Below are 68,415 nucleotides of genomic sequence, written 5' to 3'. Positions count from 1 at the left end.
ATATATATATATATATATATATATATATATATATATTCTCAGATCATATGTTTATATATATATATATATATATATATATATATATATATATATATATATATATATATATATATATATATATATATATATATATATAGCGGTTTCCAATAGGCGGCACCCAACGGATTTCCAACAGCAGTAATCAGACGCAGACACCAATTAAGTGCAAGCTTTCGGGTACTTTATTCCCCTTCGTCAGGCGGCATACAAAAGATACATATAAAATACAATCACAAAGTGCTCACCTTTTATACCGTACATGTGTAAGTATCGTGCGGCTCGGGGCAGGCATGACTTCCGGCAGCTGTAACACAGAGCACTTCCGGGTAATCCCCGTCAGTTGCTTCCGGGCAGCGGCACGGCTTCTCGTTGCCATAACAACCCGGCCACATATACTTGCTGTAGTATATGTGGCCGGGTTGTTATGGCAACGAGAAGCCGTGCCGCTGCCCGGAAGCAACTGACGGGGATTACCCGGAAGTGCTCTGTGTTACAGCTGCCGGAAGTCATGCCTGCCCCGAGCCGCACGCTACTTACACATGTACGGTATAAAAGGTGAGCACTTTGTGATTGTATTTTATATGTATCTTTTGTATGCCGCCTGACGAAGGGGAATAAAGTACCCGAAAGCTTGCACTTAATTGGTGTCTGCGTCTGATTACTGCTGTTGGAAATCCGTTGGGTGCCGCCTATTGGAAACTGCTCTATATCTACTTTCTGGCTTGGCACCACGGTAGCTGTTTGGCCCATCAGGGATCAGGAGGGTGCTGGCTTACTCGTGACTATATATATATATATATATATATATATATATATATATATATATATATATATATATATATATATATATATATATATATATATATATATATATATATATATATATATATATATATATATATATATATTCTCAGATCATATGTTTATATATGGAGAAGGGAACTCCATACCAAGAGCTCGGCCCACATGGCAATTCCGTGCGATTTTATATGGATAGACTAATATGAATATATATATTTTTATTATATAGTCTATCGCCTGAAGAAGGGAAATACATCTCGAAAGCTCACACCAAGTGATTTATAAGTGTTGTGATTATTTAAATCTGTCCAGTGCCACTATCTAGCCTCTGGATAGATCATTTTATTTAGTTGTGCTGCAAAGCAGACTCTACATGAACTGAAAAGATCTATATTCACTAGCAGGAACAGTATATCTTTCTAGTGTGTGAACGTCTATAGAATTAAAGGCATTGGGAAAGGATATATTGAGGGTTATTTTCCCTCATTTATATATAAAATCTGTATTCTGCTTTTTTGCTACAGTTCCTGGTGGTGGCTTCCAGTGTGTTTCCTGTCTTGTGTACAGGTTCCTGATTGGTTGCAGAGCATTAATGATTAGGCCAAATACTGACTACAGTCTGCATGTTTTAGCATTCTCCTGTTCACTGACCTTTAATTGAACCTGATGTCTTCGGCTGTGGTTGACCCAATTCAACGTTTGATAAGCTGTGTTCTCAGATGTTTTGCAAGGCACAGTTATAATGTATAACTATTTAAGATCCTGTCTCTGTGAAGCCTGCCTATTTTCTTCTGACCTCCCATTAAGTTAACAGAAAAAAAACACTTCATCGCACAAGTCATTGTTAAGGAATTATGTATGTAGGATCTCCTACTGCTAGTTTCTTCAGATTCAATTACATTGCCTGGCATTAACCCTTTGAGTGCCAACATCTGAGATGCACAAAATATGAGTGTCAACATCTGCGAGCGATTGTGCAAAATATCAGTTTAAAAATGCCAGCATGTCTCACATTTATCTTTTTACACAACATTTTATTAAAATGTATATTTCTTCTACGATTCCCATGGCAGCCTAACTTTGGGCTTTTCCTCCCTTTTCCTCTTTAGTTTAGACAGGATGTTTTTTTCTACGGACCGCCCACCTGGTGGTATATAACCTCACTCCTACCCTTCCTCCTTGTCTGTCTTCCAGTCTCCTAACTAGTTTGGATAGGAAGGGAGTGCTATTTTTCTTTCCTGAGAGGGCTTACCTCTATCTCAGCATGGAGCTGAAAGGGGGGTGGGGGGGGGGGTGACGGTAATAAGAGTATCCGGGAGTGTGGCTCGTATAGATTCCTGCTCGTATATACTAGGACTTGGCAACTTTTATGGTATGTGGCCTTTTCAGGCACCTGCTTATTTGGCTGTAGCTGGCATATATTGCAACCCCTCCTCCGATTCTTCCCATTCTGTCCTTCCTAAATAAAGTATGTCCTGGTATAGCTATGTCCCAGTCATGATTTTCATATGGTCCAAGCCCATTCCAATTTTAGTGTTTGGTCTGAACATTCTGACTATGCTTTCATTATATTGGCATAAGATTGGTGATGAAATTTGCAGTAATGTGTCACTAATAAACTGTATCAAACTCCTGTCCACACCTGAATATTGATGGCCACACAATTTAGCAGCTGAAGATAACGAATACCACTTTCACACTGGCCACCCGGCGATTACCTGGCGTTTTTGAGTGCCGGGTCATTTTGCCAGGCTGGGCCCTGTGCGGCTCCAGGGGGTCCTGGGTCTCCTCTGGCTGCGGGTCTCCCACACAGCAGCACCATCGCCTCTTCTGTGGGCTGGATCTCCTGGACGTTGGCGAGATCCTGTGCGATGGGTCTCCTGTGTGGAGGTGCGGATCCTGTGCACCGTGTCTTCTCTGCAGCAGTGCGCCACACAAGCTGCAGCGCTGGGTCTCTTGCGGCCAGCACCACTGAAGGGACAGCGGAGCAAAGGAGTTAGCTGCACCCCCTTGAGGGCGGCCCTGTTACCAGGTGCAGCCTGACCCCAATTCACACCACCCACAAATTACTGGGTTAAAGCTTTTTAAACCAGGAATTTGCTGAAAAACCTGTTTTTTCTCCTTCATACTTCATGGCAGCCATTACATTGGGTTTATCCCCCTCTCTCTCCCAATTAGACAGGTAGTTTTCTTTTACGATCCCCATGGCAGCCATAACACTGGGATATCCTCCCTTCTCCTAGTTCAGACAGAATGTTTTTCAGGGACCGCCTACCTTGGGTATAATAGCCTCCTCCTCCCTCTCCTCTGTGTCTTTTCTTTCTGTCTCCGTTAGTTAGACAGTACAGGGTATTTTATTTGTTTGAGCGGGTGCCTCAGAATCAGCCTCAGCTGATGGGTAGCTGCCCGGGAAGAAGAGGAGCTGAAGGAGTGTGGACTGGGTCCTGCCGTACAGCTAAGTATACCTGCCTAGAAAACAACTGCCAGCATAACAGCGCCGTTTGGTACCTGTAGTGCGCCGGCGCGCGCGCAGGGAGGAAGACGGAGGGGTCTCTTGCTGGGTTCAGGCAGGAGCTGTGGCAGAGGCGCAGCAGCGTCTGGAGGTGGCTGGCTTACAGCAGTCATAGCGGCAGTAGGACTTGTAGCAAACGCCGCAGGCAGAAGGGGCGGAAACACGCTGATGCCGCACTTCCGCCCAGCGTGCTCACAGGTGCACGGGCTAAAACATCCCCCGGGTACTCGGCTGGATGTGTTGGTTCCACATGGCTATGCTTTGAGCGGCCAGAGAGGAGAGCGCAGGGTTAAAGCGCGCTATTTAAACCTGTATTGCCAGCAGACTGTCACTCGTGTCAGGAGTCTGCTAGGCTGGTCAGAGATGGATCTACCTTCTTCCCCTAAGCCTGCTGATGCCCAATTGAGGTAACCCTGGTTTTTATGGGCATTAGGTTGTTTATTTAAGCTTAGATAGTAAGCAATGTAATTGAATCTGGTTATTTACTTATGCTAGATGAATTAGTTAGTCTATCTTTCTTTTTGTTTTAGTGTGTCTGTAGTTACCAAAAAGAAGACAGCTAAAAAGAAATTGGATAAGATTTGCCCGGAGTGTGACAAGTCATTTACTGGAGAGGATGTATTGTGTAAAAGTTGTCTTCAAAAGAAAGAAGCTTCTTCAGTGTCTAATCAGATCTCGGAGCTTAGAGAATGGATGGAGAAGAATTTTGTTTCTAAGAAAGAATACGTTAGCAATAAGAGGTCTAGGTCTCAGACCAGTTTGGATTTAGACGATGACTGTGGGTCAGTAGTGGCCGGGTCTGATGACGGCACAGGTGGCTCCACGGCCGAGTCGGGAGAAGTGGTTGAAGACGAGCGTCTGTTTGATTTAGGTCTGGTGGAAGTGGTGCTAAAAAACCTGTATAAGACCTTGAATTATAAGGAGCCAGTTAAAACGGAATTGGATACATTATTCGAGGACAGATCAAGGAAAGGCAGATGCTTTCCGGTCCTTAAAGTTGTCAAAGATATATTGATAAAGGAGTGGAATAATGTGGACAAACGAGTCGGGTCCTTTAAGAGGGTTGATAAAATGTTTCCTATAGAAGATGAGGACTTTTTGAAATGGAGCGGTGTGCCCAAAATAGATGCATCCGTTTCTGAGGTTACTACCCGCACGACTATTCCGTTAGAAGACGGTGCATCTTTGAAGGACCCTATGGAAAAGAGGATGGAGAGTGCTCTGAAACGGTTGCACATATCTACCTCTGTGTCTATGAAGTCGGGCGTAGCCATAGCTTCTCTGTCTCGAGTATTACATATATGGTGTGCGGCATTACAAGATGATATGCAAGACAGAACCTCCCGAGATCATATGAGCAAAAGCTTGGCTCAGATACAAATGGCTGTAGACTATGTCTGTGAAGCTTCTTTAGACATGTTGGATTTCTCAGCCAAATCCCTGACTTCAGGGGTAGTGGCCATAAGGGCGCTCTGGCTGAAGTCATGGTCGGCGGATTCGCACTCTAAAAATAAGCTTGCTACGCTTCCATATGAGGGTGCTTTTTTTTTGGGAGTAAGCTTGACCAAATGATTCAGAGGATGTCGGGGGGTAAATCTGTTAGGTTACCCCAGGATAGGAGGGGTAGATTTAATTCCTACTCTAGCAGGCAGTCATTTAGACAGGCCAGATCATACAGGCCAGGTAGGCCTTTTCGTGACAAATACGCATCAGGTACGTCACAGGCATTTTTTCGCCAATACATTAAAAAGAGAGGCGAAAGCTCTGGTACAACTCAAAAGCAGTGACGCCAGAGGTTCCATAGGGCAAATCCCAGTAGCAGGAAGACTGTTGGAATTTGCTCACGTCTGGGAACAGAACGTCTCGGACAAATGGGTCTTAGAGATAGTATCTCAAGGTTACCAGTTAGAATTTCTGTCAAGGCCAAGGTTGGCAAAATTTTTAAGTTCCAAACTTCCTCTATCAGAAACAGAAAAGGAAGTGTTGAAGTCGAGTGTGCAGGATCTAGTCGACACAAAAGCAGTCGAAGAAGTTCCGTTAAAAGAAAGAGGGCTGGGATATTACTCCCGGTTGTTTGTCATAAGCAAAGTCTCAGGCGGGTTCAGAACTATCCTCGACTTGAGGAGTCTGAATGATCACCTAAGAAAAAGAAATTTCACATGGAAACAACCAAGTCTATCTTGATGGGGATCAGAAAGGGCGATTATCTAGTAGCTATCGACCTAAAAGATGCGTACTTTCACATTCCCATCTTTCCGAGCGACAGAAAATATCTCAGGTTTGCCATAAAAGAAAGACATTTCCAGTTTACATGTCTGCCATTTAGTCTAACTTCATCCCCTCTGGTCTTCACAAAAGTCCTGGTGGTGTTAATAGAAAGCTTAAGAAGACAAAAAGTTATGGTATGGGCATACCTAGACGACATCCTGATAGCAGCACAGTCCGAAGAAGAAAGTGTGATAGCAAGAGACTACACCATCGGTTTTCTTCAAAAACACGGCTGGATGATCAACTGGGAAAAAAGTCGTCTCATCCCTTTAAGAAACATCCAGTTCTTAGGCATACTAGTAGACACCATCTCTTTTCAGATAGCTCTCTCAGAAAGAAGATGCGAGAAAATCCAACAACTAGTTTCTCTCATTCACAGCGATTCCCGCGTGCCCTTAAGAACGGCAATGAGTTTGCTGGGGATGATGGCCTCAGCAGTGGAGGTCACGCCATGGGCAAGATGGAGGATGAGGCCATTGCAATGGTTTCTTCTAAGGTTTTCAAGGGATCATACGTCGCTAGATCAAATAATAAAGATTCCAAACACAGTAAAAGGAGTCTCTAAATTGGTGGAGCTACGATCTGTTAAGAGGAAGAAGGTGGTCGCTACAAAGTCCATCATTTGTAGTGATAACTACAGATGCCAGCGCCTCCGGCTGGGGGGCGCATGGGATGGGAAGATCGTGCCAAGGGAGGTGGTCAATGCAAGAAAAGAATTGGTCATCAAACCACAGAGAGCTGAGAGCGGTGTGGCAGGCGGTAAAGTTCTTCGCAGAAGAAATAAAGGGGTCGCATGTTCGGGTGTTCTCAGACAATGTCACGACAGTCTCTTACATCAACCGTCAAGGAGGCACAAGAAGTCGGGTGTTGTTGGAAGAAGTAGAGAGCATAATGTCTTGGGCCGAAGTAAATCTCCTGTCTATTATGGCCTTGCACATTCCAGGAGAAGAAAATCAAGTTGCAGACTTCTTGAGTCGCAATACATTAATTCCAGGCGAATGGGGGAGCTAAAACAGTCAGTTTTTCAACTTATAGTAGAACACTTCGGCATGCCAGAGATCGACCTAATGGCGACATCTGTCAACAAAAAGGTTCCCCGGTTTTTCTCCAGGTACCCAGCACACAGGTCGTACCGAGTCGATGCCCTGTCACAAGAGTGGAGCTATACCCTAGCCTACGTGTTACCGCCGTTCTCCCTCATTCACAGGGTGCTGTGGAAGATCAGGTCAGAAAAGTGCCATGTGTTGATAGTTCTACCGTTTTGGGCCAGAAGGGCTTGGTTTCCGATGCTGGAGAGCATGGCGGTAGCAGGGCCTCTGTTTCTGCCGGTATCATCGGATCTCCTGTCCCAAGGACCAATCAGATGCCAAGATCCTCAGAACTTATCATTGACGGCGTGGAAATTGAGAGGCAACAATTGAGAAAGAAACATCTACCTCCAGAAGTGATAGAAATACTTCTTCAGGCTAGGAAGAAGGTTTCATCTGCCATCTATTACAGAGTCTGGAGAATATTTGCTAAGTGGTCTAAAGACAGATTTCAGTTTCCTAATGCGACCATATCTCATGTTTTACAATTTCTGTGTGACGGTTTCAACAAGGGCATAGCAGTGGCTACACTGAAGGTGCACATTTCAGCATTAAGTGTATTGTTAGACCGAAGACTGGCGGATCATAACTTAGTAAGAAGATTCTGTCAGGCCATCAAAAGAATCCGGCCAAGGATTCGTTCTACGGTTCCTCAATGGGATCTTAATTTGGTGCTGAACGGGCTCATGGAAGCGCCATTTGAACCATTGGATAGAGCAAACCTTAAGTTTATGACATGGAAAGTGGCCTTCCTGGTAGCGATCACTTCGGCCAGAAGGGTTAGTGAACTCCAGGCTCTATGCATACATGTATACATATTGTATACATCAATATCTTAAAATCTTTCCAGACAAAGTGGTCTTGAAGACTAAAAATTCTTTTTTGCCAAAAGGGGTATCCTTTTTTCATTTAAATCAAGAAATTATATTACCTTGTTTTTTTCCAAATCCTTCAAATAAAAAGGAAGAGAATTTGCACTCATTAGATGTGGTCAGAGCCATCAAAATTTATTTGGACAGGTCTGCAACCTTCAGACAAACAGAAAATTTGTTTGTGATTCCGCAAGGTGCGAAGAAAGGATTCGTTCCAGCGAAACAAACAATTTCAAGATGGCTTAAAGAGGTTATTTCCTTTACCTACAAGAAAGTAGGACGTCCAGTCCCTGAGGGTATTAAGGCACACTCAACACGGGCAATGGCGGTATCATGGGCGAGAGAGGCAAATGTATCAGCCAGAGAGATATGTCAAGCGGCTACTTGGAAATCTCTGCATACGTTTTCTAAGCATTATGCCCTGGATGTGGCAGAAGCACGATTTGGAAGCGAAGTCCTAAGACAAGCGTTGGCTTGAGGTATTGTATATCCCGCCCTACTGCTTTGGTACATCCCAATGTAATGGCTGCCATGAAGTATGAAGGAGAAAGCAAGGATTATACTCGCGATAATACCTTTTCTTCGGAATACTTCATGGCAGCCTATATTTTTTAGCCCTCCCTGTTTCTGTTTTTTCCCTAGGATCGGGACGGAGACCTTCAAAAGACTATGGTTTAAGGGGAGGTGCTCAGTTATATAGCATGAGGAAGAGGAGTCGTCGGATCCTAGGGAGAAAAAACTACCTGTCTAATTGGGAGAGAGAGGGGGATAAACCCAATGTAATGGCTGCCATGAAGTATTCCGAAGAAAAGGTATTATCATGAGTATAATCCTTGTTTTCCTGTGGTGTGAAAGGGTCAACATGGGTCTTAAATCCTGGCTCACTGACCCTCGGTATAAGTGAAAAATGGGTCTGCATTCCAGCTATGCCGGTTATCTATAGTCTGATTCAGTTCTGGCTGCTGTTTATTTCATTGCTACTGTATCTTTTAGACACCGCAATTTTATATAAAAATATTCTAATGAAGCAGGAGGCATTGTTTATAAATAAATGGCTCCTGCCTGCATCTGTGATCCACTGTTGTGTCGAGAGAGTGTCTTCACCGGTCGCTTCTTTACTCTTGAACTATTCTCTTGTGCTTTATCTTCAGGGGTTTTAATTTTTTTTCCCTATACTATAATAATCTTAAACTGGATATATAGTACTGTGATTTCTTGCAGCAGTGTATGGCCAGCCAATCACCCTCAGCAGTGTCGCATGTGGTCCTTTAACGTGTGATGGATCGCATGTGACCCCTGTTTCCTGCCGCTGGGAGGAAGGTCTGACCTCGGACCTGCATGCCGGTGCGACTTTTGTCCGATGCACACGGGAATGCGCATCGGTCCTGAGGGACATCACACTCTCCCTATTTGGGATGATTTCTCTGCCGGTTTTCTCGGGAATGGGTGAAATCTGCCCAAATCAAGGTGGTGTTTGGGAGCCTTTAGAAGTCTTCTTACATTTTTGGTCCTTATTATGAGAGCAACTACAGCTGTGTAGAATAGCCTGAGACAATACATTTGTGGCATAATCTGTAAGCGTATGCACACCACTGCACAGAATCCTGATAAGGACAGGGTAAGTTTACTTGGTTTTCCCCTAACACTCAGAATGAGTGCCTGACCCAATGCCAAGTCGCCCTGGTGTGCAATACTTATGATTGGCATCTCCACTGATTTGGGGATTCTATCGCCAGTATTTTGATCACTGGCACCATAACTGTATCCCCTGTAGGATTTTGTGCAGCTGTGTACTGCCATCTCACAGATTTAATATAATGTATTGCAAAAACTGTTGCAGGGCACGTTGGGAATTGTAGTTTCATAACAGCAGGAAGGCCCTGAGTTTGACACCACTGATCTAACAGAAGTCCAAATGTAATAACATAATTAACTGTAGCATACTAGCATTTTTTTAATATGAAGTGCAAATTTGTTTTGCTCAAGGAAATGTGCAGCAGTTATAGCATTATACTGTGTGGCTGTGAAATTAGATTTATTGTTCTATTTAATAAAAAAAAAATGCATCCTCTCTTGTATCACAAAGAACTGCTGCTTCTCTCACTTACTACTTCTCTCTGCCAGTGTATGGGAGCAACCATTGGCTCTCAGCATTTAATTCCAACCCGCCATCTTGTTATCTGGTTTTAAAACGTTAGGGGTTTGGCCAGTTTAAGAAGTAATGTGATAGGTGTTTCAAGATATGCACTTTTAACTGGGTCACATAAGGAAGATAATGTATAGCAGTGATGGCTAACCTTGACACTCCAGCTATTGTTGAACTACACATCGCAGCATGCCCTGTTACAGTTTTACTATTTGGCCATGCTGAAACTGATGGAGGGCTTGCTGGGATGTGTAGTTCAGTAACTGCTGGAGTGTCGAGGTTAGCCATCACTGATGTATAGCATATTTTGAACTTAAAGATAACCTAGAGCTTTAAGAAGTTGTCACCATTTATATTACCTTTTTATGAGAACTTTATTTAATGGTTATTTTCTTTTGGCTGCACACACGAAGATCTATCTATCTAATCTGTCTGGTAATATATGGGAGCAAATGACCATGGACCATTTGCTCCTACCTAAACATTGGAAAATGGATAAAAACGATTGGATAAATTTGTTAAATCTGTTGTCTCTTACTAATTTGTCTGAATGACTCTTGTCTGTTTTTCAGCATTTTGGAGCAAATGTTTGATTATCATATGTTACCACACATTATAAGATTTTTATTCCCAGCAGACCGATAAATCTTTAGGTTTGTATTCAGCCTTCCGATGCCCACACATGGTGAAATGTGACTTGAGTCTATACAACGTGTGTTATGTGATTTGGACTGTGCAATGTAAACCACATGTGATTTGTTGAACTGCACCAGATTTTGACTACACTACAATAGTCAATTACAGGGTGCATGTGATCTAGTTAAAAAATACCTGCCTGCACATACTATTATGACAACACAGGAGCGCGCATCGCAAAGTCTAACGGTGTGATTTGAACTAAAACAGATAAAATCACAGGCACTGTGTGTGGGATTATTTCTGGGTTGGAGCAGTTTACACCTCAAACGGGTGCAGTAGCAGCTGGGGTCTACGCAGCAGACCTCATTGATAAGAGGGAAAACCACCTGATTATCCCCCATTGATGTCAAAATTATTTTATATTGACCATAAACCATCAATGATTCTGATTGATCGATGGCCATCCCAGCCGCAAATCTTCCCATGCAAGCTAGACAGGTTGGATTACCAAGTCAACATGGGTATGGGTCATAGGGTCGACATGTCTAATGGTTGACATTGGGTTGTCAACAAGGTCATTAGGTTGACGCAAACAATAGGTTGAAAAAGGCAAGGTCAACAGTCAAAAGATTGACATGGGTTTTTCATTTTTTTTTTTTATCCCTAATGTCGACATGGACATGAAATAAAGTGCACAGCGTCCATTCACCATGCTTTGGGCACAATATTCTCCCAACATGCCCTAGTGGATGGTGGTAGGGCATGAAAGGCTGCCTGCCTGCTCAAAACAAGTGGAAAACCCCCATGTCGACCTTTTGACTGTTTACTTAATGATCCTGTCGACGCTTGTCGATCAATGCATGTCAAACTTTCTCTTGTCGACCTAGTGTCATGTATAGTTGCGTAAAAAACACAAACAGATCCACTAAAGCCTCATTCTGAGTTCTCTGATCGCCATGCACATATAATAATGATAGTCGCTGACTAATTGCATTTTCAACCCGTAACGCTTCAAATCAAACCATTATTGGAACTGTTGGAGTCACTCACATGGAATGTTTTTAAAACCCTATGTAGCCTAAGAAGATAAACAATTCACAACACGTTTAATAACTTAGCTTCAAAATGGTCACCATTTGGTGCATAGCTCCAGTCAATGCTAAATTTATGTGTACCATATAATAAGGCACAATGGATTGGAGCCAGGAAAGGGTAGCTAGGAGGTATTGTCATTGCTGTACAGCTTTAGCCGTGGTGTGATTTGCTAGCTGCACTTCTCCAACCTCAGGCAATTAAGTATGGTGTAAGGATTCCCTCCCTGCTTTGATTTCATTTTACATAAGAAACATACTTTACATTTATTTATCTAACATTGTTTCTTGAGGCCTCAAAACTGCTTCCCAAGCTTGCTTTAGGCAAGGAAAATATTCCTGCGTGTGAGGAATGTTCTCTGTGAGCAGTTCTACGGAAACAGCCAATTGCCCTCGTAGCTACACTTCAAAAAATTTTAGATTTCTGGATATATTTCATTTCCTTGACAAAACTTGAAAGATGTGCTGTGTTTCGTCAATGGAATGCAGTCAGTAAGGAAGATGTCGTCTCAGTGTTTAATGCTACTGCATGTAAAACTGTATCTTGTTTATTTCCACTCATTTCCTTGCTCCTTATTTTTTCCTTTTTTTTGTTTTAAGAGGTATCTTATATCTATTATGCAATAGATATGTTGCTTGACTTTCTTGGTATTGTGTGCTTTGTGCACTACATTAACCAGGGGTTAAACGTTGTTTTGTGCATATCCGACCATGTTATGGTTGACAGCACTTGAGGCCCATACACACCAGGCAATTGTGAGCTGAAAGCAGCTCAGTTTTGCAGTTTGAGCTGTTTTCAAATCAAAAGCCACCTAGTGTGTACAGGGCAGTGGTGAGCGCTGATGCGTGCTCCCGCATCATTGCCGGCCACCGGTGCTCATCTGCTGCTATGGAAAGTTGCCCACCCCTGGGCAAAAATCCCCCAAATTTTCCCCATCATTGCTGTGCATACATGCTGGGCAAAAATGCCCTGTGTGTATGCATCTTTAATCAAATGCGGATAGTTAGACGCCCTAAAGATAGTCAACAGCGTCTAGATTGACTATCTTTAGACATCTATCTTTAGGCAAGTTTAGACGCAATCGGTAGGTTGACATCAACGTGATCGACAGACACAAGGTTGACCAGATTTTTTTTTTACATTTTTGCTTTAGACTGACTTGGTTCATACTTTTACTCTAGGGCAGTAGGGATGGTGTAATGGTTAGCATTACTGCCTCACAGTGCTGAGGTCACCATGGCTCTAACTGTTCGGAGTTTGTATATTCTCCCCGTGCTTGCGTGGGTTTCCTCCGGGTACTCCGGTTTCCTTCCACAATCCAAAAATATACGGGTAGGTTCATTGGCTTCCAACAAAATAAACCCTAGAATGTCTGTGTGTGCCTGTACATGTGGTAGGGAATATAGATTGTAAGCTCCACTGGGGCAGGGACTGATGTGAGTGTTAAAATATCCTCTGTAAAGCGCTGCGGAATATGTGTGCGCTATATAAGAAACTGTTAAGGTACTTGTGTACTTTCAAGGCTGCCATCGCATGCCATATGTAGTGGCATGCGATGCGATTTTCCCGTGTTTTTATGCATTTTTTATAAAATCGCATGAGATGCTATGTCATTTTTCACAGAAATTATGGACATGAGTTGACATCATGTAAAATGCACCCCAAATGTCATTTTTCACACTGTACCACCCCCACTATCAACGCCAACCTGAAGCGTGGTGAGCACAGCGGTACGCGTCCTACGACCTTTTCATACCCCCACTATCCACGTCGGCGTGGAGTTGAGAATAGAAAGTGTGGCGAGCCCGAAGTGTGGCGAGCGCAGCCGGATACCTTCACAGGTATCCGTGTCCCCTCGCGGGCTTCACAGGTATCAGTGTCCCCTCGTGGGGCTCGCCACGCTTCGGGCTCTGTGGCTCGCTGCGCTCTCCACACTTTCTATTCTCAATTTTACGCTGACGTGGATAGTGGGGGTATGAAAAGGTCGTAGGTCGCGTACCGCTGCGCTCGCCACGCTTCGGGGTGGGGGTGGTACAGTGTGAAAAATGACATTTGGGGTGCATTTTACATGATTTCAACTCATGTCCATAATTTCTGTGAAAAATGAGATCGCATGCGATGCGATTTTTCCCTGTACGATGCACATCGTGGGAGCCGTGAAAGTACACAAGTACCACTGTTAATAAATAAATAATAAAATAAACTCTCTGCCCACTTGGATGGTAGATTATAGCAATCATAGCGAGCCATTTGAGGTGACACATTACACTTCATTGGTGTCTCTCCGAACGCTTGCGTCTAACTTTCGTTACTGGCAATCTAGATGCTGGTCACCATCTTTAGGCATCCTACTAGATGGGTTTGGCGAAGTGTGGTTGACCATAACATGGGTGATTTAGACACAGTCGATCCGCTATACCAGTGGTTCCCAACCTTTTTTCTCTCCTGTACCCCTTGATTAGGCTTTTCATTGAAGAGTACCCCCTCCTCTCTATTTAAAATATAGACAGTACTTATGAGTGGAGTGGAAGTGAGCGGTATGCATATCCTTATGCATGTCCTTATATTAAGGAGTAGCGGACAGGAATCGTGCCCTTCCGTGTCTGGCCGCTTGTTGTGTATTATCTCCAGGGTTCCCACTAACACATGTAGGATTAATGCCGCTGCTTCTTCCATCTGTGTCAGTGCAGGGCAGATGATCACTGACGTCTGAGGGCAGCACGGGTAGCTCCCATTGGATTGCTGGTCAGGCAAAAGCACAATGAGACGCTGAAGACAGAACCATAAGTGACACAACATGGTTCTTCTCCATAGCAATGGGTCTTCTTCTTCTGCCATCAAAATACTTTTTTTCATCTTCCGCCATTACCAATATTATTTTCAAGTACCCCGAACTGGTCTGCAGAGTACCCCAGGTTGGGAACCACTGCGCTATACCATAACCCTTTTTGTGACCATGTGGCAAAAACACTCCAGGGGTTTTTAAATAATTCATGCTAATAGGTGACATATACCCACTCTGTTCACGTATGTCACATTTAACAAGCCTCTGACCACCTGCTTTCTATGAGCAAAATTAGCAATAACTAATAACAGCACGTGTTGGAGCTAGTTATATATCCCAGTTCTCAGAACTGGGTATGGTATAACTTACTGACAGCTGGGATTCTGACGGTCGTTTCTCTGACATCTGAATCCCAACTGAATGAGGTTTGAGGGGGGAAGGAGGACTAGCACAGACTTTAATCTCATATTCTAAAATCTAATAACCAACATCTGAATTCCGACTGTCGGGAGTTGATGGGGGCGAGCTATTCAAGCCCCTTTCTGCACTCCCCACTTATTCTATTCTTACTCTATGGACCCCCACGAGGGAGAATAGTCCATTTAAGTTGGGGTTCTGATGTGGGAGAAACGACTGTTCGAATCCCTACTGTTAGTAACTCATCCGGCACCCCTCAAAACTATGGCATACCTCACACAACTATTCTGATTACAACAGAACCGTACCGGTAATTGGACACTGTTGTCCCACCTGCATTACTGGGCATGCCCTCAAAATGATGAAAAAGGTTCATCTACCTATGGTCACACCCACCCCTCCTATGGCACCAGCTTGGCAGGTCCTGATTTAATCCAGAAAAAAGTATGAAAAAAAAACCCCCGCAGTAATCTGTCCCACTGAGCAGTGCCCTGTGCCCAGTGTGAGTTGTGCTACAGGGTTGTATTATTAATTAACACTTTAGTTGAATGCCCGAGATATCATTATATGAATCACATTCTAGAAGGGATGCGGTCAGGATCCTGGCAGTCGGAGAATTGACAGTTACTTCAGGGGTTAGGGATAGGCACTCGGGGAGGGTTAGGGTTAAAATACATGCCCGGAATTTGAACGTCGGGATGATGCTGTTGCCAGGGGCTTAACTAGATATTCACAGGCCCGACAGCAAAAGTTTGTAAGGGCCCCTCTATACCAAATATTGGCGATAAATGTATATAGAAAATATTACGGTACTTGTTTCCTAGAACGGCGCCCACGATTTTGATCTTAGGCATCGCAAGGAAAAAAATCGCGTCTGTCGCATCGCATGCGGCCAAAAAAATCGCATGCGATGCGACCGACGAGCGGCGGCGGTACGCGTCCTCCGACCTTTTCATACCCCCACTATCCACGTCGGCGTGGAGTTGAGAATAGAAAGTGTGGCGAGCGGACGCGGAACACGCTCCCGAAGCGCGGCGAGCGCACACGGATTACTTAACATGTATTCCGCGTCCCCTCGCTTCGGGCTCGTATTCCCTTCGAAAAGGTCGGAGGACACGTATCGCCGCCCCTCGCGGGCTCGCTGCGCTCACCACGCTTCGGGTTGACATTGATCGTTTGATGGCGTTAACAATTGGGGGGGCCATTTCACACTTCAGGGTGGCTATTTGGGGTGTGTGGGCCATTTAACATTGTTCCCTATGTAAAATCGGGTCAAATGGGCCATTTAACATTGTTCCCTATGTAAAATCGGTAGTCGCATCGCATGCGATTTTTTGGCCGCGTGCGATGCGACCGATGCGATTTACATTTTACCATGCATTTCTATGTAAAATCGCGGCCATCGCATCAGTCGCATCGATGCCCGCGATGGGCGCCCTTCTAGGAAACAAGTACCAATATTACTTATACAGTAAAGATGGGCCTCCTTCAGCTTTAGGCCCCATAGAAGCTGCACCCCTTTCACCTATGGTAGTTACGCCTTTGGCTGTTGCCATCACCTCCGGCAGCATAGTGACTGCTGGGATTTCATAACCAAACCTTTCAAAATAATTTTATTTTTGCCTTCCTTAAAAATAATTTTGCTGTCTATATTAGCCTTAATAAAAACTTCTTTGTCTTCTGTGTCAGCTTTAATCACACTACTTTACTATTTATGTGTAAATCATTGTAATCATGTAATCATCATACTGTAAAAATGAACCCTAGAATGTCTGTATCTGCGTGTACATGTGGTAGGGCAGGGGTTCCCAATCTTTTTTGATTCACGGCACCCTAGAGAATCAGAATTTTTTTCACGGCACCCTAGGTCCCAAATTTTTTTATTAGATTGGGTTTATATGCAATTCTTAGTGGCAGTTATGTGGTAAAGGGCAGTATTTGCTTCTGTTTGTACACATTCTATGATTGGCAGCCACCAGCACTGGTTTTGCTCATAAATAATTAACCATTAATAATTTGAGTTGGTCCTAGACCACCAAGCCGCGGCACCCCTGCATGTGTCCCGAGGCACCCCAGGGAGCCACGGCACACAGTTTGGGAACCACTGTGGTAGGGAATATAGATTGTAAGCTCAACTGGAGCAGGGACTGATGTGAATTTTTTCTGTAAAGCGCTGAGGAATATGTGTGCGCTATATAAGAAACTGTTAATAAATAATGTCTGTACTCATCCTTTAGTTCAGGGCTGGGCAACACCGGCCCTCCAGATGTTGATGAACTACACATCCCAGGATGCTTTGCATTAATTTTGCTATGTGGCCATGCTGAAACTGATGCAAGGCATGCTGGGATGTGTAGTTCATCAACATCTGGAGGGCCGGTGTTGCCCAGCCCTGCTTTAGTTTGTATGTACCATCTCCAAAATGTTTTTTTTTTTTTTTTTTTAATTATGGCTGTACCAGTTTAAAATCTCGCACACCCAATCACTCTCCGCTCGCTCGCTCACTCCCCTCTCTGTTTCCTGCCCAGGAATTATGATATCACTCAGCCACCCCATATTCTGAATCTGCCCACTGTTTATATAATTGTAGTAAATGTATTCTCAATTTAGAATTGATTCATTATTGTACTTGTATTTATTTATCTTCTATAATTTTTCTATAAAACCGTAGTAAACATAATTTTTTTTTATATCCCTTCTTACTAAAGCCTTCTGGACCTAGCTGATTGATTCCTACCAAATAACAATCCTCTTTTTTGTCTGTACAACACTGCTTGTAGACCTATCTACTTTGTCCCTTATTCTGGTTCACTCACAAAGGCTAATTCCCTCTCAAATGGACAAAACCATGTGCAGGTTGGGCAGATGTAACTTGTGGAGAAAAAAATAGATCTGGGTTGGGTTTTACTTCAAAGTGAAATCTAATTATCTTTGCACAAGTTACATCTCCCCCCCCCCCCCCCCCCCCCCTGCAGTGCACATGGTTTTGTCCATGGGTCCTCAAACTGCGGCCCTCCAGATGTTGTGAAACTACAAATCCCAGCATGCCTTGCCACAGTTTTGCTATAAGGGAGTGTTAAAACTGTGGCAAGGCATGCTGGGATTTGTAGTTTCACAACATCTGGAGGGCCGCAGTTTGAGGACCCATGGTTTTGTCCATTTGAGAAGGAATTTGTCTTTGCGAGTGAACCAGAATAAGGACCTCTATGTACTGCTTACAGGTTTTCTAAAACTTGCTTTGTGCTCCATTTCATTCATTCACAAATATATTTAACAAACTTGCTACTGTAATAATAAAACTATCTATTCCTGCTCATCACAAAGCTACTGTACTCTTCTGTATGTTATCTGTTAGTTAAAGGTTGATACAATGTCATAGTTCACAAAGGTTAGACAGTTTGTTATTGCAAAGTTATGTGAGTTACTTATTGCTTTTAGAATGGTTAAAAATTGTCTGTATGCTGGCAGTGATAAATAGTTGTCTGTGGTTTGATATACTGTACATAGAATGTTTCTACTTTAACACGATACACAAGGTTCTTCTGAAAGGTAGCAGCCTGCATGGCTGTTGGCAAGCTTGGTGCCTTTTTATATGGCTATCCAGATTGTGGCTTCCTGTAGATTTGGGGCTGCTTTGGATGAATCATTATCGCATACCCTTAAGTCAGACACATTACATTTGTGATAAGCTCATATTGAGCGCTCTCTCAGGTGAACCTCTTCAGTGGCCACCAGGGACACTCAGATTTTTGTGGTTCTCAGATAGCCTCATTAGACTCTTGGCTTGTCTCTGCTGTGGCAGTTGGGGAAGGACGATATTTTTCAATTACTTCACGCAGACTCATAGAGAAGTGAAGATCCCCACCAATGAGAATGAAGCCCTAGAATATATACAGAAAACATAAACACCTATCTGGGCTCCAGTGAAAACACTTCAAAGCATGCACACTTATTCTGGCAAGTACTGGGACTTACTGCATGGTGTGAAGTTGTCTCCCGTGTGAAATCCAAACCCTCAGGAAGTGGGATGCCGACCCCTCGCTTTGTTCTCTCTGTGACATATTGCATGCAATAAGTTATATTTTGCATACCTTGCAGGCACATTGTGAATCAGAGCGAGGGTTATGGTCTTACCATTGAGAATTGGCATCACTATCAACTGCAAAAGAGTCTTTAATGGGCTTTGCAAAGGTATAAGCTGTAAGATAAATGTACATGGTTGTAATTATGTCAGTGAGCTGCAAGAAATGCTTAGTGCTGACTGTAATAGTTCACTCACTGCCAGGGATTCCAGTGCAGACTTGTTTGAGTATATTCTGAATCTAGGAACACAAAGAAACCTAATAAGTATTATATCAGATCTTTTTAAAGAACCCTTAAACACTCTGACATAAAAAAAACATTGAGGCACATTTCCTTAAGACCAAAGGCATTCAGGTAGGTAATAACTCTTGCACTTATCTCTCTCCCTTTGTTTGTGCCCCCAAATTCTCATCTATCTATAAATGCTCTAATTACTTCATATATATCTCTCATTAATGAACATTGCATTGGCAGTTTCCATGCAATTCATATGATCCATAGATAATTTAATTAGTGCATATATTTTGTTAACAGTTCAAAACTGGGTCATCAGTGAATGACTAGAAGCTTTATATAAACAAGTGTTCCGTAAGTAATAAGGTGCAGTGTTATTATGTGCAATTATAATAGGCATAATGCCAAATTTGTTAAATACCAATCCTAATCATTTTGTGCATGTTTTGTTAATTACTTTTAAATGGAATGTTATTTTAAGTTCAGTTTAATAAACTAAATTACACCTCTTTGTGGTGCTCCTTAGGGTATACACACTCAGGCACACAGCGAGCCAAGGCAAAATGCTGTTACCTCTTATTAGATCATACTTGCCTACTTTAAAATTCTCCTCTCCGGGAGAAGCCCAGAGAGGAGTCTGTCAGCATCAAGTGTGGGGGCGGGGGCCTGATGTAGACGTCATCAAGCCCCGCCCCCAACACGGTAAACCCCCCGATTTAGCCCCACCCCTCACGGAGGGGCGGGGCTAAATGGCATAAATTGCATATTTAGTCCTGCCCCTCCTGGCGAATAGCCGCGAAACGCGGTAATTAAACACTGCGGCTGGGGTGAGGCAGAATCCGGGAGGATTGCCCACCTTTCCGGGGGGCCAGGAGGGGGGACCCGATTTCCGGGACCCTCCCGGCCAATCCGGGAGGGTAGGCAACCCTGTATTAGATAGTTAAAGATTTCACTGCATTACCTCTTGAGGTCTAGCTGGACTTGTAAAGTGGTCTTCTTTAAAGTCACCCTGGCATTCAGGCGGGATTCCTGAGGGAACACAAGATACATAGGGGGAAATTTACTAAGATGTGTATTCTACTTCACATGTGATGTTGCTATGGGCAACCAATCAGATCCTGTCTACTATCTTCTAGAGGGTTTTAAATAAATAAGTAGATTCTGATTGGTTGCCCATAGCAATTTCACATGTGAAGTAGAATACACATCTTAGTAAATTTCCCCCATAATGTTGTTGAAAGTAGACTCAGTATTGCTGGTATTTAGATATTTTGTACTGCTCATGAATGAATAAATGCTAATTAGTTCAATGTTAATGATCTGCATTCATCTCCGCTTTCTTTTGTTACCTCATGAAAAATGGAGTAATCACACACACACACACACACACACACACACACACGTACCTCTGTCCATGTACACTGGGAAATAACACAATCATTAATTCACACCATAATGTATTTAGATCTCTAGGCCCACAGGTAATATTAGCTGGGGCCTGGATCAGGCCCAAAATATGGCCTTTACATTAGAGCAGACATGTTCAAACTATGGCCCTCCAGCTGTTGTGAAACTACAAGTCTCATCATGCCTTGCTACAGTTCTGCTATTAGGGAATGCTACAACTATGGAAGGGCATGCTGGGATGTGTAGTTTCACAACACCTGGAGACCCGCAGTTTGGACATGCCTGCATTAGAGTCACACTCTAGGTTTGCACTTCTCCCCAAATGGTGTCTCACTATTCCATTACAATGAGCCTATATTATCTGCTTAATGGGCCTGATTCACCTCCAGTTGCAATTAGGAAAATCACGCCATGTACATTGCCCATGCTTGAAATCTGTATACAGTATGGCTACAGATGTCAGGGTATTGACAGTCTGCAGCTGTTTGTGGGTGGGGAGGGGTCGGTGATAGTCTCTATTTGACAAAATGGGGGTGTGTTCTCTCTGTTATGTGAGAGGGTCGATGCCAGGATCCCAGAGATTTCTTGGCCACAGCGACGGAGCTGCAGCAGCCAGTCTGCGTAACCTGAGATTTACTCAGTCAATCAATATCCAATGCAATGTCCTCAGATACAGCAGAGAATCACACTTACACACAGGAGGTGTTTACTTATACCAGATGTCTCCTGCTGCATTAGCATTGCTACACCTAAGTCAGGTGCAATGTTTGCACAGCTTAAGGCTGCCATACATCTACAGATCGATTGTCAGATTGGGCTGGTTGGAACAAAAACCTGATAATTGATGAGAGTAAGGGGGAAATTTACCAATATTAAAAACCTAGTTTTTCGTATTAGTATTTCCCCTACGACTGCATACGACTGTTTCAGTCGTATGCAAAGTCGTGTTCCGGAGGGGAATGTACAAAGCAATCAGATACGACTGCTTTGTAACCCTCCGATGGTGTAACCATTCGTATTAGCTGGCCATATATACGGCCGCTAATACGAATGTTTCTGGAAGTCTGCACGGATCAGTCAGATCCGTGCAGGCTGCAAGGTGTAAAAAAAAAATAGAAAAAATAAATAAATAAAAAAAAACAGCGTGGGGTCCCCTGGTTGTTAAAAATGGGGGAACCCCTATTTGTCGGGTTCCCTGATTTTTAATTACCGGCCCCGGCTCCTTCAGCCTGGTGCTGGTTACAGCTGTGGGGGGGGACCCCACGCCGGTGTTTTTATTTATTTATTTCTATTTTTTTTACACTAAAGCCTGCATGGATCTGACAGATCCGTGCAGGCTAAAGCCAAATACGACAGGACAATCAAGGTGTATTTTGCTGTCGTATTTTCGTGCCTGTTTTACACCAATTAGCAGCCGTATTATCAATACGGCTGCTTAGTAAATCAGGAACCACCATTCTTTTGAATGTTGATTTCTGTCGTATTCTATCGATGGTGTAGACATTCGTATTTGTAAATACAAATACGAATGTCCCATCATTAGGAATACGAATTGTTGTATTTTCGGGATTGTAAATCCCGAAAATACAAATGTGTAAAAAATAGGTGTATTTCTGCCTACGAATACACCTATTTTTTACGAATCCATTTTGGTAAATTTCCCCCTAAATGACAGTTGACCATTTGCCTTGAAATGCTGGAAAACTGTCAAAAACTGTCATTCATCCATCACAGGTTTTTGTTCCAACTAGCCAAATCTGACAATCGATCTGTAGATGTATGGCCACCTTTACCTAGGAATATCAGAAGTAAATAACAGGTAAATTCTAAAAGTAAAAAAAAAAAAAGTTAAAATTAAAAATACATATGCATTTTTGTTTCCCCCATAGGAAATTCCCTAGCATTTTATTTTCTTATTTTGTCTTAAATCTTGGTGCGCTGCAAAAACATAATGTAACAAATGTATCTCTGGAGCATACCATAGTCATGCTGCTCAGCTGCACAGGGGGTTGGTCCTCCGGAACCAGATAGATGTTCAGTATGGCGTTGACTGAAACGCTGGTTCCTGTTGGTTTTATTGTAAACCGTGGAGGTGTTGAAACACGCAGCTCTAACTTCATAGGTGCCTCTGACACAGGGGGATCCTGCAAGTGTAAAGAAAGTATTTGAGATAGATAGATAGATAGATAGATATGTGGGTGTGTCCCGGTGCAACATCCAATAACACAATAGTAATAGTGAAAATCATAATTCTATTTTGCAACTGTCACAATGTGCTGTCTTCAGTGACTTGTCAGACTAATGGATGTGCACTTCTACTCTCAGGAGAAACCGGCAGAAGAAGAACGCAGACAGGTAGAAAAATGTTAAAAGGATTCACAATTAAAGTTCCAATCTCCTACTACTTATTGGAACCACCCACTTTCTAAATACAATGTTCCTTTTTCTCCAAACATATTATTTGGCTTACATTTGCCCTTGCTGTCTGCAGCCTCGAGCCATAGGTCTGCACATCCTACACAATCTAGATTGTATATATTAAAACCACTTATAGTGTCCTAATTGTTTCCATTATGTGTGCAGCTGCTTACCAGAAGCATGAGACTTGCAAAGTATGAGGTCCGCAGCAAAACTTCCAGGTCCTTAGGCATCTAAACGATAGAAATCAGGAATGACGTTAAACAGAATATGCTATAGTGTCCCAGAAGGTGTAATAATAAATCCGTTAGTATCACACATTCACTGAAGTGAGTAAATTGCCTGTAATCCGAGTTCTGTCATTTCGAACTCCTCAGTTGGTCACTGTTACCCTCATATTACACTGCCGCTCTGTAGGCAGCTAAGGTTCCTCTCATACCTTTTGACCAAAGTATTAGTCGGATTAGCTGTCTGATATCACTAGTCGTCCTGTTCCCATGTATACGTCTACAGATACACATAGTATATAGCTTAGTTTTCATTGCAGCACCCGCCATCTTTAAAACCCCATGCAGTTTCTCTTCCCTGCCTGGGGTGTCGCTGTCTGCTGTGGTGTTTCTAGCACAGGTCTAGTTTGCATATCAGTGCTGATATACAGACCACACTGTGCTAGAAGCACGACAGCAGACAGTAACACCCCAGGCAGGGAAGAGGATCTGCAGGGGTTTTCAAAGATGGCGAGTGCTAGAATGAACACTATAGCTTGGCCAGTGGTTCCCAATCTTTTTTGAATCACTGCACCCTAGAGCAGGCTTTCCCAACCATGGTCCTCAAGGCACACCAACAGTGCAGGTTTTAGTGATATCCAGGCTTCAGCACAGATGGTTTAATCAGAATCACTCAGGTTAAGTCACCTGTGCTCAAGCCTGGATATCACTAAAACCTGCACTGTTGGTGTGCCTTGAGGACTGTGGGTGGGACGGCCTGCCCTAGAGTATCAGAATTTTTTTTGCGGCACCCGTAGGCCCAAAAACAATTAATTAGATTGGGTTTATATGAAATTCTATTAGGGTCAGCTATGTGCTAAAGGGCAGGATTTGCTTCTGTTTGTACATATTTTATGATTGGTAGCCACAAGGACTGGTTTTGCCCATAAATAATTAACCATAAATAAATTGAATTGGTCCTGGACCACCAACCTGGGGCACCCCAGAAAGCCACGGCACACAGTTTGGAAACCACTGAGCTAGACTGTGAGCCAAACTGTCAATGACTACTTAGCTGGAGAAGATCCTAATTCCTAAAATGGCAGCTTGCTACTGTGGAATGACAGAGAGCGTGGACAGGGCTAGTTTAGATACAAAAGCTACAGTTGTTTCATGTATATTATTTAGCTTTGGTTCATTTATATACAATGGCTTTACTAGATTGTCAGTGGCAGTTGTTGAAGTTTAGAATGCTTATATATGAATCTATATATACAAATGTAATTAATTCATGTTGCGCATGTGTCTGCAACTGCCACTTATCACCTGACGTTCATGTGCATGCTTGGAGACGTGTACCCACCGGGCCGATAACACTGTGCAGGTGACTAGATAGATGTGCCTAAAGATGATTGTCCCAAAGAGGAGACCTGGAGGTGTAGGTAAGTGGAAGAAAGACAAAAACTAGAGGAAGACACCAAAGTCAGGAGAGAACAATACTGGGAGGCAACAAGGGGTAGAAGAGAAAGACAGGGGGGCAGACACATGAAAAGGTAAACAGACATACAGGGAATAATGCTCACCTGGTCGTGAGAAATGTCCAAACTGAGCACATTTGATTTATAATATGCATACATCGCTGAGTCAAAGAAATACTCAGAGAGTGCAATGTACACCATGCGCTCATTCTGCTTTATGTGCAGTGCTGGGGACATGTTGGGGATAGTATCATTCTTTGCAGATAATGAAAAGAACATGCCCTGAAAATAAAGGAAAGCAGCATTAGTAGAATGTCTATGAAACGTACCAATGGCGTAAGTTCGTCCCAGTTGCCAGGAGGCAAGATAAATATATTTGCGCCCCCCCCCCCCCCCCCCCCTCATATACATATATAAAAGAAAAATCCACACAATATTTCTTTAAATCTAATTACATTACATGACATACAGTTATATTATCATTTATATCAAATACATTGCTTAGCAGTCATACCCGGGATTAAAAACTATGACCGGTCTCACTAGAGGCACACACCTTACTGACAGAGCTATTCTTCAGTCAGTATGCAGATTCTGACTATGTATAATTGTTAGTTCAAAACCATTACTGTTAGTTCAAAACCATTACTATTAGGCAGAGCTATGTAGTGTAGTAACTTCATATAGCCAGGGTGTGACACTTGCAAAAATGATGTTTAGAATAAAGAGTGTGACATGTAATGTCCTGCTAAGAGGGGGAGTCAGCCAAAGAAGTGATATCAATGGTTTTCTATTAACTGATTTAAACTCTCAGGGGAAAAGAGGTTCCCCCTTGGGAGCAGGAACCCGGCGGCAGATGACTCCATTGCCTCCCAGAGTTACACCTCTGAACAACACAGTCCGCACAGTGAAACACAGTTTGCCTGATTCTAATATGTATGCCATGTGTAAAAGTGAAAACACACATTTATATTATTATTGTTGTGCAGATCTGCCGGTTGGACTGTGCACACTACGACATCGCATATATCAGTGGCTTGTGGATCTTACAGATACTTTTCTGTAAATTACAACAAATATGGCTACTATGGCAGCTTTGCTGTGAGAGAGAACTCTGATTGCACAAGCACACCCATGACACCTTGGCTGTCATCAGAAATAGTGGGGGCCAGGATAGACAAGATAGGCAGGGCCCCCTTTCCTAGCACTGGCACACTACTCACCCTGCTTCAGGGAAAATGTGAACTTTGTTTATGACAAATTATACTTGATAGAATCCAGTCCTGGGGCCCCTGTTCTGTTTGGGACTGAGTCCCCCCTGATGGCGGCCCTACAGGACACAGCCATTGTGATTAAGTATGCAATTGTGTGTGCACAATAAAGTTTTCTGGGGATATTCACACATGCACGTTATTTATTTAAAACATCCACCATTTGTGAAAACATAAGCATTGCATACAAATTAGAAGGCATAAGCCCAGGGCTATAGGGATTTTTATCTCTGGTGCGCACAGCTGCATCTACTGCAAGCAAGGCTATGCAGTAAGACTACTGGCATCTCAGAGATCCTGGTTCTCCAATGTTACATCTGTCCTTACTAAAGAGCAGGGTGCCCTTAAACTAGTACATAATGCATTTCCAGTACTGAACATGTTTTTTCCATAGAGATTGATGATATCAGCTGGTCTACCAGAATGACTGCATGATTAAGCTCAGTGGTTTATAAAGAAGATTGCTCATTGTGTGGTTAGACATTCTCTGGAAGCAGATTTGGCTTTCAGCGAACATATAACTGAAACTAGATGAAGTAAGAGTAGGGCGCAGTCATTGGTCACAGAGCAGAAACACAAGTACTTTATGTGCTGGAAGGAGAGGGAAACCCATTACCTGAGTACAACTAGGAATCTAACTAGCCTTAATGTGCCACTGTTACTGCACTACATTAGTTATTATTATTTATTTACAGTTTCTTATATAGCGCAGCAGATTACGTTGCGCTTAACAATTGTAGACATTGATAAAACAAACTGGGTAACAACAGACAGACTTGGAGGTAGGAGGGCCCTGCTGCAAGCTTACAATCTGTAGGGAAACACAAGGACAGGCACCAGTAATAGCATAGCAGTCCCACCAAGTTTCAAGTCCAGAAGGGAAGCTATATAATACATAAGTGCCTCATAGGGTTATGCGTGTAGAACTTTAATATGATAGGCTTGCCTGAAGAGGTGAGTTTTCAGGGAACGTTTGAAAAATTGGAGCACTTATTGTGCGTGGGAGGGCATTCCATAGGGTGGGAGCAGCCCAATAAATATCCTGTAATAGTGAATGGGAGCTAGTGATCTGTGTAGAAGAGAGATCTTGTGCAGAATGGAGTGGTTGGATTGGGAGATATTTAGAGATATGTATAAAGATATATTGCGGTGTAGTATGGTTAATAGCTTTATGTGTGAGTAGAAGTATTTTATATTGAATATAGTAAAATACAGCCAACCAATGGAGAGACCAGCAGAGCGGATCAGCAGACGATGAGCGTTTTGTTAGGAAGATCATGTCTATACACCGATGCAGGGACTTAGAATATAGGGCCTGATTCGGACATGTTCGCTAGGCTTCTTAAATATTCGCAGCCCAGTGAAAAGGTAAACACCGCCCTGCCGATCGCCTGCCCCCGCCACCCGAATAACCTTACTACCATGCGAGGGGATGTATACACTAACATATAAACATAAACAAAAGGTTGACATTAACTTCTCATGATTTTTTCCCTATATATTTATTTTTTTATATACCTTACCTAATTACTGTCGAACCCATGAGACACACCTATGTTCATACCAGTAATTATTAATGCTGGAAAGCATGGTTACTTATCTCCCGGGACAGTTCTTCCAATACAATTTACAGTACACTGGACAGTGAGAAGCTCATAGGCATCTATAGGTAACGATAGGACTTGCCTATTGGTTAGAAGCTCTTGAAAGATACATTTTCTGGAGCATGCTGTAGGCCAATAGAATGTTATGTTGCTTGCTATGCCAGTGGTCCAATATTTGCTCTTGACCATTTTAACACATATGTGGAACCAGGGGCGGATTAAGGTCTGTGGGGGCCTTGGACAACAAAATTGTGGGGGCCCCACAGAGTCCGTTCCCCCCCCCCCCCCCCAGGGGAGGTTGGTACCTGGGCAGTGCAGGGGGTCCCTGCAGCGGTCTGAGCAGTCAGCGTCGTTGTCCTTGCAGTGTATGGGAAATTAGTGGCGGGGTCCCTACAGCAGATGGGAACTGGTGGCGGTATTGGCTACTAGTTCCCATCCGCTGCAGGGACCCCGACGATGACTTCCCATCCGCGGCAGAGACACTGGCGTTGACCGCCCAGACCGCTGCAGGGATCCCCTGCCAATCTGTGCTCCCCAATCCCACTGCCCAAGCATGGGGTGACAGGAGCCCCACACCGGCAGTGCTGGGGGCCCCAGGGCAGTCGCCCCGTGCTTAATCTGCCACTGCGAGGAACTATACTGTTTTCCATGGTTTGAACTCATTATTCGATGCATTCCACCCTTTGTGATACATCATTATTAGCCGATTCTGGTTCACTCCTTCTGGTTTCTAGTTCAAATCTAATTCTATCTGTACATGCTGTATCTGCCCCACCTGCAGTGCACATGGTTTTGTCCATTTGAGAAGGAATTTGCATCTGAAAGTGAACCAGAATAAGGCTGTGTACACACGGGGGCGATTTTGTGTAATATCGCGGACAATATGGTCGCTGAGCGATGGGAGTGTGCACCGGCGATATATCGCCGGGTGCGCGCTCTCGTTTTCTCCCCCGTAGTGATCGCTGGTCGCCGGAACATGCTCCTGCAACCAGCTGATTTCCACTGCTGGGCTCCCCCGGCAGTTTCTTTTTCATCAGCGACCATCTCTGGTCGCTGATGCAAACGGGACACTGAGCGATATATCGCTGAGCGATATATCCCCCCGTGTGTACAGGGCTTAAGGCCCTCTATGTAGCATGGAACAATTAGATAAACTATTTTAATGCCGATGGAGGGACCAATTTTTTAAATTAATTTACAATGCTCTCTGATTGAGGACCTTTTCAATCAAATATTTAGCTTATTAAAATGACAATATGGATCCCCATGTAAGCAGAGGTTTGCTCAGACTCGGTCCATAAAACCCAATCTAAAACTATTTTGTTGTCAAAGTAAAAGAGTGCATTATAACAAGCATCAGTCATTGCTAAATAATGTTTTTGGATAGCAGAACTGTTCTGGGTGAGTAGATCTGAATGGGAGTCCTATTTTATCTGTGCAATTTGCTAGACTTACCTGCATTTATACTGAACACGCATTATATTCAGTGGCCTGACTATTATGGTATTTTTTACAGTTACCTGACTATGAGCCTGATTCAGAGAATGATGCAAAGCTGATGTTCCACAGAACTGAGCGATGATCATCAGACTGCACATGCGCTGCGTTCACATGGCGCGTGCTTAAAGGTGCCATTGGGTACCCGCACAGGATAAGGATTCCTCCGCAAAGTGACTGACAGGAAGTGACCATTTGGGGTTGTTAGTGGAGAGTGGTTGTAAAAATGCAGGCGTGTCATGAACCTTTTTGGGGCGTGTATCTGGCTTCAGCTGCGACCCCTTAATGTGTAAAAACATGGCGCATGCATTGCTACTTCTGCAGCCAGTCTGTGTAGTCATAGGTCTACTCGATGTTTCGCATTATTGCGTATAGACTGCTTATGCGTAAGCTATTGTGAATGAGTTGCAGTCACTCTGGTGGACGTTTATTTTCATTTCTGGGCAGGACCTTCGCTTGCTAATATCAATAGCTGCATGGTACAGAAAACCGCACTTTATGCTGCATTAGCATCTGTCTCTGAATCAGGCCCTGTGCACACTTCATGGCAGAGTGGAGCATGTGTGCGTAGGTGCCTATTGTATTCGTTAGGTCAGTGGTGAATGTAACTACTTGTGATATGCACGTGTGTAGGGACATGCCTTTTTCATACTTTGAGAACTACAATTAGATGAATGACATAATTGTTTGCAGAGAGGTCCATGAAGACATACAGTAGCAGAGAATGGGATACACAAAACAGACTGAGAAAGCATTCGGTGAGGTGTGACATGCCTCTATGTAACACAGTCATGTATACAACTTGTACTATTTTGTTTTTTTATAATCCACTGTATCAGACATTTCCCCTACCCGAAAATCCATGTCCAGGCTGTCCTCTGATACATCGGGATCACTCAGGAGAGAGTAGTCAATGCCAATGTAATCGTCTACTGGATTCTTCACTGAAAGACCAGAATAAATGTTAGTAGTATTTAGAGAATTCCATATATGTAATTTATGAAGCACAAAACAGTAACTCTGCAGGGTAAGAGCAGCTAAGGACCCGCCATCTGCTGAGGGTTACACTGTTTAATACCCATGTTTGCAGAGGAAGATTGGTTGCACACGCAGAGTAGTGGAAGGAGGCCCAGGTGAAGTAGGTTTTACTTTTTTCTGCCTCTTTGCCATGTGCGATGGACAGACTATCAATACCCATAGAAGCATAGCCATGGTTTTGCCATGCAGATTGGGTTCTCTTTGCACATCCATGTGTGATGGACAGACTATCAATCCGCACAGAAGCATAGCCATGGTATTGCCATGCAGATTGGGTTCTCTTTGCACATCCATGTATGATGGACAGACTATCAATACGCACAGAAGCATTGCCATGGTACCTTCCAATATTCCAATATCTAAGGGCATTACGTTTGGGGCAAATGGAAAGCACCTGTAAGGCAGATATGTACATTAAACTGGAATACAATTGACATTATGGCACAATGCAGATAAAGCAATGTCTAGTACACTCTTTTGTTTTCAGTGTCTTCTGGGAAAATTGCACTTTTATGATCACTGCCATGGCTCTCATATAGATATCATTGTTCAGTGCATTATTGGCTGATTGCTGTTTAGCTACCAAAGTTCAGTGCCTCGCACAGTTTGTGCACACGGCCGGGGTCCTGGGATCAGGCAGATGCTACACCAAATTCATCCATCCAGCCCTATTAATGTTATTAATCTTCGAAATATGGCAAAATATTTTTGCACCTGTGAGGAAGGCTGGCACAGTTCCTAGTCTATGTGATGTACTACAGCTGCATCATTTTTTAAGGAGGGAAGGGACCCATGGACCTCTGCACATGGGCTATCCCCAATTTAAAGCACAAGGTAGGTACTAGCTCATTCGATCTTTAGGCTGAAAGCTACTGTGCGTGGGACCCAGCAGATGGGATAGCAAGAAGAAAGATGAAGGTGGCATAAGTATACAATGGAATAATTAGTATAAATACCAGTTATAGCTCTTCTTACATCTAGTGCCAGATATGGTTCTTCATGTCAGAATTTATATGTGTTCCGGACATGTCAACAAATAACTCCACATTACTCGGAACCAAATATAACATTATTATTAGCATTTATTATAAAAGGTTCTACATATTAGATTAAACCATATACTGTACCACTGTGCATTATCATGCAGGGGTATAGCCATTATGGGGCCCCATAGCAACATTTTAAAGTGGCCCCTACTAAAGCAACACCCCTTTAATTTATGCCACAAATACAGTATGGCTCAACTTTGTGTATTCTGTTGCAGAGATAGTTGGGCACATTGGACTTGTATCAAATACAATTTAGAATTGTATACTTAGCTCCATATAAAACCCAAGACACTCACCAGGTACAGTGTTAAGCAGAGAGTTTAGCAGCACCATCCCTGCATGTCTTAGGGCTGGACAGATCTGTAACAAGAGTGATATAACTATTAGCTAATGGAGAAAGATGTCTGCATCTCAATAGAGATTTGAATATATATATATATATATATATATATATATATATATATCTTCAAAAGATCACTATCCATAATGCTAAATTAGATACATATAAAAAATGCTTTCGGACATACTGAAATGTTTATGTAAAATGTAATGGCAAACTAGGAAGTATTTATTAACAATGTGTTAATGTTAACAAAATGCTTTGAGTCCTACTGGAGAAAGAGCGCTATAGAAATAAAAATATTATTACATTCTCTAACTGCCTCCTTAAAGCAGTTTACTCTATTATGAGTTACTTTATCTTTCACATTTATGTACATAAGGGTCAGATCATAAAATGATCCCAAATTCTGTCTCATGGTACATTAACCCTTTGGGTGCCAACATTGCTGTGAGCAATCCTCAAAATATCCACAGAAAAATTCCGGCATCGCTCACAGTGACTGTTCTTTTAGTGTAAATAAATACAAATACAGACAAGTCAATTCATTGAAGTTTATTTAAATATTGCACCCCCCCCCCCCCCCCAAATAAGAACAGTCGGTGTTAGCAGCGCTGGAATTTTTAACAGATATTTTGAGGATCTCTCACAGCAACAACAAAGGCACGCATAGGGTTAATCACGAGTCATAGTTAAGCAGCTGTTGCAGTAATGATAAGCACCTAAATTACAGGGCAAAATACTTGTGCAAACAATATAGCTGTATTATAGGTGGCATTTTCTTCCAGCAAGATTCCAGAGAAGGCTTGACACAGAATTCTTTCATTGTTGGAGAGGTTGAGACAAACTAGCGTTATTCCTGAATATCTGGTGGACCTCGCCTAAAATTGCAAAATGGTGGGACAATCTGTCTGTCTTAGAAGTCATTTTAGCCTGTTTGTACAAACCCAACTCTGCCCAGCCAAAGAGATCAGATAAACCCATTTCCCAGATCTTCAATGTGCCAATCTTCAAGTCACTGGAAAAGGTCGGACAAACAGTCCTTTCAACAGGTCAGGTGCACACTACAGTTTGGCATTGCGGCACCATGGAGAAAACATATTGATTATCGCCAATAAAACTTAGAAATTTTACAAAATCAGAAACATTTGTTATTATTACACCTTGTCCTTAAATAGACTTTCAGGGTGAAATGTAATAGGATGAGCGATTCAGAAAGTGAGAGATTTGGTAAGAAATCTCCAGTATTTTTAAAGTGGCAATCATTTACACTGCAAAACCAGTTTGATATTGCAGTGTAAATGATTGCCGCTTTAAAAAACCTGGAAATTTCTTAGCAAATCTCTCACTTTGTGAATCTCTCATCCTATTACATTTCACCCTCAGTCTTTGGTAATCATTGAAAAAGTAAAAAGGCTTTCCTTTTTTTTAAAGTTTCAAATGTCTATTATTCCTAGTCTTGATGTGCTCAATGGGGCTGACCCCCATTCCCTTTTCCTCAACTTGGATCATTATGACTTTGGGCATATATGCATGCATTCTCATTATCCATGGAATGTCACTGTGTTGTCATGATCTTAACTATTAACTAAACAGTTGTAACACCCTTTAGATGTATGCCTTTATTACCTCCTATATTGTTTTGTAAATAAAAGTATTTTCTTTATTAATAAAAAAATAACAGTATGTGTTTTCATGCATATTACTGCAGATCCTGAGAAGAAACAAATTGTATGTGCCAGGGCATCTGTTTCAATAGTTTTTGCAGTACTTCTACCTACTGTACCTGTTTGTTTAGGAGGAATCTCATTCCTGTTGTTATGAATGAAGCAAGAAATTCATACACTGTCCTGCAATGATGAGAAGAAACAAGTGAGTCCCACAGTGAATACAGGAGATGGGTGTATATTGCTAAGATCCAGAACAGAAGAAACAAGTGAGCCCAATAGAGAAAACAGGAGAGGGGAGTATATTACAAAGATCCGAAACAGAAGAAACAAGTGAGTTAAACAGTGAAGACAGGAGTTGGGTGTATATTGCTAAGATCCGGAACAGAAGAAACAAGTGAGTCCAACAGTGAAGACAGGAGTTGGGTGTATATTGCTAAGATCCGGAACAGAAGAAACAAGTGAGTCCAACAGTGAAGACAAGGTCATATTGTAGAGCAGCATTATCATCTATTCGCCCACCTATCTGTACTATGGACCTTATTCAGATGTGGATGTAGGTGCTATTGCTGCTGCTTACATGGAATCACAGAGACATCTTTACTATGTATGTATATAGCAGAATATACAGATGTAGCCATATTCATCTATCCTGTTGGCCCGCCATCCTGGCTTCGTGGTTGGCCCATGAGAAATGTCCCGTTATGGCACACTAAGGCAAAAGCATGTAATTTGCAGCTGGGTGGCGATTGCTCCAATAATGAAAACTACAGTACAGTGCCGCAGATGGATATGTGATGCACCATTTGCCATTTACTATCTGCCTTTGCTTCCACTTTACATGTGTCATTGTTTATGCAGCTACAATTGTTATTACATTGAGTATATAGCCATGATTAATATCATTTTAATGTGCAACAGCTGATTGTGCTACTAATTAGCATCTCAATGTGCTGTTTGCACATACAGTCTCTAATTAAGACTGTATGTGCATAACACATAATGCTACACTGACTGGCTAGAAAACACTGTATGAGACAATTTTTATGCAGATAAAAGCGCAATTACATAGTATATATAGCCATGCTATATATCATGTTAATGACTAAAAAAAAAGCTGAATGTGCTACTGATTAGCATCCCGATGTGCAGAATTTGCATTTAACAGGAAAAAATGGAAACATTACATATACAGTATATTAGTTATTTTGGCAAAAAAAAGGATATTTAGCAATTTTAAGGTTAGAAACAAAGTATAAAAGGTTTATTTATTATAAATGTGCTCTAATTTTGTACATGTGTGTTAATTTAATCATTGCCAATGATAACTAACTCCAAAAAACCAACTCTATGTCTATGTCTGACTTTATAGAGCTGTTTTGTGTGAGATTTGCTAACTGCCCCCATAACTTCCTTGCCTTAACTGTCCCTTTCTATACAATGAAGTGATGGAGGCTGATGGAGGGAGAGTTGCAGAGCTTACATGAGCTTCCAGGCTGCATGGGGATTGAAATCAGTGATGCTCGGAGGGGCGCTGACCCTGTGCTGACTAAGCGCACTGTGGGAGCGGCTATTGTTAGGTTCTCTTCCGCTGAAATTAGGTTTCGTGATCACTTTCCGATCTGATCATTTGCATCTTGCTACTATACATTGGAGCACACAAGGAGGTCAACTAGCAGTGTAGCATCCAATGTTCGCTGAGAGTGGCAACGCATAGAGTTCAAAGTCTGGGGGCAGGGGCACAGCTACAGTATGGAGCAGAGTCCACATGCATATTGTAGAACGCACTTTGTGAGAAACTGATGTTTTTTTCACAGCAAAAATTATTTGCACAAGTAAAGTGGAAGCAGGGCCTAAATACAGTATAGATGCATTTTAATGAACAAATATAAAACAACAAAACAGAGGAATAACCTCTAGGCCATTAGGGATACTTTACCACTAGCCTGTCATCTCATTCACACCTGATGCAGGAACCCGGAAGACATGTAATTAGGCGGCCGGTAAATGCTGATGTCGCTCAGGGCTACACTTGGGGTTTTCTCAATGTAAGCAAAATTATTTTATTTATAAAAAAGTGTATTTAATGTTAATGCTGCTGGGTGGGGGTGGGCTACCTCATGGCTGATAGTCTCAACCCGCCACCATATTGTACAATTTTGCTACATAGATGCTCATTCAGCCCCTGGGACTCATGGGGAAATGTATGCCGAGCTTAGCCCACTCTTATGGAGGTAAATGTATTACATTTGCCCAATGAGCCTCTGGGGCTTAATGAGCGTCGATGTAGCATTATAGATGTACAACGCATTGGTGGGCTGAGAATGATTGACTACATAGAGTATACTGTATTTACGAAATGGGAAAGTAGTTCTTGGACTATATTACTGTACTGTATTTCCTTGGAGACCTCCCGCATGCGCATTGATGATTTTCAAAAGTGACATCTGGTGGATGAACATAAGCATTACACTCCCCGGCAACAGCATATGTCACAATAGCCAGGATGCGCAACACTTCGCCATGCCTAGTCAGTCTTGCCAACCTCCATATATAGAACAGATGAGTGTGGCTACATCTGTATAAGTGAACAAAGAGGATATAGGTGGGACTTAATCAAGAGAGGGATACTATAGTAAGTACTTGGGTGACAGGTAGTTTGCTCACTTAAGTGTACCACTGAATCCAGCCTGCATTCTTTCGATGGATGCCTCACATGACATGTTACCAATCTTCAAACGTCCTTTTGAATCACGGGTAAGTTCCAGATCTGTTTTAATATGCACACCCTCTGCGGAGGCATTGATCGTCCCCACATCATAGCTGTAGAAAAAATAATGATACTAAACAGTATTTCTAAGAACTGAAACACCATTGCAAAAACCCGAGTTTTATCAGAGGCGAGTATACGGATAACACAAAGATGAGGGAAATGCTTACAAGAGCCAGTACAGAAGCTTCCTCTGGAAGTTGAGACTGATAGATGCATTATTAATGTCCAGTACTAACTGCTTGTCTGGCTGAAACCACAACGCCGACTGCGATAGCTGTAAATGCGTAACACGGACACTGAAAGAGACAAGAGCCATCACTATGACCTACTGTACAAGGGACAATGCTCTGTAAAACACATGTGCCAGATAAAGTTTATAAAGCAACCACTGCACCAAATGTACTGCTAGGAACAAATATCGCTAGTTTGGGAGTCCTGAATGACATTATTAGGAATTTTATGACAAGTGGAGTTGCTTAGTGGTGATTTCAAATGTATTTTGGAAAAAAATGATATTACAACTTTTTATTACTGTGTCTAAAAGTAGGAAAGGAAACACATTGCTATGAGTACCAACGCACATTTTATATCTACCCTACCTATAGAGCAGCATGGTGACAAGGTCTGAAGTTACTCCTTTGTACTCCTTTAAAATGTTGTGAAGTGTTTCACAAAACCAGGACTGGAATGCACAGTTGTATAGTAAGTTTTTTTTTTTTACAGTAAGTTGTCATATTGAATGAACATTTAGGCACCATGAATACTCACTTGTTGATGCTGTAGCTGAATCTCCCCTCTTTGCCATTCAGATCAGGAATAGTGATATTCTCCAGCTCCTGTTCAACAAACTTCAGTCCCTCATGTTTTACTATGCACAAGAAATAACTGCTCAGTCTATACACATGCACACCTGCTAAGCCATATGTGTCCTAACTTTGACGTACACTTTATCAAGACAAATGTTACGTTTTTTCTTCTGCCATTTCAAATATGAAAGTATGTATTTGTTTATAGAGATGTGCAGGTTCGGATTTACCCGGAAGTCAAAATTATGATCTTATTGGCTATCGGCTGTCACATGATTTGGAGTGAATCTGCACATCTCTATTTGTTTATGGTTAACTATAACTAATTGCACAATAGAACTGCCGTATAGTAATTTGTTTATTTAACCCTTTGAGTGCCAACATCTCTGTGAGAGATGTGCAAAATAATCGCTAAAAATGCCAGCGTCGCTCACATTTGTTATATAGATTCAAATAAAAAATCAATGTTAGCAATGTTAAGTATGTAATACCTGGATCTTGTGTGGCCAGATTTTAAAATTCTTACCACCTAGGGATAAAGCAGCAATAATTTACACTAAAACAAAACAGGTTGATTTTGTCATGTAATTGATTGCCGCTTTAAAAAAATATGGGAAAACTCTCCCAAAATCTCTCACATTCTGATTCTCTCACCCTATTACATTTGGCCATTAATAGTTATCAAGATATTGTTTCATGGCATATTAAATATATGTCCATTATTATCACCAGACTAAACGCCAAACTTTACAATCTCTACTTACCAAACTGGAGGCCCTTAGAGGTTATCCTTATTCTGCAACCTGGATTCTGGGAAGATGGCTTTGACACAACAAAATATGGAACGGCAAGCAAAAGAAGGTACACTGACACAGCCATTGTCCTTTACAATCTGAAAGATAAATGAGGTAGAATAAACTATATGCAAAAGCAACTACAGTATACCCATTTTCTTATAGGACTAATAAAAGTATCATACAATTTAAACATGCTTGCGATAGGCATATTGATATCCTTACAAAAAAATAAGGATCAAATTTGGTTTGAGGTAACATGTTTAAAAAGGGGCAGACTAGATGGGCCAAGTGGTTCTTATCTGCCGTCAAATTTTATGTTTCTATGTTTCTATCATGTGAGTTAACTTAACACTGTTTTGGTTTGCAAATATAGTAAATATTTGCAAACCAAAAAAATGGAAAACAGAAGCTCAAGTAAATCCTGTCTGCATAGATAACTTTCCATATATATTTAACCTGTATCCCTCCACAGTCATATAATTGTCAGGTGTTTGTTATAGTTAGTAATACAAATACTGAATGACAATAATGCTGCCATACATTGCAGTCTTGTTGCATAACAACACTATCTGTAACTACAACATGGACTGCCACAGCAGTAAGTGAAACATTTTCACATTATACCATTACCAGTACCATTACCCATTTTAAGAAAACATTGGGACCATGGTTAAACATAGTACTGCTACATAGTGAGTGCAAAGTCACAAATACATTTAATAAATAAAATCAAATTTTTTGATTGGTTGCTCTGGTTTTAATATAATTAAATAAACCTTAATGACGACCATAAAACTCTTCGCACTGCCACTATTTTTGCAGGACAATCACAGTTAGAGAAGACCATCATTCCACGGTTGGTATCTTTATATCGATTCAAGGGAAGATGGAAAAGATGGCCTAACTCACCATATTGAGCCGCTGGTGAGCTTGTTGAAGGGACCTAGCAGGATCCAGAGCCAGCTACACTTGTGGAGAAATATACCCCTTTGCAGTACTGCTGAGGTGAACAAAAGCACCATTTGCAGCCTGCGCCACCGCATTCTGCAGCATGGCCCTTGTTACAATCTGCTCCCTCATCTGTACATGCACATATGATGAAGTGGGTTGTTAACGACCCACGGGAGCGTGTATTGGTTGTTGGGGTGTACATACACACTGGGGGATATACAGAGCGATACCGCTCAGAAGGGCTAAAATTAGGGATATTGCCCATTTTATTGCCCAGTTTGTACGGAACTTAATATAAGAATTACAACTAGCTTACATATAGTTGGAACTGCCAAGTTTGCTACACAGGTCCTGTGTTAAATGTGTGACTGTGGCACTTAAGGCTGTGAATATAAGCGCCCTTCAGATTCAGCCCCAGGCATAGGCAAACTAGGCAAATACCTAGGGGTATGCAGCTCATACAACTGATCCAGCAGCAGTGGGAGCATCCGTTCTAGGATGGCAGGCAGTAACAAAAATGGCCACCCTTCCTGGAATGCCCAGCTGCAGCAGCTCATCCTTCCATGGGCCTTGCAGAGTCCAACAGAATGAGCTAGAGCAGACTAACTACCTGCAGTCAGCCCAGAGGTCAGACTGGTGAGTGCAGAAGGGGGATTGAATTGTAATAACATGTGGCATATGTATAAGTGGCAATACTGTGTGGCATTTTGTGTATAAGAAATTTGCTAATATGCGGCATAATGTGCGGAGTGCATTACTATGTGCATTATGTGTGTAATAGTTGTTGTTACTGTGTGGCATTATGGGGGGTGATTCAGCTTTAGTCGCAAAAGTGCTAAAATCACTTTTCAGCGCTTTTAGCACTTCTGCACATGCGCATCCATTGCACAAACCTTCAAACTGCAATCACTTGTGAGTGACAGCGGGGGACGGTGTTGCGGCGTTCGGTTGGCAGCAACACAGCATTTGGTTGGCTGCATTGTTGCATTGGGTGGGTGTGATCTAAACAACGGTGGTGTGTTTGTATCATTTTTGGGGCGCTTCATGACATTTGCGTGAAATCACACTCAGCTGATACCAGCCAGGAAAATTGCGGCCATGCCCCTGCCTTTGCTGCTAGGCTAGTAGGCTACCATAGTTATGCAAGATGATCGCATTGCTGCGATGCAATTGCAAATATTTTGCAAACGCATCACGAGTGGGACCAGGCATGCTGGGCAGCCTTGCCCTGTGCCAAGTGGCCTCCTGCATGATAGAGAAAAATAGTTGCAGTTTTTTTCACAAAACTGCAACTGATATTGAATCAGACCATATGCGTAATTACTAATATGCGGTATAATGTGTAAGGGGCATTACTTTGTGGACAAAACCAAGTGCACTGCGGGTGGGGCAGATATAACATGTGCAGAGAGAATTAGATTTGGGTGAGTTATTTTGTTTCTGTGCACTAAAATACTGGCTTCATTATTTTACACTGCAATATAGATCTCACTTTGAAGTAAAACCCCACACAAATCTAATTCTATCTGCACAAGTTACATCTGCCCCACCTGCAGTGCACATGGTTTTGTCCAAGAAGGAATTTGTCAGAAAGAGTGAACCAAAAGAACCCCCAATGTGTAAGCCACATTACTGTGTTTCATTAGTGTACTGCATCAAATCAGCTATGGCCGACTCTGGACCCCTGCATGGTATACTGTGAATTATGTGTTTTAAATAAAAGTTATTTTTTACAAAGTGTTGTAAAAGTAATTGCTGAGAAACAATTCACATGCAATATTTTTTTTATTTTTGTTATAAGGTCATTTCTGTTGTAGATTCATTGTCCGTAAATTCTATGGTTGCATTCATTTTAAACCCTTACAGTTAGGAACACAAACATTACAGAACCCCAGTAAACAACCAAAAAATGAACTTCAACAGTGCCAGTTATGTTATACAGTAGAAAACATTTAATCATGTATTTTTAGATAATGACCTCAAAAGATTTAAAACAGAACCTATCATACATAACATATTATTATTATAATCATCATTCTTTATTCATAATCCCTCACAAGGGGCCCGCAGCAGGGTCTAGTAGGGTCAGACTTAGGGGTTTAATCTGTTTGGTACGGTGGGACCATATACGGGCGGATCAGTTTTTTTTTCATCTGCGCATGTGTAGCTTTCGCAATGCGCATGTGCGGCGACCTCACACCGCTCACGGTCGGGTCTCTCCGTGCGAAAAAATCTGTCTGCAAGAGTACGGTCATTGTGGGCGGCACCTATTTTTAGTATGTTAACTCTTATGAGTAGGGTCCTCCTGCCTCACGTACTCACCCTACCTCACCTGTACTCCGGTCCTGTTCTTCCCTTCCTCTACTTCATCTTCAGTCTCCTCGACAATTTTGACACCTACTTCTGAACTGATGCTGATTTTATTTCTACCAGCTATACCCCTATTTATACTGTATTTTTCAACACACCCTGTACGTTACCTTGTCATTTGTTTTTTGTTTGCTATGTACGGCGCTGCGGACACTTTGCGGCGCTTTATAAATAAACGTACTACTATTACTACATGTGGGCATTTTTATGGGAGTGGCCGGAATAATGAGGAAAACTGGGCGTAAACATGGGCGTACACGGGGGTGTGCACACAAAATGCACGGTGCCTTGATCGGCGAACGCATGTGCATTTTGGCCCAAAAAAAGATAGCTCCAGACCACCCATAGAGCTACCTCATGAGAGCGGACGCCTGGGTCTGCTAATTAACGCTGATTACTACTCAAACACATACACCTGAATGTAATAAGCAATGAAAATCATTATTTCACTACCTGCAAGCCACACACAGCCCTCAAACACATTGGAAGCTTATCTTTATACACTTCTCTACATGTAAAGATTGGTTTAATTTTAGCTAATATTCATTCTAATACCTGGTTATATATGTCAAGGTAGTTATTTTATAACCATCTACACCCATTCAGAAAGTGTTTTTTTATACTTTAAATAGCAGGACACTCAATTCACATGTGTCAACTTTTTCACTGTAACACAAACATACCAGTTTTTTATTATTGAAAAAGACACATAAACCACGTCTAAGAGCAACAATGATGTTTTTGGACTCAATTTCTACATGCAATGGTGGAGCAATGTCCTAAGGCCATGGCCACTATTTTGCACACAATCTTTATATTTTTGCCCAACAACATACATTTATGCACTTTCATATCTGCTATGAATTTTATGTAGCACATTCTGTATGTAAGATGCCACCAAGCACATTATTGCAATCACATATCTCTAACAAAGGATCACAACATCTGCCTATCACACTCTAAAGCAGTGGTAGCCAACTCCAGTCCTCGAGAGCTACCAACAGTTCAAATTTTCCAGACAACCTAGCTGCTGCAAATGTGCACTCATTACTCGCTGACACATTTTAAAAGATCCACAGGTGGAGCTAATTACTTCACTTGTGATTCTGTGAGGAGATCTGGAAAACATTAACTGTTGGTAGCTCTGGAGGACTGGAGTTGGCTACCCCAGCTCTAAAGTCTTATTTTGAACAATATTAGAACATGTTTGCACGTGGCGTACGCTCAGATATACGGAAGGTGTCGGTGTGAAAACGGACGAGATCCGTCCGTGCACTGTGGCGTACGCTCTGATGTACGCCAGGTATCAATGGCTAAGAGGGAGATCCGTCCATACACAGTGGCGTACGCTCAAGTGTACGCCACTCCCCATTGTCGGTGTCTGTGACCGTCCGTGTGCGGCTGTTCTGTGGGCGGACTTACGCTCACCGTGAGCGGACGGGAACCATACTTACGTTTCACTGTACCAAACAGAATAACCCCTTTACTCACATTTGCACAGAATGGAAAATGATTTCATGGTTCATGAATTGCGTATGGATTTGTGGGTGGATAAAGGTCTGCAATAGCTTTACAATTCATTCACATATTTGCAGGGTGCGGGTTTTCTATCTGTCTGGGCGGCTATCTACTGGCAGTCATCAGGGGCCAAATGTAATAGGTTGTGAGAATTGGAAAGTGAGAGATTTTGGCAGCAGACGCCGCCCGCGAATTACCCCGCTCCAGGAGGGGTGGGGGGGGGGCAGCCATCACCCGCAGATTGCCGCGGACCAGCACGGGGGGTGTGGGGCTCTAAGGGGGGGGGGGTCCGGAGCTAGAGCTCACCTGTTCCCTGCTGGGAGTAGCTGCTGGTACTTCCTGCTCTCCCTGGCCGGGAGCAATGCTGCAGCTCAGTACCGCCCTCCAGTGGCCGTTGCCCATGGCAAATGCCTGAAGCTGCCTAGTGGTGGTGCTGGCCCTGCTCTCACCCTATTACATTTGGCCCCATGTCTGAATCAGGCCCAAGGTTCACTCCTTCCCCACTATTTTCCACCTTTTCTTTCTTTCTTTTTTATTAGGTTATTTTTAATACCTATATGATGTTAATCTGATATTATTATTATTTCCCTAATGTTCTTTTTGGTGTAATACATTCCTTTATCAGCTGCACTGCTTTGTTCTTTATGGGCGGGATGTATTAATATACATCGCCGCCCTTCGCCTAACAACCGCCGCGATGCTGCCGCATATGTACTAACATATGCGGCTAGCATCGGGTTGCGGTGACGGAGACCCCTGCGATACCTGTGATGTGGTCTGCAGGGGTATCTGTCACCTCCCGGCGGCTGCCACCGTCCCCATGCGTCTCCTCCTCCCCCTGAAGCCGGATGTCCTCCTGGCTGTGACACCTGGGGGAGGAGGAGATCAAAGGAGGACGGGAGGGGGGGGAAGGGGCGCGCGGGCGGTGAAAGAAGCCCATAGGCTTCTATAGGGTATCGCCAGAGGGTGGCGATACCCTGCCTAGCGAAAACGGGGCGGACGGGTATTGATACATAGGAAAATGCGGTAAAACGGGGGTTTTACCGCATTTTCCCTTTAGTACATCTCGCCCTATGTCTTTATGGCTGTTAGCTGTTTTTATTGCCACACTTTATGTTTTTTTTTGTGGTTTAGAAGCTTTTTTTTGTCACCTGTAATAATGTCAACCATATATTTGTTTATGACTATGCTTAGTGTTTTTGTAAAAATGTGGATTGTGTTTTTTAACCCTTTTGCAATTCCTTGTCTTAATAAAATCATTTTGGAATAAAAAAATATGCATTAATGATTTCATAATACGTATACGTATATAAAAATATATGAATGCTTAGAGAACAAATCTTGATGGGGGCTTAATATATGCCATACTTGTCGACACTTTACTTCTCCCCACCCCTCCACTGATAGTGCACAGCTGGTCTTTTAGTGTTATTAGCATCACCCCCTCGCTACAATGACAGCAAATTGTTGGTCTCTGATGGTGGTGGGCCAAAGTAGTATTACTGAAGGCTGCTATCGAACTGTGGGTAGATATGGTCAGACTTGCCGCAGAGAAGAGTGCAACCCAACATACTAAGGAATACACAATTGGCCTGCACCAATTACAGACAAGTTATGTTCTACTCTGTTTTAGCACCTAGTGTCATCCTTAAAATCCTTAAAATCATCATATCCAGGTGACATATGAAAAGACCAGTATCCTGCTATTCATGTAGATTGTTATTCATGTTGGACGGGATGCATTAACATCTGCGGGCCCACTTCGCCACACATCGCCAGCTACTGCAGAGATAATTATCGCATATGCACTACCATATGCGATAATTATCAGAAAAGACAGCTCCTGCATTAAGAGCTGTCCTTTGCAAAGTGTCCGGCAGGGTCCCGGCGGCTCCCCCCCTCCCTAACCCAGCTGGATGCTGCTGCTGCAGGGCGGGCTCTCCTCCGCTTCCCTTCACCCAGAAGAGGATTTAGAGTGCAGGGAGGAGGAGGTCACTGCTCCGGGCAGCACAGAGCTGTGCTGCCTGGACACAGACGAGGGGGTCCGTGCGGGGAAGCAGTTGATCGTGGTGGGTCATGGTAGAAGCTTATAGGCTTCTATGGGGTATTGCCAGCTTTTGTTGGCGATGCCCCCTGTCACGGTAACCTGGCGGTGGGGCTTTAGCGCATTCCACAATGCAGTAAAAAACCCCGGTAACGTGACAGGTGGGGGGTCAAGGGGGACAGTTATGATGAGCCTCAGCAATCTGAGGGGCCCCAGATCATATTGTGCACCGCCGGCCGTTCGGCTGCTGTTGTTTGCCCACAGCCGCCTGTCAGCTCCCCTCTATGCAGTGACTGTCCAGGAGTGCCAGAGAAGGAGAGAAGTACAGCAATATCATACACTCTTATGCTGAACAAGCAGGCAGCTAAATGGAGTCTCAGGGAGCGGGGGCTGAAGAGCTGAATGGAGAGAGGGGTTGTTGAAGAGCCAAGCGGAGAGGGGAGGCAGGTGAAGAGCTGAGCGGAAGAGTGTGCAGTGAACAGCTGAGTGGAGAGGGGAGCCGGTGAAGAGCAGTAGGGAGCTGGTTCAGCTGAGCTGGGGGAGAAGCTGTGGTCCCATGAGTATAAGCAATGTCCAATTTCAGCTCCTCGGAGCTGAATTTATTGCAGTTTGGAACTGGGGAGAACTGCCTGATCCTGATGGCTAGCATTGGCAAGAAGCTGCAGCAGGGACGAAAGCTATGTGTTCTAACTGCAGAGGATCAAGGTGAGGGGCAGAGTGCCAGCTGTAATGTATTTGGTTTGTATAATTCTGTTACTGTGTCACATAGAAGGGGGGGGGGGGGGGGTTGAGGGTATTTGGGGAGGTAGGGGGGCCCCAGAGATATAAGTGTTTGAGGCGCCAATATTTCTATTGCTCTGTTTATCACTCTCCACTTTATCACTTTTTGAAGCTTGATACATATGGCCCTTTATTACATTGAGGCGGTTTGTCAAGACATCCCAACCCAGTCCTCTGCTGTGATCAGTATCAGACAGATGGGATGCTTGATCATGGGTTCACAATTCCCACTGTTGTTACTTCAGCAGTTGTGGTCAGATAAAAGTCAGTAAACAAGTGTTATTACCAGATGTTGGATCCTCGTGATCTGACGATTCCCCTGTAAAAACAAACTTTAAAATTGCTCAGCAAGCAAGTCAACATTTCCATGCTACGTTTTCCTGTACTCTCTTTGATAATTGTCTGCTGGCAAAAGTTCACTGGCGTAGAAACCCATTTCAGGTCTCCGACACATCATGAGGGTTGTAGGACACCACATCATATACTAGTTGCATCTACCCCTGTCATTATATGTGTAAAGTTAGTGCGGGCAATCCCAATAAATTGGAGCTAATTACAGGAGATATAAACCACTCATACTATACAGCCACAGACTACACCCTGGGTATGGTTAGCTCTTTATAGACTGTACACTTTATAGTTCTACAATGGCATTTATGTGGGTAAAGACCAACACAGTGGGTGTGCAGGAACACACAGTAATTACATCCAAGAACAAGACTCCTACAAATCAAAACATGCATACACCCATATAATGCCAGCCCATATTATGCCAGCACTGTTTCATACCCCTCATTAATTAGACCCAGCCCAAGAAGCTTGCCGTTTAGTAAGGACTGTGCAACTGGAAATCTAGTAAAGCTTCCTTGAGAAAATTCATAGAGCTATATTATATGAAACCATATAGGAGGGTATGGGATTTCTGCGGTATTAGAGATGCCGCTAACATGATATATGGAATTTCCTGTACAAGGAAGAGAGAAGCCATAAAATCATCTATAATCTCTCATTGGTGCCACACTGCCACCAGCGCCAGCTGCTAAAATATCATTCATGAGATGTCATGAAGGGGGGGATATAATTCATTTAGATAGTGGGGACTCAGCTTTTGTGGGTCGTGAACCTTTGAATTGAAAGTGATATTACAAATATTTTTAGTAGTTTATAGGATAAATGAGATGGGTATAGTCAGTGTCACTGACTATACCCATCTCATTTATCCTACAAACTACTACAATTATTTATACAAGTCCGGTGAGTGCCGCTATTTTTCTTTTGGGAAGAATTTGTGTCCATATTATTGCTGTTGAGGGCACCCAGGGCTGCTGCTGTATCTTCAAGAGTGCCAAACAATCTACAAACTATATATATGCTTTGGATGGGCACCAGAGTCTGTTGTAACAGTACATGGGAGTGCACCATTTTCAAGGTGCATAACATTCTGCACCTTGAAAACGGGGGCTGTGTGTGTATGTATATGTATATGTATATATATATATATATATATATATATATATATACAGTGGTCGAAGTGGAAATTTTGAAGTGGGGGTATGGAAATTTTGAAGTGGGGGTATGGAAAAGTAAAGAGTGAATATAGTGCGCACCTTCGGACACCCCCCTGTCCATCAACGTCCCCTGCCAGACTGCCCCGTTGTACAGGGGTATTACAAAAGCACAATATGCGCTGCTGAGTGATCAGAGATCAAATTAAAGTGGCGGTATGGCATACCCCCGTATACCGCCCCACTTCGACCACTGTATATATATATATATATATATATATATATATATATAGTGTATATATATATATATATATATATATATATATATATATATACCAGTCAGTATGAATATATATTAGTATAAGTATATCCACATTTAAATACAATAGCCAGAAAGGGGAAACATTTTATTATTATCTGCAGGCTCTATGTTTATTTGCTACAAATGAGGCACATATAGTATTTACTAATGTATAGAGGAAAAACATTATTCATATTACAAAAAACAAAATGGCTGTATGCTTGGGCCTACAATGATCAATCAGTTATTCTTAAACACTATGCCATTTGATATTGAAGCTCACCTCAAATGCTGCGTGATTAATCTGTAGTTGGGAGGGCAGAATTGCAAGCAATGTGCTCCAAGGTCCTGATTCAGATGACACATTGGGAAAATACACCCATTGATTTTTTTACTGGTAATTTAAGGGGCAATACAATTAACCACGATCATTAATCAGAGGGAAATGGATATCGGCATGAGGGGGAGAACTAACCATTAAATGACTATTCAGCACAGTGCCCCTTCAAAGTGATTTCCAGAGTATAACAATAAAATAACACCTATTTACAAAACTTAGCCACTAAAAATAACTTAATAAAAAAAAAAAAAAATGCATAAACATTTTTTGGTGTTTATTACATATTTTGCATGATACACATATGTTCATTCAACCAGAAACATTCTGCAAAATATTGTTTGCTGTTCCCAAGTATGGATATTATCTGAGTAAGGAACTCAAGGTCTTTGTTTCTGGAGTCAAAACACTAATAAGAAAAAAATAAAGCAGAACTTGGCTAAGGCCTTTGCTCTGTGATAAAAGTTACATTCTCTGATGAGCTGCCAGCGTAGCTGAGTGGTTATATGAGGTCCCATAGGTGGGGGGTGTCTCACAGTTACTCCAGGTCTTTGTTATGTAGAGAAAAAAACCACAATGTCAATAACAGAACCTTTCCATATAATAACCAACAAAACTGCTGATCGGGTGACTGATTCAGGATGGATTGCTAATTAGAGAAAAAGCAGATGACTGCAGGCATAAAGCCGCAATCCAGAAATAAACAATAAACGCAAAATTGCAATGCATTCGCAGATCCATTAGCAAAACACGAAATGTCAAAGTACTTTCCATCTGAGTAAGTCTGAGGCTTTGTTTCCGGACATAAACGCTGGCTTTCTGTCAGGTAAACTGTGACTGTTAGGTGTTCTAATTTTCAGCCCATGCAAAGTTGTTTGATAATCACTAGATTTGTGATCCATGCGGAATCAGGCTCAAGATGTAAAATACTTACCAGACCCTTGTCAGGATTCCCTCTACCAAGATGCCGGCATCGGTATAACTGCTCATTCTAGCACCCGCCATCTTTGAAAACCCATGCAGTTCCTGTTCCCTGCCTGGGGTGTCGCTGTCTGCTGTGGTGTTTCTAGCACAGGTCTGGTTTGCATATCAGTGCTGATATACAGACCACACTGCTAGAAGCATAGGCAGGGAAGAGGAACTGCATGGGTTTTCAAAGATGGCGAGTGCTAGAATGAACACTAGGTATGCTGACTGTTGGCATCCCAGCTGCCAGTCATCTGTAGGTATTCTTGGCTGTTGTCCACATGCATTTTCTCTAGACTGTTAGACTGAACTGTTACTGATGCCACATTAATGCACACTGTGGTCTCTGTAAAGTAACACTCTAATACCCCTTTCAAACATATGCCCAGCAAATACACTACTCAGACCTGGATTTTTCAACACGATTTAACCCAGGTTCTAGTTTGAAGAACCCCTTTCACACATACTCCATGTCTGCCCTGACATTCAGTGTGAAGTCATTTAAAGGGTACACCTCCCATCTGCACTGATAAAATCATCTATACTAGACCCAGTCCATTCTGCTTGAGGTGCCCAATCTTGTTTCTTCCAGAACCCGATGTTGCATGCCATTTGCAGTCACATCAGGTGCTGGAGGAGGGCTGGCAGCAGTCTAGTGGGGCAGCACCATGAAGGAGTGCAGGTGGCTGCGGGGCTCAGCGGCGGCAGAATTTGAAAAAAATATTTAAAACACTGGGCAGCCCTCTCTCTCAGCCAATCAGGAGGCTGCCCAGTGTGTTAAATAGTTTTTTTCAAAACTGCTGAGCCCTGCCGCCACCAGCGCTCCTTCACAGACCTGTGCAACACCACTTTGGTACCCTACCCACCGCCACCAGCGATATGGTGCCCACTTTACTGCCGCCAGTGCCTCAGTCCCCGATCCACCGCCACACGCATTCTGGCCCCCGCTCCCTGAACCCACCGCTGATTGCATTCGAGTGATTGCATGTAGTTAAAAAGCACATGTGATCGGTCATGCAATTCGATAAACATTCTGTGCAGTACATAATATTTTTCAATGCAACATCGCGTCGGGGTACCCATTATTCATGCATACATTCTTTTGTTTTATCACACTGATGCGGTCAAAACGGAAGGATTGTATGCGATATCACCCTAGTACAGGGGTCCCCAATCTTTTTGAATCACGGCACCCCTAGAGTATCAGAATTTTTTCATGGCACCCCTAGGCCAAAGGAAAAAAAGCAGAATAAATATAACATTAAGTAGATTGGGTTTATATGCCACCCTTCTGGTCAGTTATGTGGTAAAGGGCAGGATTTGCTTCTGTTTGTACACATTTTATGATTGGCAGCCACCAGCACTGGTTTTGCCCATAAGCAATTAACTATAAATAATTTGAATTGGTCCTGGACCACCAACCTGAGGCACCCCTGCAAGTGTCCCAAGGCACCCCAGGGAGCCACGGCACACAGTTTGGGAACCACTGCCCTAGTATATTACATCAGTGCACAACTGAAAGGATGGGTCTTGTAAAAAAAAGTAGTCAGTTAGCACTTACCACTCTATTAACACACAAAATAAACATACCAATGTACTAAATTCATTCAGTTTAACTAACTCGGAATTAATGATAAATATAAGATATGAAATTATTCTGTGTTCTAACTGACAATATTTGAAAGTCAGTGGAAGAGCATAAGAGCAGATGTTTCATGGGTGACCTAATTTCTACCTGGAAACGGATGCCCTGACTACCTCAAACTGCTGTCACAATCTGTCACAGGTTCTAACACCAGTGCATTCATTTTCCCACGGCTAAATTACAGTGCCACGAAGCAGATTCCACTGTGAGACACATCTGATATGAGTGTAGTTCTGTTCACTGAAATCACTCACTCAGAGTAAGTTATGTTATGGATTAGTCTTTTTAAGTGGTGTCTTAAGCACGTTGTAACCTGTAGGACATGACAGCATACATTTTAATGAGTTCTTTATGCTATGCACAAGGCAGGACAGCAAGTACAGAAGGGTCTGTGGCTAATGATAATATGTTTATTAATCATATTAGCATACCTCCCAACTGTCACGATTCCGTCGGGACAGTCCCGATTTTCGGGTCCTGTCCCGACGTCCCACCCGCGGCAGGCATTGTCCCGCTGCGGGGGGGTGGCAGTTGGGAGACCCCCCAATGTAGTAGAATAGACGCTGTGCGCATGCGCACAGCGTCTATTCTCGTATGAAAATGAGGTCGCGGCTAATTAGCATAAGCCGCGCCCTCATTTGCATACGCCACGCCCCCTTTTCGGGCGCTCGCGCGGCTTCGCTGCGCGAGTGTCCCTATTTCTTCACATGAAAAGTTGGGAGGTATGTATTAGGAGGGATGTAATAGCCTGTGAGAAGGAGTAAAACTTTGTGCATACCTCCCAACAGTCCCGATTTTATCGGGACAGTCCCGATTGTCAGGGCCTGTCCCGATGTCCCACCCGCGGGCGGCAGTGTCCCGCGGTGTGGGGGGGCTGTTGGGAGTCCCCCCTGTCAGCTGCTAAGCAGCGGGGAATAAACGCTGTGCGCATGCGCACAGCATCTATTCCCGCAGCCAGGGGACTGGGGGCATGGCTAGAGGCTCACAGAGCCTCTGGGTCATGCCCCCATAGCGGCAAAATGGGGGCGTGGCCTCGCGGGAGAGCTGCAAGTATAGGCCACGCCCCAAATTAGGCCACGCCCCCTAAAATTTCGGTTCGCCTCCGGCGTGCCGGAGCATCGTCCCGCTTGCAGAACTTCAAAAGTTGGGAGGTATGCTTTGTGCAAGTTTTCCCATGTTTTTAAAGCAGCAAACATGTATTTGGCAAAACCAGGTTGGTATTGCTGTGTGAATGGTTTCGCTTTAAAAAAAATAAAAAGGAGAGAACTTGTACAAAGTCTCACACTTCCTTCTCTTCCTTCTATTACATCCCCCTAAAATGATCTATATTAATTTCGAAGACTAACTATAACATACAACGTAAGTAGTCTACACACGGTGCGCTTTACTTTCTATTCAATCCCTATTCGATTGAATCGCACAGTGCTGTGCACACATTTGATTTAGACTATACAGTACAGATCTGTTCTATAGTCTTGCCTGCACAGTCTATTTTGATGCCGCAGGGCCACACTACATTGAACCGTGTGTATGTCCTATTAGAAATTAATTCTAATTAGTTGTCACTTATTATTATTATTATTATTATTATTATTATTATTAGAGATGTGCAGGCTCTGATTTACTCTGATTTACTCTGATTTCAAAGCAGGATCTTATTGGCTGTCCCAAATCACATGACAGTTGTTGACAGTTGATAGCCATTAAGATCCTGCTTTGAAATCAGAGTAAACCAGAGCCTGCACATCTCTAATTATTATTAATAATTAATTATTATTATTATTATCATCATCATCAACAACCATCTAGGTGTCTAGGTCGACATGAGACGAGGTCGACATGTGTCTAGGTCGACAAATGTGTTAGGTTGACATGGGTTAGGTCGACAGTGAAAAGGTCGACATGGGGTTTTTCACAGTTTTTTAGCCGACGTGCCGACAGGCGGTATTTCATTCCCTACCATCCAATAGGGCATGGTAGGAGAATAAAACCAAAGTATGGGGAGTGCAGCAAGCCATGCGAGGGGACGCGGTGTACTTAAAAAAGTGTCCACGTCAATTGTGTCGACAATAGGGTCAAAAACTGTGAAAAAACCCATGTCAACCTTTTGACTGTTGACCTAACCCATGTCGACCTAACGCATGTGTCAACCTAGACAATTGTCGACCATGTCCCATGTCAACCTAGACACCTGTCGACCTTGCAATATGTCGACCCAATGGTGTCGACCATCATTAGGTTGACCCAATGATCCCAACCCATCCTATTATAGGCATGCGATAATTCTCCATAAGGTTTTTTTCGAGTTAGTTCTCCTTTCTGAGCAGGTGAAAAGTTGGGGAGACTCCCTAGTTTGGGGTTAAAATGTCGGGACTTGGTTCAGAAACCTTTGGCCACCCCCCTTAATGACTAATTAGGCACTTTGAAGTTTTTAATTATTTTTATTAGCCAATAGTGAGATGTCAGTTTTGGGATGAAAAAGTGCAAAATGATTGAAATCGTTGTAGAATGTATAGGGGTGCCTCTTGATAGGGACAAGGTTTTTAAGGTCTGTTGTTTTTGCAAGGTTTTTGAAAGCGCCTTTGACTCAAATATAAACTTATTCCCATTCTCCTGTGCCCTAAATTTTATGAGAGCATTTCTTTTTAAAACAGAAGTTTGACTTTTTTGAGTGTTTAAAAGAAAAAATCCATAATGCAGCCATTTTACACATTTTAAGTCCCCAATATCCTATTTTGTGCCAAGTACAAGCTGATTTTCACTTGCAATTTTCACTGTTTAACACACCTACTGTATTTTCTCTATTTTCAAATAGGATAGGTTGAAAAATATGCGGCTTTTTCAGGTCAATAAGTGGGATCACTTTACTCCCGATAGCAGGTTGAGATATCGCATTAGTGCTAGCTGAACTTTGTCCACACAGAGTTCTAGACATGCGTCTTAAAGCTTTCCCATACCATAGTGTATAATGTTCTTAATGAGCACATTTCTGTACCACAATGCATAGGCAAATGCAGAGTTACCACCACATCATGCAGTGTAAGGGACAGAGTAGAGCTGCTGTACATTGCTTCTTCTAACACATTTACTTTATGTGTGGATCTGAGCCTTCAAACATCGTATTGGAGAGCAGCTGTCAGGTGGCAGAGACAGGAGCCTTACTATATAGTGGGAGATTGTGAGCTTAGAAAGTGCAGTACTGGTTCTATAATGTTTGTGTATTTATTTATTATGATATGTTTAACATTTTCCTGACCACATATTTTTATATAGCCTATGCTATAGACCAGCGGTTCTCAAACTGTGGGTCCTGACCCGAAAGTGGGTCCCGACCTTCTCATCATGAGGTCGCGACTCCATGTTGCTGACCATCAGGCTGATGACTTTTCTAATCTCAGTCCGTTATTCAAGGAGTCTGAAAAATCTGTTGAATTATCTGTTATTTTAGACTCCTCCCATCATTTTGTGCCTCCACAATGCTGCCATGTATGTGCTGTCTGCTGACTACACATGTGATAGGATGACCTTCTGCGGTAACTTGCTGGGGTCCTGTCATTATTGTTATCTGATGGGGTCCCAGAGCAAAATAGTTTGAGGACCCCTGCTATAGACCATCTGTGCTGTTGAATATTAATGATCTATTTCATACAGTATCCAGTGCATAAAAATACCAATTTTTAGGGCTTTTACCATTCCCCCAGATTCCATTTCTTACTCCTATGCAGAGTAGGAGATTTTGGATTACATTTGGAAATCCCCCTCTAAAGTCCTGTGTTTGCCACTGCAAGGTTTGTGATCAATATAGTTAACTGAAAATTGATGTGAAGCAAGCACTTATCAGAAAGTGTGTTTGTGGACAAGACCAATCCACTTACCACATACAAACAGTTTTTCTTCAGCTCTCTGCCAGCAGAGTAGGTACAGGTTCATAGTACAGGTTGTGTGTTGGCGCAGATCTTGCCATCTTGGCCCCCCACTGTGCCCTGCTGCAAAATGCAACTTTGTACCATATGGGAAGGTGCCACAATAATGCAACTGATGCAGATTGCAACATCAAGACTTTTGAACATATAGTTCTCCAGGGAAGCTATGCAGGAGGCTGTCTACTCTATCTGGAGTCGGGCAGAGCATCTTGAAATGTTGGAGTCTCCAAAACATACTGATAAAGTATGTAACATAGAAACATAGAAACATAGAATTTGACGGCAGATAAGAACCACTTGGCCATCTAGTCTGCCCCTTTTTTTTAAACATGTTACCTCAAACCATTTGATCCTTATTTTTTTGTAAGGATATCAATATGCGGGTGCCGGATGGGTTCCCGACAGTTGGGATCCCGACAGTCATTTACCCGACGTTGGCATCCCGACTGTCAAAACGCCGGCAGCCGGGTGACCGACGGCCACCCACTATTTTCCCTCGTGGGGGTCCACGACTCCCATAGAGGGAGACTAGAATAGGTGGCTCGCGTGGCGAGCCACTGTGCCCGCAGCGTGGCGAGCGCAGCGTGGCGAGCGCAGCGAGCCCGCAAGGGGCTTTTTTGCACTCGCCATGCTGTCTGACTCCAACGTCGGGATAATGACTGTCAGGATCCCGACTGTCGGAGTCCCATACCACACCCCAATATGCTTATCCCAAGCATGTAAGTATGGCTTACATCATTGGGACTATTACTAGCATGGCAAGGGCAGTTAATACAAACCTCACAACACTAATCGCCTAATATAATGTTTGAAGAAAGTTTATTTAACTGATTTCAGGTTTAGTTTCTCTAAGGGCGACTTTGAGCTGAAAGCCGCTCAAAACAGCTTGTTTGAGCGGCTTTTAGCTCAAAGCCGCCCAGTGTGTATGCCCCAGCAATGAGCGGCGAGAGCTGCTGTGTGCTTCCACATCATCGCCGGGAAAGCCACTCATCTGCTGGTTATACCAGCAGATGAGCGGCATTGAGGATGGCTTTGCGCTATGCAACGCCATCTTCCCCCCTCCGTCGGCACCGGGCAGAGGGAAAGCCGCTCATTGTGTATGCACTGAGCGGCTATCCCCGCAGCGATGATTGGCATAGTCGGCCAGTGTGTATGGACCTTATCTTATCCTAATTTTAGAGACTAGTCCATTAACTTGTTTGTAATAAAATGAATAATAATCATCAGCATTACTGCCTAGTGCCTCTTATCAGGTTACCCCAACTGTGTGCTGATGATCAATTGATAAGTAACGTTCCAGTTATTTCATTTCTCATCACCTGATCTTGCAAATGTAGATATGTTTCTATGAAAAGACCCACCGGGAACTAGAATGTACTCTGCTTTGGAACATAAGTGAATTATGTTGTAAATGGTATCTTGCAATTGGCTCTTAAGAAAAATAAACCTGAAACTCTGAAATAGAGTTCTGATGAGTCAGCGGACTAAAGATAATTGAAAAAAATATTCTAATTAAAAAGTGCATATACTTTATTAACTAACTGTCAAGGAAATAACTATAGCAAAATGAGATTGTACTACTTTTGTGAAGCAGTGTATTGGCCGCTTATTCTGTATATATATATATATATATATATATATATATATATATATTATTTTATTTATTTATTAACAGTTTCTTATATAGCGCACACATATTCCGCAGCGCTTTACAGAGAATATTTGAGCATTCACATCAGTCCCTGCCCCAATGGAGCTTACAATCTATATTCTCTACCACATGTACATGCGCACACAGACATTCAGGCGTTAATTTGTTGGGAGCCAATTAACCTAACAGTATATTTTTGGATTGTGGGAGGAAATCGGAGTACCCAGAGGAAACCAATGCAAGTACAGGGAGAATATACAAACTCTGCACAGTTTGGGCCATGGTGGGAATCAAACCCATAACCTCATATATAGTCAGTATCACTGAAGATATTATGATGTAGATTTAGTTGAGACAGCTCTTTAGGAATAGAAATATGCCCTTTAATTTATTAATTCCTTCACTGGGGTCGATCCTATTAGCCGCAGATGATTCCCATGTGCAAATCATCTTTGCACAGGACGCATGTTGCAGCGGACGGAATTCGCCGACAAATTCTCACTGCTTCATAGGGATGCAAGCAAATTTGAGCAAATTTAGGTCTGAAAATGGTGCCAAATCTAGTAAAATGGGTGCCATTGCCAGCATTTAAACGCCGTTGGAACGACACCTTCCAAATAATAGGATTGACCATTCATTGAAGAGTTGGGGTTTGTTTAAGAAAGGAATTGATATTGGGTATGTGAATGTGACATTAGAATACAGTATGCATGGGGGTCTGTGCTAAATCAAGGTCAACATTTTAAGATTTCAACATTATATATTGAATCTATTGGCTGGGAATATATTTACTATATCTGCTTGAGTAGGAATCCCATTTGATACATTTATTCTGATTAAGGAAAAGTACATTTGCTGGATACAAACCACACAATAAAACCAGTAACTCCTTGGAATTGTTTCAGTAAAGAAACAGAAATATACAATATATCTATTTAAATCTAATTTAAAAATAAAGTGTAAATGAATATTCTCCTGCACACGTCCATAGTATTCTGCTCACACTCACCTTGTCCCAGTGCTCACTTGCAGTCTTCTGATGCTGTGCAGTTCCTTTTCTGTTACTAGACTAGAGAGTCGCCTGCAGAGATTTATAAAGAGCACACATTCACACACATTCATACACACACACACACACACACACACCAGGCACAGCCCCTCCTCCTTCCCACAGACCACACAGCTGGACACAGAACAGACCCTGAGGCTGCGGCATATCATGTAAAAGACTTGAGCAGGAAAAAAAACACAACATGAAAGACATTAAATACAAACATACATTGCAAAACCACAGGAGTCCCCAAAAACTACTTACAGAAGAATAAGGCATAGCAAAACACAGTGACGAGCACTCTAGTAACGGAGGGAACACAACAAGATAATACAAATTACCTGTACATTTGAGCATCACAATTTATTTATTTATTACGAGTTATTTATATAGAGCATATTCCGCAGCGCTTTACAGAGAATATTTAAACATTCACATCAGTCCCTGCCCCAGTGGAGCTTACAATCTATATTCCCTAACACATGTACATACATTCATTCTAGGATTAATTTTGTTGGGAGCCAATTAACCTACCAGTATATTTTTGGATTGTGGGAGGAAACCCATGCAAGCACAGGGAGAAAATATAAACTCTGCACAGTTAGGGTCATGGTGGGAATGGAACCCATGACCTCAGTTCTGTGACGCAGTAATGCTAACCATTACACCATCAGCGCTGCCTGCAGTGATTAGCAGTGCTGTCTAACAACACTACTCTGTTCTGATCCTGTCTCTATCTGCATTCGTTTCCTGTTCTCACTAGTTTTGTATTGGTTTTCCTTACTACTTTTTGCCACAGGGAGATTGTAACACTAGTTTCCTGACAAAGCAGTACTACGCTGACTGCCATTGTCATAGAATAAATGGCTGTTTAACATTGGTACTCAGTATGTAAACATTGCTGTTTAGGACTATTCTCAAATAGGGATCTATTCATCATCACTTCATGAGGAAACACTTGTTTCCATATGTTTTCGGCGTTTGCCTGTGGGAGCTACCAATATCTTCAGATGGCGGTGGTTGCTGAAATCACACTCCTTTCTATGGGAAGCAGTTTGGAAGAGAAATTGTATCCTTTGACCCTGTTCAGTCAAATCCCCCCCCCCCCCCAGTCATACACATGGTATGATTTGCTTGCGATTCGATTGGAATCAAATCGAATGGTTTGCAAAATGCATTCGATGTGACTATATACTACAGATCTTTACAATATAGTTTTGTCTGACAAGACGATTTTTCTATTCGATTTACACTTCATGGGAGCGCACATTGGGATCGAATCTGCAATTTTTTAATTAAATTCTCTTCTAGAAGCAAAATCGAATAGAAAAATTGTGCATATAGCACCGTGTGTACCCTCTATAACACTGCTGAGTCAGATTTTGCAATGCTACAGTCAGTGAGGTAACTAGAACTTTTAGAGACCCATAGCAAAATTTTGAAAGGTCTCCCCCCAAGCCTTTGTCCCAGCAATGCCCCATAATGGTAGGAGAGAGAGTGGATGAGAGAAAAAGGGGTTGTCAGGGGGAAAGCGAAAGGGTGAGCTGATAGAGATAGCAGGGATATTTGATTTCCCCGCTTTGAGATAATGTTGAAATATTCCTTTGTCTTAGTATCTACCGCTGCTACTTGGAGCAAGGTGGATAAATAATTCTCATGAGCAACCCAGTCCCCGATGATAAATAGGCCCCGTAGTGACATACTGTAAATTAATAATACTAAACAGCACCACTGTACATATGGGAATAATGCATCTCTACAAAATGTTTTAGGAAATACAATATATATTTTCAATCTAGAATTCATATATTTCCAATATAAATTGGTTAAATTGGTCAAGGAACTTTTTTGTAGCTTTGTTTACTTTTTTATTTACAGTTCCATAGTAAATGAAACATAATATAATAAATATATAATATAATATTATAGTAATAAGTCTGATGCACTTGATTCAGACCTGTTCCCGTATACTTGCAACCTAGCGAACAGGTCAGGCCCGTCCTGCCAAACGCCCACCCTGCCGTATCCCTTCGCTTGCATGTACGAGATTACATCCCCTCACATGCTGGTGAAGGGGATAGAAATCTTTCGATGGCCGCTGATGGAATGAATTGTCTCCCATTCGGTAATCAAAGCCTGACTTTTATTGCCGCTGGAGATAGCCAAGGGGGTGGGTGCTGATGTCATGTGACATCAGCTGGCCGCCTCCAGCAGGCATCAACCTGCCTGCATTCCCAGGGGAACGGCCAGCGTTTTCATAGGGACGCCCATAAAGTGCTGGGTGTTCTCCTGCTGTCGGACCCTGCCCGTGCAAATGCCGTGGCGAGTGTGATACTTGCTGAAGGCATTCGCACAGAGGGTCTGCACATGCACATATTCGTACATGTGCAGGTCCTACATTCCATAATGATCATGAACCATGATTCTATGCAAGTCCCATCATTCTAGTCGCTGAGATTTCTAATTCCAAAGAGTTGGAATGCATAGTGCTACTCTGCAAAGTACTCCCACTTACCATGAGTTTATTAGAGCAGAAGGAAGAAATTATCCTTTCTTTAGATGGCATATGTTTGAGTGCAATTACAGTCAGATCACAATCATTCTGAGAAGACACCTCAGCAAGTGTCTATCAGCAGCAGGAGTGAGAGAGGTGAGACATGTGTGGTGTAAAATGTCATCACAGTATGGTCCACCTATAGCTTCTCTCTCGGCATCACAGACACTGATGGACTCTATTAGGAAACTTGGAGACCTTCACTTATTTTCGGAATCACTTGGACAGTACATTTGCAAGCAGTGGTGTCACACGGGTGTGGGGGAAGTGGACCGCATCTGGTTGTCACCTTCATATGGAGTGAAACCAAAATGCCAGATAGTTTTTAGTGACAGGAGTCGGGTGCGGCAACGCTGCATGTGGATTTAGTGCCGCCCGCCGCTTGCACAGCTGAATTATTTAACATGATCTTGGGAACCATTTTCTATCTTGGATTGGCTGCATTGAGGCTACTAAATTGGATGTCCTGATGAGATTGTTGTTAATCTCTTTTAGAGAGATCTATGAAGATCACCTTCTCAATTAAACAATTAGGAGTAAATATATTAAAGCTTCTAAAAATTGAAAAGAGGTGATGTTGCTCATAGCAACAATCAGATTCTATCATTGTCTAGGATGCAATAGAAAAATGATGGATGGAGTTGGATTGGGAAACATTGGCCGATATGTAATAGGGTGTGATTTTTAGACTTTTCTTAGATTTTTAGACTTTTAGACTGTGCAGAGTTTTTTTCTAAAAATCGCACATGTAATAGGATGCGAGTCGCGGTAAAAATCGCATTTTTTACCGCGAAATCGCACATTTTAAAGATGCGATTTTCAGGCACGCTGAAAATCGCATCCAGATGTTTTCCCATAGTAAACTATAGAACTCGCATATGTAATAGGATGCGAGTTCTAAAGTCGCATATGGGAGCTTCAAAAAAATCGCAAAAAAAATAGACCAGCTTCTGACTGGCGATTTAGGCAGAAACATGCACAGATCATTGAGATCTGTGCATGCTTCTGCTGTAAAAAAATAGTTAAAAAAGAAATTTAAATAAAAAACTGGCGTGCGGTCCCCCTCCTAAGCATTACCAGCCCCGGGCTCAAAAAGCCGGTGCTGGTATCATAAAATCAAAGGAACAATCAAGTTGGGGTTCCCTGGATTTTATAAAACCAGCACCAGGCTCAAGGTCCGGCGCTGGTTCCCAAAATACGGGGGACAAAATGACTAGGGGTCCCCCGTATTTTAAGAACCAGCACCGGACACAACCAGCCAGCAGGGTAATGCCACAGCCGGGGGAAACTTATTATATAAGCTCCCGCGGCCAAAGCATTAACCCCCTGGCTGGTCAGCATGGGCAAAATAAAAAATCTAAAATCTAACTAGAGACGCCGAGGAAGTAACATCTCTGCTCTAGATGCGCTGAGATGTTGCTTCCTCGGCGTCTGTATTCAGAATGATTTCTGGCCAATCAGGAGCCGACTTTCTCGGCTCCTGATTGGCCAAGAAATCATTCTGTGCAGAGACGGCGAGGAGGAAACATCTCAGCGCCGGTCAAAGTCCTGCAAGCCGGGTACCAGTGTGGAGCAGCGCTGTCACCGGAGGTTGCCGCCGGGGAGCAGGTGAGTTGGATTTGCCTCCTTAGGTACCCCTGGGGAGTACCACGGATCCCGGACCCCGGATTCTGCAGCCCAGGAGCCCCGGAACCCCAGGACCAGCCCCGGAACCAGGACCAAGGCCCCGGAACCGGACTCTTCTGCCCTGGAGCCCCGGAGGACGGACCCAGGATCCAGGGACCGACCTACGGGCTCAAGGTAGGTAAGTATCAGTGTGTGTGTGTTTTGTGTGTATTAAAGTTTTATTTTACAGGGTGTCAGTGTGATTTTGTGCACTATTTTTTTCACTGCAGAACTACAAGTGCCAGCGGGCCCTTTAATGCCCCGCATGCTGGGACTTGTGGTTCCCCAAGTCCCAGCATGCGGGGTAGGCTTGCTGGGACTCATAGTTCGCCAGTGTAAAACAATAGTTTTAATTCTTTTTTTTTACACAAGTCATCAGCCCGATGCCCACCGGCCAGGGGCATCGGGGACAGCCCCGCACTATCAGCATGGGCTGGTAAGTCCTGGAGGGGGGGGACCCCTTCATTGGGGGGGTCCCCACTTCCCCAGGACCCTTGCCCATGCTGACCAGCCAGGGGGTTAATGCTTTGGCCGCGGGAGCTTATATAATAAGTTTCCCCCGGCTGTGGCATTACCCTGCTGGCTGGTTGTGTCCGGTGCTGGTTCTTAAAATACGGGGGACCCTAGTCATTTTGTCTCCCGTATTTTGGGAACCAGCGCCGGACCTTGAGCCTGGTGCTGGTTTCATTAAATCAAGGGGAGCCCTATTTGTTTGTCCCTCTGATTTTATGATACCAGCACCGGCTTTTTGAGCCCGGGGCTGGTTATGATCGGGAGGGGGACCCCACGCCGTTTTTTTTTTTTCAATCGCACATTTGAAAATGCGCACATTTTCATGACTGAAAATGCGCACATTTTCATTACTAAAACTCGCCCGAAATCGCACCACATCGCACTTTTTTACCGTGAATTCGCATCTCATTACATATGCGAATTTGCGGCAAAAAATGCGATTTGGAAAGGTGCGATTTTGTGCGATATGGTGCGATTTTTGGACTAGTCCAAAAATCGCACCCTATTACATATCGGCCCATTACCTCTTTTCATATTTAGAAGCACAAAGACACAACAAACAGAAATAGACAGGTGACAGGCAACCATCCAGCCGACTGGATGGTTGCCTGTCACCTGTATATTGCTGTTTGTTGTGTCTTTGTGTATTTGTTATGTGTCCATATATGTTCACACTAAAAAACTTTTTATAAAACAACTGATTAAAAGTTACGTTTTAAGTTACTAGAGCACCTCAAATAATACACACTAGCGAACCCCTAGAAATAATAATGAGTGCCCCAACAAAAGAGTCTTCTTTTCTCCTTGTAAAACATATTCTTGCCTCACTTCTAATCTTTATTTCTCTCTATCGATATAGTAGTAAATCTTCTTACTGCTCCAAAATCATCTCCCCATGAACCTTTTCATGGAACAATAAAGCGTTTCTCCCCAGAACCCTAAACCCTTTGTTTAGTAGACCACACAAAAAGACCACACAAAATATAAATCTCTCTGTGACAATGTCCCTCTCCGCATATACCCAGAGTTCTCTGGCCTTCAAGACAGGCTTTACTTGATTTCCAAACAGGGGAAACTCTGGAGCTGAAGGAATGGGTTATCATACAGAACGTGCTGCTAAATCTCTCATATGTATTAGAATTCAGAATAAAAAACATATAACGATTGTACCGGAAGTACTGTACCTGCTTTTGAGCTACATTTGGTTTCTCTAGATGCTGTGGGGAAGAAGGCACCTTTATATATATATATATATATATATATATATATATATATATATATATATATATATATATATATATATATATATATAGTGGCAATGTAATAAGAGTATGGACCTTTTTCTTTTTTTTTTCAAAGTTGTTTTTACTGCAAAAAGATGAAGTACAATAATAAAACATTTCTTTAAACAGTATTGTAATTTGCAAACATTATCAGTTATTGTTTCCTCCACATTCAGTGTCAATGTATGACCATGAACTCCAGGTTCATACAGTGAGGATTTGTACGGCAACAATCTTCATTCAACAATAACATACAATTTTTGAGCATACAAGAGATTAATTTATCAGTTATACAGTAAATTGACCAATCTTTACATATTGTCATTTTTGTGTGTGCAATTATGTCATTTTTGTGTGTGCAATTATCAATAAACAAGTATAACCATCAATACCATAGCGTCTTTCGCCTTTTTATGAAGATAAAAGTAATGTAATCCTTGTCAATATGTATATTGCTTTATTCTTAAGACAATTGTACAATTAAGAAGAAAGAAGAATAAAAACAAAAATTGTAAAGAGTGGAACGGGGGGGGGGGGGGGGGGGGAGGAGACCATGTGAGTCCAAGATAACCACAGCAAATTGTCTCACCAATATCCGAAATCTTTGGATAGCTATACACTACCATAAACAGTGGTATAAGTTTGCAACAGAATGGTTACATTAGGGGCATGATGAGGTATTACTGAGACCTATTAAACTAGAACGATGAGATAAATATCCTCTGTAAAATATTTTAAAAACATATCTTTATAAGATGTGGCGGAAATTGTTTTAGTAGAATACAATAGAGTCTTTAAAATAGTATTTTCATCCATGTTGGGAAAGTGTGCCTGCCATTTAGTAATGCCTGTTTGAAATTGACCAGTATAATAAGGCTCTCTAAGTATTTGATAAAAGTAAGTTATGGCTTTTCTAGAGTAGCTTACATTTAAAAGAGCTCTATCAAGTTGGTTATCCCAGTCAGCATCGTTTAAAAAAGTTGTCACCTTATTGGCATAATGTTGAGCTTGGAGAAAAGCTAAGTTGCAAGGTGGTAAAAAATCACGAAGGGATTTTGCCTGCACATATGTTAATGTTTTTTTTTGTTTCTTTATTGGCGAGTTGTCTAACAGAGCGTATTCCCTGGGGACACCATGATCGAAACGGTTGTGTTGCCAAGCCATGTTGAAAATTATTATTACCCACAAAGGGAAGATGTAAAGAATATTGAATGTGTAATTTAGCTTTGTTGCGTATCGTATGCCATGTAGACATAAGGAGGGGATTTTCCAATACCCGTGCAGATAGTTCGTATTTGGGTAGATGTAGAAGGCTCGTCAAATTGAGAGTAGGAAGGAACTGTTGTTCCAATGTATAATTAGCATATTGGTCCTACTGGTGTATCCAATCTTTAATGTATCTACATATGGCTGCTTGATTATATAAATTTTAATATTAGGAAAGTTGATTCCTCCCTCTTTTCCGGTTCTCTGTAGTATTTTTAAGCTAATCCTCTGTCTTTTTTTTGACCATATGACATTTCTAAAAAGATTAGTGATTTTCCTCTCATCAGATAAAGTAAGAATGAGGAAGAACTTGGAATTGATAGAAGAGCTTTGGAAAAGTAATTAATTTAATTAAATTGGCTCTACCCAGATATGACAATTGTAGATGTTGCCAACCTTCTAGTTCCGCTTCCATCTTTGCAATAAGTGATGTTATGTTTGTATAATAAAGATTATGAATATTTTTGGTCAGTGTTATTCCTAAATATTGTTATGGACCTTTTTCTAATCCACATGCAGCACTGTGAATTTTGCAACGCTGCATGTGGATTTAGTGCCGCCCGCCGCTTGCACAGCTGCCTCCCCTTGCTCAGGGAGTTCCCTGCATGGCTGCGAATGAATGTTTTGCATAAACATTCATTCGCAGCCTTGGGTGCGGGGGACAATTCAATCGATATTTTGGGACATGATCCAATTATTGCCTTATTTTCTCCCTGCTGTCACAGTCTGTCCCCAATGTGGATAATCCCACTAAAGCGCTAATTATTCTTAATGCTGCAATTGTGTCATTTCTGCTAACTGCAAAAAAGGGGACCCTCCCGCCTCTACATTACACAACTCTATCTGGCATACCTATGATTTAGAATATATCACTGGTTGCTTACATGAATTCCTTTGCAATTGTTATGGTCTCCCTAGATCTATGTCATGAGGCTTACACTTTACACTTTATAATTAGGCTTTACACTTTCATAATTATTCCTTGAGTGAATTTTTAGCTGGCAGTCCTTTGTTGGTCACCCTTTTGACCTTAACCTTCCCTTCCATACTTTTCCTATTTCTCTAACTGCCTTCCCTTAAAGCCCCCATACACCAGAACGACATTGGACCTGAATCTCAACTGGTATTCTCGTTACGATGTGCGGGGTCCTGTGGGTTGTGAGGTCGACCCTCAGATCAGACACGCATCTGTCTGATACGTCGGCTCTCGTTACAGTCCAATGCAGATCATATGTGCTTATTCGACCGCTCGATGACCTGCATACGATCAGGTTGGATGTAGGTCACTTTATGGCCAGCTATATTCCCCTACACCTTGTAAGCCTCATTTATTATCTCCCATCTTCTGTTCTGCCCCACTGTTACACATGATAGAAGTTCCGAATGTATTTTACATGGTAATGAGATCACCTTTAAAGTCCTTGCTTTTGTTGTTTACCTATTTGTTAATTCTTATTGATAAAAATATAAACTGTTTAAAAAAGAGTGATTAAAGGCTTATAACTGTTAAATGGCCTATAAAATGACATTTAGGAGCTGATTGTTGGTACCTTATCTCTCCCCACTTTATCTTTCTCCTGGCTTGAATAATCTCCCATTGAGTGAAAATGTGGGCTCCACTACAGCCTATTATATGAGCTTCCTTTATGGGTCACAGAGTATATTTCTTCTAAGAAAGTTAAGCTGATAATGTCCTATGATGACCTATGCAGTTGGTCTATTTGGGTTATTTATTTTGATGAGATCACAGTTACTAGCAACGGCACTAACAGTGTTACTGAAATTATGATATGGTTTTTCCCTAATTCTGCAATTGACTGACTTTTAGTAACCTCTGGTAAAAGTTGCTTATACACCCATCAAACAGCTGTGTCAGACACTTTTTAAATACTGCTTACACAATATCCTGATTTTTTTTTTTTTGCTGCAAACATGTCAATCAATCATTCAAAGCATGTATTACATCATTTGTAAATTCTTTTGCATCCAGTTTTAAGGACTGGAACAGGTTGGGTTTATTTGGGATGGATCGAATAACAGAGCACTGCTGGTCTGGTGAATTACTATGCCTATAACAGTGGTAGCCAACTCCAGTCCTCCAGAGCTACCAACAGTTCACATTTTCTAGATCACCTAGCTGGGGCACAGGTGCACTCATTACTGACTGACACATTATAAATGATCCATAGGTGGAGCTAATTACTTCACTTATGATTAATTGAGGAGACCTGGAAAACGTTAACTGTTGGTAGCTCTCGAGGACTGGAGTTGGCTAACCCTGGCCTATAGTCTGTCATCAGTGGCAGTAAGGAACACAACAGACTATAAGGTTCATATGTTAGAATAGGCACAATAGGAAATCTCATGAATGTGTTGGAGAATCAGATAGACCAGCAAATAGCACTTCAAAGCTCCAAAGGGCAGGCTGGTTTAAGAGGCAAAGAGGTGAACTTTCGGTTCAGGCACACATGATAGGAGACACGCCTCATTAGTGCTCCGTGGGTATAGCTGTTAATGGCACCCTTCACCTCACCTCTGAGCGAACCACCTGGCAGGGAGGCTGCATAAAGGTCCTGGGAACCAGCTCAACGCTGCATGGAGATTCTACTCTCCCATGCAGAGAAATCCGCAGCAGAAATCCAAGATGGCTGCTATGACTTGCCCAGCACAGGCACATACAGGTATCAAACTCTGCAGACACAGGCCCCACTGCACACCCCTCCCCCCCTTCCTTGCTCAGGGCATGGTTACAGCTATAAAGGACACCATTAACCCAGTGTTCCAGGAACAAGCTTCCACCTTTAAACAGGCCATTGATGATTTGAAAGACCATTTGTCCCAGCTCACACAGAGGGTCACCACTAGGGAGGCCAATCGGCGGAATCCCGGGATTTAGGCCTAAAATCGTCGGGATTTGAATCCCGGGATTGAAGCTTTCAATCCCGGGATTTCGGGATTAGTACCCCAGTGCAAAATTTACTTTTTTTTTTTAAGCCTGACTGCTACATACTGTCCCGGGATGCTACCCGGCTGACTGCTACGTACTGTCCCGATTCCGCTGTCACTGTGTGCTCTGTGATGACAGGCATGATGGCGCCCAGGCTCCGCAGCGTGACCCCTGACATCACGCCACGCTGCGCAGCCCGTCCGTCACCATGCCTGTCAGTGCACTGAGCTCAGCAACATGCCCGCTGTGCTGCTACCGCCTGCCTGCCCGGTCGCTGGATGGATGGACATCACTCCTGCTGCTGCCTGTCACCACTACCTCTGTAAGTGACAGTGCAGGGCAGGGGGATGGGGAAGAGTGGTGGGCGGGCAGGCGGGGCGGAGTTAGAGGGCATTTATATTGATTTTGGGGGGCGGGTCATTTTTTAAAATTATGTTTCCGTTTTGTTGAGGTGGGAATCGAGACTCGATGCACAATTTCTTAACAATCACACTATGTTTCAGGTGCTATGTCTGCTACAAGGTGTGTCTATTAAATTCCAGGACTGGGGCTAATACAACAGAATGAATAATAAAAAACAAACATACGTTTAATAGTCCTCAAAATAATCACCTCCAGCACTCACACACTTTTGCGCCCGGCGGTACAAATTCTGGAAACACGCTTCGTAGTCCTCTGAAGATATGCTTTGAAGTTGAGTGGTTACGTTTTTCTTTATGTCCTCTTCGTCTTGAGATCGATGGCCTTTCAGAGCAGTCTTAAGTTTTGGGAACAAGTAAAAGTCAGGAGGTGACAAATCAGGAGAATACGGAGGATGATTAACCTCTATGATGTCATGTTTTGCCAAAAAGCACTTCACATTGAGAGCACAGTGGGGCTTTGCGTTGTCGTGCAGTAGGAGCCAGCTGCCTTATCCATATACGGTCACACACGGTGTACTCGTTTAACCAACCAATGCAAAACAGCTTCGTAGTACTCTTTGTTGACAAAACTTGATATTCACTCTTTGCTCCATCACCGACAGTGACACGCGCTCTAATGAACCACCGGCGTTTACCTTCTCCAAACCGGAAATGCTGACGCAATCACTGCGCATTTGTTCCACCTTCGCGCCTCATTGGTTACGCTATCACATCCGCTTCTTGCAGCCTGTTCTCCAGTCTCGTGTGTATTTTGTTCCAGTGGATTCCCTAGACATTTTCCAGTTTCTCCTGAACTTGTTCCAGATTACCTTGGATCCTCCAGTGTCTCTGTTTCCAGCTTTCATGGTACCGTGAGTCCAGCGGCTTCGCCGCACTTTTCAGTCATTGCTGCATCCTTTATACATACCTTGTTTTATTGTGCTCTGTGACATGGGGCCTTATTCTGGTTGGAGCGGCCGGGCCGTACGCGTACGTCCCGGGATTTTTTATGATCTGCGCATGCGTACATTCGCCAATGCGCAGGCGCGACCACTCACCAACGCTTACGGACGGGTCTCTACGTGCGAAAAAACCTGTACGCGAGTGTACGGTATTGGGGGCGGCATAGGGGCGTGTTGAGGGGAGCGGCCGAAATAATGAGGGAAAATGGGCGTAAATATGGGCGTACACGGGGGTGTGCACCAAAAATGAGCGGTGCTACTACCGCACGATCGACTAAGGCACCGTTCATTTCGGACACAAAACAGGCGGCCGCCAACCGCCATCTCAAACCACCCCTACAGATACCGCATGCCAGCGTGCGCCTGAGTTTGCTAATTAACGCTGATTCCTACTCAAACACATACACCTGAATGTAATAAGCAATGCTGCAGTCTATTAAGTCCAAACCATGATT

At 42.7% G+C, this 68,415-nt stretch overlaps 1 protein-coding gene across 1 annotated transcript; it reads right to left on the bottom strand.

The window, feature by feature from the left end:
• Positions 1–17,942: 17,942 nt before the first annotated feature.
• On the bottom strand, positions 17,943–56,483 carry PLTP (phospholipid transfer protein). Its single transcript, XM_083147898.1, has 16 exons — positions 56,328–56,483; positions 37,295–37,422; positions 36,493–36,592; positions 35,892–36,020; positions 35,619–35,774; positions 33,071–33,134; positions 31,241–31,304; positions 29,710–29,801; positions 24,591–24,767; positions 22,975–23,034; positions 22,363–22,527; positions 19,938–20,005; positions 18,939–18,981; positions 18,794–18,857; positions 18,635–18,711; positions 17,943–18,540 (listed from the first exon to the last, which is right to left on the bottom strand). The coding sequence occupies exons 2-16, from the start codon at positions 37,407–37,409 to the stop codon at positions 18,418–18,420; spliced, it is 1,497 nt and encodes a 498-aa protein (XP_083004024.1). The 5' UTR covers positions 37,410–37,422; positions 56,328–56,483; the 3' UTR covers positions 17,943–18,417.
• Between the last annotated feature and the right edge of the window lie 11,932 nt (positions 56,484–68,415).

This window comes from Crinia signifera, chromosome 6, assembly GCF_055691185.1.
Source record: "Crinia signifera chromosome 6, ASM5569118v1, whole genome shotgun sequence".
Classification (NCBI taxonomy): Eukaryota; Metazoa; Chordata; class Amphibia; order Anura; family Myobatrachidae; genus Crinia; species Crinia signifera.
The sequence above is the reverse complement of the archived record's forward strand: the minus strand, read 5'-3'. Positions and strand labels throughout refer to the sequence as shown.

Bases quoted from the DNA above. Each gene is read 5' to 3' on its own strand.
- PLTP (XM_083147898.1), bottom strand. From the start codon at position 37,409: ATGGCTGTGTCAGTGTACCTTCTTTTGCTTGCCGTTCCATATTTTGTT. The intron at 36,593-37,294 runs GTAAGTAGAGAT...TCTTGTGCATAG, and splicing joins CTCTAAGGGCCTCCAGTTTG to TAAAACATGAGGGACTGAAG. The intron at 33,135-35,618 runs GTGAGCAAACTA...TCATCATTGCAG, and splicing joins GGATTCAGTGGTACACTTAA to GACAGTGTATGAATTTCTTG.